Raw genomic sequence first — 72089 nt, 5'->3', positions numbered from 1 at the left:
GGCGTGAAACCGAAGCTCGTCGGAGTGCAGCAAGGCATACATCTTTGTTTAATTAGTTTCGGCAAGAGGCGGTGAAAAAAAGGAACGGATCGAATTATGGAATCTTAGCTAACACGATATTTCCCCAGATGGGCTTCATCGTGCACAGTATTACCCAAATCTACTGACATCTCAGGTTCTCTGACATTGTCTTCATCACAACCAATGGTGAATAAACGACAGGAAATGTAAGTTACATCTCTGGCCTGTGAACAACAGCGGACACATGCTAAGGGGGTGCTAGAAGACACGGTGAGCGACTTGTAATTATTTTAATTAAACACGGGGGTGGGGGGGGAATGCAGTGTCGATTTAACCAGGGAAATTGAGGTTGTGATGGGTGGGACACGTGCGCGCGGAGGAAGAGGGGCAGCCGAGCGAGACCCGAGCGAGTCGGGCACCGGAGTGGCAGCCAGCGGTCTAGAGATCACGGGGAAGAGCTGAAGCCAGGCGGTGGTGGTGGTGTGGCGGTGGTGATTACTATAAGGACGGTTCTTTGAGATCTGATATAAACTTTACAACAATTACTATTCATTCGAGCTGTGACACAGCAGTGATCGTGAGGTGCGGTGGCTTCAACAGCATGAGGCCAAGACGACGACCTTCTGACCGTGACTTTGAGAGTTTTTTTCTACCACACCAGGTTAGCGATGTTGATAGCTATCGGGGTTTAAAGCTTTCGTGACTGCAGGGATTCATCTTCTTGGTTCTTTCGGTAAAGTCACGTAGAATGGAAATAATAAAATAATAAAAATAAAACATAAGAAAATTATTCTCACGACGTTTCGGCCACAACGCAAGCAGCCGTCCTCAGGTGGAGCGCAGGTCAGTCGAGTAGAGTCTTCAGACGCGTTGTGGCCGAAACGTCGTGAGAATTATTTTATTATGTTTATTTTTATTATTTTATTATTTCCATTCTACGTGACTTTACCGAAAGAACCAAGAAGAGGAGCTATCGGGGTGTTGGTGGCTATGGCGGCTCGCGTGGTTGATGTTGGTGGTTGCTGTGCTAATGATGGGAGGGGTTGTTGGAATAGGAGCGGTGGCGGTGATCATGGTGATGATGGAGGTGGTTGGCGGCAGCAGTGGTGGTGATGGGGGTTGTGGTGGTGATTGGGGTTGTGGTGGTGATGGGGAGCGGTGGCGCAGTGGTTAGCGCGCCGCACTCACGACCAACACCAGTGACGATTATATGAACCGGTCCTGGGCCTCCCCTAAATGAGCACCTGATGCGGTGTGTAAACATCGCCACTGGGGAGACAAAGGCGGTCGGGCGTGGTGCTGGCGACCCACCCCTTCCTGTGCCATGCGGGCCTTCATAGGTGCTCGCCAACAGCACTTGCCCCAGCAGTCTGTTCAGGCTATACGGTGGATATTTGTCTTTGGTGGTGATGGTGGTTGCGATGATGGTGGTGGCAGGTGCGAGCCTCGTCAACCGAGGTCCCCAACCACCACAGCAATCCCTCGTCGAGGGTGGTGGACGTGCCGCCCTGAGTGAAGTCCGTGGCGCGAGCGAGCGAGCGGGGAAGAGGGGCGATCGAGCGATCGATCGAGCGAGCAGGTGGGAGAGCGAGCGTGGATGTGTTCAAGTGATGGAGCCATCTGTCACTGGCGCAAGCATGCGAGAGACGCGCTCTCGGGTCCCTTGAATCGAGCCCCTTCACATGCGAGGCCCGTTCGCCGCCCGTTCCTCGAGAAACCGACAATGGAGCAGCCAGGATTGAGTTGATCAAAGTTATGCATTTTGCAGCGTCGGCCGTGTGTAACGTTAATTATCTAGTGTGTTGTTGTTTTTTTCAAAAATGTGTTTTCCTAGTTTTCACATGTGATCGCAAACATGGACTGTGAAAGTTTCATCCCCATTTAATGTTCATATTGGATTATTCATTTGGCATTGTTTCCGAATACGTAAACATGTTTTGCAAGGACGCGCTGTGGATATTTTTATTGAACGTTAATTTGCTGGTGTATTTTTAGTTCCCCCGTATTTTAAATGTATCTGCAAGCACACGTGATGTAATTTTGCTCTAATTAACGTTAATTGGCGAATTAGTCGTACGTTTTTTTCCACCCACTCTGTTTGTATTCGTGTTTTGTAAGCATGCGTTGCGTGGGCACGAGCCTTCATGAACATCGTGGGCCGATTTGTGATCTTGCATCGCATGCGGTCATGGGCAAGCATGCGGTGCAGTCATCACGGGACATATTACAACATTGCGTGACAAGCGCTGGATGGTTAACGACTGTGATGATTACTATAGCGGTAGTGATGATCGTGGAGGAGGGTAGTGATTACCATGATACTGATGATGAACTTTGTTCATGGCAGTAGTGACCGTCGTGTGTATTGCTGATGTCGATGCAGAGCAACAACTAGAATCCCACATCCAGGTGGTCAAGCCAGACGACCGCGACAGGAGTAACGGGGGGGGGTGCATCGCCGTGATGTCCCCTTCGTAATTGTGAATCGGGAATTGCGTCGTTACACGTTGTGCGTTCTGTTCTGGATGATCACAGTCGCACACTGGAGAGTTGTTACTTGTCAATGCGTCCAGCAGGTGCGGACACCTGCAATGGTTTGTGAGGATGCAGTTTGGGGTGGACCACGAGCTTCGTGGATGATCAGAACCCAGGGATCGTCTGCGTTGGGGTCCTTCACGAGGTGTTTTGGTTGACCTCCATTCAGCTTTTCAAGCTTCGTCGGGGTTGAACTCGCATTGTTAAAGGTGAAGCACACGGGTCCAAGGGGGGGGGGGGTGGGGCTTGCGACACTTCAAGCGATGACGAGGGACGTCATTAATGTCCTGATTAATGGGGGGACGACTGTTGCAGTAGTTCTAGATTTGAAGCTTTCGTGACTGCAATGATTCATATTCTCAGGTTTTTTCGGTAAAGTCACGTAGGTAAAACATTAAAAGTAATGAAAGTAAAATAAAACAAAACAAAAATAAAAATAAAATTCACGACGTTTCGGAGGCAACACAAGTCTCCGTCATCAGGTGGGACCGTCACAGCCAGATTAGCTGCATCAAGTGAAGCAATGATTCAAGATGTAATCCCTTATAAGCAAGTTGAATGGGGGAGGAGAGGGGGGGGGGAGTTCATCAGAATGTGGTAGCCAATGAATGGAACGTATCGGGAGGGAGGGGGTGGTGGGAGGGGGAGGGAGCCAACAAAACATTTGGCGACGGCTTGGACGCGGCTGCTGCGCACGCCAACACAATGGGCAGAAAGGGGGGAGGGGAGGTCTGATACACATGATAGAACAAAGGAACGAAAATGCCCATGTTTATACCAATGCAGGCTGAAAAATGAAGAGAGTACTGTTAAAAATAACTGGGGATGTTAACACTCGGTGAAGTAAATTAAAATAGTGCCTGTCAGATAAGATGGTCCCAAAAAGTGTAATTAAGTCTTTTTTGCGTGGTTAATAACATCTTTCCAGTGATTACTGAGTTTGTACCCATCATCACGGTTGAAATTATGTCTGTGTTTGTATATTTGTATGGCTTCGTGTACAAACCTTTGATGGTAGCCAGGAGGCTTGCAGAGAACCTTGGTCTCGGAAAAGACAATTTCATGAGAGCCCGCCGAGTTGTAGCAATGATCGGCAACGGCCGAAGAATCAGTTCTGCCGTGTTTCAGATCTGACTTGTGCTCGCGGACACGATCAGCAACATGACGTTTTGTTTCTCCAATGTAGCAATCACCACAAATGCAACTCAATTTGTAGACTCCAGGATACTGTAAGTCAGGAACGACATCCTTCACAGATGGAATCAGATCACGGATTTTATGCACTGTGCTGAATCGGACTTGGATCTTATGTTTGTTTAGAATTTTGGAGATCTTTTTGGTCACGCCTGCTATGTATGGTAACGTGATAGTTTTGGTCGGAGTTTCATGTGGTTGTTTCTGTGTGGTGGGAGAGACAGCTTGGCGGATAGTACGGTCAGAGTATCCGTTCCTACCTGAAACCGGATTCCCACCACCACCCATCTCAAAAGAATTCTCTCATCAAAACGCTATACCACAGAACCCATGGCATTTCTGACCAACACCACCTGACTGATGAATTAAGACATGTACATCGGGCCCTCAGGATGAACGGATACTCTGACCGTACTATCCGCCAAGCTGTCTCTCCCACCACACAGAAACAACCACATGAAACTCCGACCAAAACTATCACGTTACCATACATAGCAGGCGTGACCAAAAAGATCTCCAAAATTCTAAACAAACATAAGATCCAAGTCCGATTCAGCACAGTGCATAAAATCCGTGATCTGATTCCATCTGTGAAGGATGTCGTTCCTGACTTACAGTATCCTGGAGTCTACAAATTGAGTTGCATTTGTGGTGATTGCTACATTGGAGAAACAAAAACGTCATGTTGCTGATCGTGTCCGCGAGCACAAGTCAGATCTGAAACACGGCAGAACTGATTCTTCGGCCGTTGCCGATCATTGCTACAACTCGGCGGGCTCTCATGAAATTGTCTTTTCCGAGACCAAGGTTCTCTGCAAGCCTCCTGGCTACCATCAAAGGTTTGTACACGAAGCCATACAAATATACAAACACAGACATAATTTCAACCGTGATGATGGGTACAAACTCAGTAATCACTGGAAAGATGTTATTAACCACGCAAAAAAGACTTAATTACACTTTTTGGACCATCTTATCTGACAGGCACTATTTTAATTTACTTCACCGAGTGTTAACATCCCCAGTTATTTTTAACAGTACTCTCTTCATTTTTCAGCCTGCATTGGTATAAACATGGGCATTTTCGTTCCTTTGTTCTATCATGTGTATCAGACCTCCCCTCCCCCCTTTCTGCCCATTGTGTTGGCGTGCGCAGCAGCCGCGTCCAAGCCGTCGCCAAATGTTTTGTTGGCTCCCTCCCCCTCCCACCCCCCTCCCTCCCGATACGTTCCATTCATTGGCTACCACATTCTGATGAACTCCCCCCCCCCCTCTCCTCCCCCCTTCAACTTGCTTATAAGGGATTACATCTTGAATCATTGCTTCACTTGATGCAGCTAATCTGGCTGTGACGGTCCCACCTGATGACGGAGACTTGTGTTGCCTCCGAAACGTCGTGAATTTTATTTTTATTTTTGTTTTGTTTTATTTTACTTTCATTACTTTTAATGTTTTACCTACGTGACTTTACCGAAAAAACCTGAGAATATGTTGCAGTAGTGATAATAACTATGAGCACATTCTTGAGTTGATGATGATGATGTTGATGATGATGATGATAATGCCCATCATATTGATGGCCACGGTGATGAGTGCATAGCGTTGATGAGAGTACTCACCATGCAGATATGGCCTCTAATCGATCCTGTGAGAATCCACAGCAAGATTATCGCCCTAAATACTTGCGCGGAGTATCCAATTTAGCCAATGTTGCAAGTACCAAATACACTTTTATCTTCGGGGATATAAAAAAACCGGAAACAATCCGAAAAACAACAACCACCGAATGTTTGTTCATCTTCATTTACATCATCATCATCTGTCCGTTTCATCACCTAGTTAGCAACAATGGGGCCGGATGAATTTCCGCTGCGTTTGTCTTTCTCTCGCAAACTGTCACGAATTCCTCGCACAATCTTAGTCCCGCCCTGTCCAAATCCCTTTCCCCCTCGCCTGGTGTTCAGCAATCTTCGCAAGTATGTCGAACGTAGCCAATCGTGATAATCGGCGAGGGACAAGAGGACTAAACAACAAAAAGCAGTTCTAAAGACGCGAGTTTTCAATCGAGATGATTTAAAGGTGCATAGCTTCGGTTGCTTCCTAATGCTGGAAGGAAGAGCGTTCCAGACGGCCGCAGAAGCGAATCGGAAAGCGCGCTAGTGCTGTTAGCGAGCACCTATGATGGCCTACACGGATGGACAGTACCACGCCCGACCGCCTTTGTTTCCTTTCGTGCGTGTCACATCCGTCAGTACACGGTCCTGTTCAGACTAATTTTCGTCACGTGTCCAAACTGCGGCACGTCTTTTTGCTATGACCTAGCATCAGAGCCTATGAGTAGAGTGTATACTAATAATATAATGTGTTCTTTAAACAGTGATGCTAATTATTATAGGTACTGCATTTGGCAGCGGTGAACAAGCGCAGCTAACACAGCGACTCAGCATATTCATAAATAACGCTGCCCAAAAGGAAACATTTGTTTTTATAATTAGTTTTTTATTATAATATGCATGTGCTATGCAGAAGGGTCATTGCCAAAAGTCACAAATTATGTATATTTGTTATGTATTTTTTATGTTTATATATATAATTCATATGTGATTTTATATATTATAGATGTTTTCCTTCAAGGCCACACAGCGTTACTGACAATTGTATTGAGTTTTCACAGTCGAGGTTTGCACACAAATCGCAGTTTGTCTGCGTTCTACCCATAGTACGAATGTAGTTGTCATTAGTATTATCGGTTTTTACTGTTTTTCCATAGAATGTTATCCGTGCTTGAGTTGTGTTGTTGTTTATTTATGATATATTTTGATAGGGAAGGTGCCTTAAAACGTAAATATCATAATCATTTTCTCAACAATGTTAATATAATTTTGCTAACCTGGCGAGCCTAGGTGAAACCACGGGGTCCACGCATCATCACTTATTAAAAACGAAAACGTCGCATATCGTGGGGGAAGGGGTGGGGGGCGGGCGGCGGAAAGATAAAAAAAGCTCTGCTGGTACAGCCACGTGCTTAACTTGCGATCACAGAGCGTTGCGTTTAATTGAATGAACCCCGAGCATTGGACCAAAGTACCCATTGAAATGACTTCATTTCCCACGGCTCTTTCAAGCAAGCGCGGGCGTCGCGCGCATAGCGCAAGCGTGACATGAATCCGCACGCGGCTCGTAAAATCCTTAACTTACAAAAAAATGCTTAATCTGGCAAAGCGAGGATTATTCGCATTAGGCCAACCCACCGCCGTCAGTTGCCCGTCCTTCAGTGAGGACCTTCAATCAGCCACTGCTATCGCGTTAACGTGTCCGAATCTCATCAACATGTTCTATCTCATTAACGCGTGTGTGTGTGTGTGTTCCTAAATGGGAAGCGGTAGTGTAGTGGTCAGCGCACTGCACTTGCGAACCTAACCGCGATCCCGGATCAATTTCCGCTCAAGGCCAATAACAGTGGCGAAAATTAATTGAACCGGACCTGGGCCCTACCCTAGGTCGACTCAGTTGTAAATGAGTATCTGCTGTCGTGTTTAAACATCAGCACCGTGGAGACAAAGGCGGCCGGGCGTGGTGCTGGCCACCCAACCTCCTCGTTTGCCGTGCCGAATTTCACAAGGTGCTCGCTAACAGCACTTGCCCCAATAGGCTGTTAGAGGCTACACGGGAGATCTTTCTCTTTGTTTTGCCGTTGCGTCCCAAGCTACTGAAGATGGAGGAATCATATTTCGTGGTATATTACAGTGCCTATTCTTCACGCTTCAACTGCATATATCTCAAAGTAAACCAATTGAATGTTACCGTTTTGACGAATTGTATCGCGTTTATGGCCCGTATATTAAATCTGACCGCATTGTATATTTATATATGTGTTTAAATCACGGTTGCTGAGCGTAGGCACAATGGCCCAAAGCGTCATACGGACAACAACAAAGAGCAGGGTAGAACGTGTAACGTTCTATTCTTGCGCATGGCAATAGCTTCAGGAACCAGATGCCAATGTCGAGGTCTGTTTGCCACTAGAGGGCTTCGGCAGAGATTTTGAGTTGCTTTTGCTGTTACCTGTCCCTTCATTGAAGGAGCGAAAACTACAGTGGTGTGGTCTTGATTGACGGGGAGGTGGTTGAGACGAGGCTCTAAAGAAAGCTGTCTCTGGTGTAGACCAATCAAGTTCAAGTCCAAGTTCATTTATTAGGTATAGCCCTGTGAGCCATTCGGCTCTTGAATCGGGTGCAACCGCAACAAACAAAAAACAAAAACATGAACAAAAAACATCTTAAAGTGAATATGTGACTGAGTGCAAACAGAAAATCCAAGAAAAGACAGCAAAACATTGCAGAAAATACACCGTACACCAACGCTGTGTGCAAAAATCCCAGTGGGATGCAAGTCAAACAACCAACAACAACCACAAGACAACTTAGTTTCAAAGACAATGTATATGTTTTCAGAGTATAATGGTAGGTTTTTACCCTTTTAACTGGTACAAAACTGACACCTTTATTCAAGGCATCATGTTTGCAATGACCACAACACAAGTAGTCAATAAAGCAAACAAAAAGAAGCAACTCTGATAAGGATAATAATATGCACTGTCCTTGAAGTTGATTGGCCCACACCCGAGACGGCTTTCTTTAGAGCCTAGTCCCCATTGGTGTAGGGCCAGATGACACCAGAAGGCGTACAACTCAAAAACAGTGCAATATCAGAGTATTGAGAGTTCGGGGTAAACATTTACACTATGAGATCTCTTTTACCAGTGGCAAAATATAATGGTAGGTTTTTACCCTTTTAACTGGTACAAAACTGACACCTTTATTTTCAGAGTATGTTTGGTTTACATGTTCACCACAAGTGTGTGTGGTCAATGGAGGCATGATTCCTTCCAAAAGGTTTATATTTGGTGTTTTAACATGTTAACACCTGTTTTATTGTCAGACAGGGTAAAACCTATTCTTATCTTTTTCATACTTTTATACTGCCAAAAAAGGTCCCATTTTGTAGGTGATTGTCGTTGCCAAGAAAACGTGTAAGCTCCCGTCCAGCTTGTACGTATCTATGTAGAACTTCTTTCGCACCGTACGTAGGCACCCGTGCTAAACTGAGTTTGCATCTCTCTGTGGGTATTTCGTGGCAGAATGCTCGCTCGGGAATTGGCGTCGGTTTCAGACTTCCCGTTATGATGCGCATTGCGTTATTTAATTTTGCATCCAGCTATTTTGTGTGTACAAGCTCCCGGGCCAGGCTGGAGATCGCTGACTCTGCCAATGGGTTGATCAGTGAGAGGACGTCAGTTTCTCAGCGCATCGGCTGAGGCGCCCCAAGGCGTCCCTGCGAGTTTCTATCGCAGAGCGATTCTTGATTTGGTAGGTGTAATAGGTCAGAGTTGATCGGTTTATTTAGGATGTTGCTCAGAGAAAACCCATGCACACGCATGTTTTTTTTTTTTCTGAGCAATGTGGTCTCCTTCCACATGCAAAATGTTCAGCCATATATCTATCCACTGCCGGACGAAGGTATTTCCAAACCGCATTTAGTTATGACCGTCGTTTGGCCATACTTCACCGCGCTGGTCAGTGTGGGTTGATGAAGAGAGGAGCTGAGCATGCATTGGGTCAGGTATCACTCTCCGCAGATGTTAGCTATGGCCCTGAATCGAACTCGGGATTTCCTGGGTTCAAAGAGCAGCGCGCTAAGCAAGACACCACCGCTCCCACTACACCACGCAAAATGCGCTCCCGTATCTTCTCAAGAATATCAGCAACCGCAACGAAGACTCCAACTTCTTCATTCCACCATCACCTTTCCCGAGAGAGACATTTCCCGCATCCATTTCAGCATTTTCATCTCAAGCTCAATTACAGCAGAGCATGGCATAGAGAAATTATCAGGAGAGAGCGCCAGTTGGGAGTGTACGAGTTTATTCTCACACGAATATTAAATCCTGGTATTGGTATTTCCCGCTTGTGACCAAAATCGCCGTGAACGCATCCGACCTCGTCAGATCTCGGATCCCAGGCAGGGCTGAGCCTTCAAAAGTGCTTAGATGTACCACCACCATGCATGGCGATGGGTTATTTGCTTCGATTAACGGTTACTGTTATCTACTCCTATGCTCCCGCATTAACGTTACCCCCACCGTCACCAAGTCACATTGGCCGGCGTGTTGAATTTGGGTCAAATAACCGCACACAACCCGGCGTGGTGTGGCAAGGCCTTCATCCAGCAGTGGAAAAACAAGCGGGCTGATTTTTACACTCCACATTATGTAACACGATTTTTGTCCCTGGGTAGTAAGTGTTATTTTCGAATTGCTTATGCCTCAAAAGTATAGAAAATGGCTATTATTACCCACAAACTTAGCTTTTGTGACCAGGACTTTACGTGAAGGAATGACACAAATGCACACCACGTTTTCTCATTAAAATAGGTAAATTTAAACATTTCAATGTCCTGGTCACAAAAGCAAAGTTTGTGGGGAATAACAGCAATTTCTTGTACTTTTGAGGCATAAGCCATTAGAAAATAGCACTTACTACCCAGGAACAACATTTCTATTTTTGTTACACAGTTTATCAGCATGCAGCCTTGCAGTACACAATAAGCGAATGACTAACGTGGGGTTATGCGCGCAGCAGTTACCAAGAGCCAATTTCTAAGTGGCCGCTGTTCCCTGTGCAATTCATTGCGAAAATTCACTCGCTATATTATTATTGATTATTACGAATTCTCCCTCTTTTTGTTCTTCCCACCACCGCCTCGTATTGACTGTTGGAGAAAAGCAAAGCGGGCTTGCGTGCAGGACACGTCACGGCCACAGTAGAAGGCGCCGATGGTGTCCAGTGGTTAAGACTCAAATTAAGAAGTGGCGGCCAACGGCGGGGACGTGCTGGAGGAGTGAGATGGACGCCGTTGCTTCCTAAAACTCAACTAGACACGATGTTTACTTTTACCAGATAAGGCTCACTGAGCGCTATAGCTTACTTTCTTTTTTAAGAAGCGACCTGACCACAAATGATAGCCCAATTAAGTGGCTTATCGTGTGGACACGCAGAGCGGCCAAATACTCTAAGCGCGTATTTTTTTATTATGATTTTTCTATCTACGTGACTTTACAGAAAGACCCACAGAGTATGAGCACTCTAAGCGCGTGTTTCTGAATGTGGAGGGGAAATCCGGAGGACCCGGAGAAAAATCCACGTGACCACGGGGAGAACATGCAAACTCAATATATACAGACGACAGGATGGGGATCGAACCCACGACCTCCTTGCATACCAGGCGAGGCAGTTAACATCTCGCCACCGCGGGACCCGTCGCAAGACCGCGGGAGACGGTGGCAGCGTGGGAAGGAATTCATCCAGACTCGGCGTGACTGACAATTGTCGTGAGCTTCTGTTGTTTGCTTCATACGCAGCCCACACGTGGCCAATTAGCACGTGTGGGTCTCCCTCAGTGCACACCAGCCCCTAATTAGGGTACTAAATCAACGCAGCCCGCGCCTTCAGTCAAGACTGGTTTATCTCGTCTCATCGGTCGGCCACGCTTTCCTGCGCTCGCTGTTGTGAGCAAGCGATCTTTCTTAGCCATCGTTCGCGCGTGATGATTTCCAGGCCGCGAATGTTTGGCCGCGAATATTTTCGCCACCGGTTTCGTTCAGGTGATTGAAGGTCGGCCGCGTCTCGCCTCCGTGAAATTCACGGACACATCCACCGCTAACAGAAACATTTCCCAGGGCTTCTGAGTGACAATACCCATCGACAAGACGTCTCGATGTGGGATGGGTTAGCATGGGCAAGGTGGGTGGGTGGGGGGAGATTAGGGGGAAGGTGGGGGGGAGTTTGGGTGGAGGTTGTGGGTTTGTGGAGGAAGTGGGGAGGCTAGAGGGGAGGGTGGGGGGGGCAGGAGAGGTTTGGAGGAGGAGTGGAGGTTGGAGGGGAAGAGGATGTTGGAGGGGAGGGCGGGTTTGGGGGGGGGGGTTGGGGGCGAGGTTTGGGGGGGGAGGTTAGGGGGGGGTGGAAGAGGAGGCTGGAGGGGAGGGGGGTGGAGAGGTTGGGGGGAGAAGGAGGGGAGGTTGGAGGAGATTGGAGGGGAGGGGGGTTGGGGGGGGAGGTTAGGGGGGGGGTGGAAGAGGAGGCTGGAGGGGAGGGGGGTGGAGAGGTTGGGGGGAGGAGGGGAGGTTGGAGGAGATTGGAGGGGAGGGGGGTTGGGGGGGGGAGGTTAGGGGGGGGTGGAAGAGGAGGCTGGAGGGGAGGGGGGTGGAGAGGTTGGGGGGAGGAGGAGGGGAGGTTGGAGGAGATTGGAGGGGAGGGGGGTTGAGGGGGAGGTGAGGGAGGGGCTAGCTTCCCGCCGACCTGCACTTTGTTATTCCTCTCACCGCAGGCGCCCACTATAAGGTTCACATCATCTTTCCTTATCTAATCATATTTATTTCTGCCGGGAGAGATTCGTCTGAACGGATAGGTTTTTTTGTTTAATCTCCTGTCTTTTCTCCTCTTCTCAGCCGCTCCGAATTACTCTCTGCCGTGGGTGGTCGCTCCACGTGGCCGCTGTTCGCAGCAGCGAGGCGCTCACCGGGTCTTGCCACCGCTTGCCAGCTCAGGTTGCAAGCGTTAATGTGGGTCAGCTCCATCCCGTCCGGCCGTCTGTCTTGTGCGTAACACGGGGTCACCGATAACTCTCGTGAAGATGCCCTCAATACGAATAAAGTTATATGGTAGAGGTTGTTTTTGCTTTTTTTTTGGGGGGGGGGGTGCTTTCAGGGACTAAATAGCCGAGAGGAGACCCAGGCAACAATCATTAACATGTTGCGCGGTGTGATTAACTCGGGAGGTCACGTGTCACTTTCGCTAATTAACTACTCGGGAGGTGGAACGCATGTTGGAAAGCATTGCCGCAGCCATGCGTAGGCGTGGTTTTTCAACTTTTTAAATAGTATAATGTGCGAGTTAATACATCCCATCCACGTGTTGCGCACTGCTTCGCGACGTACACAATGAACTCGGTCACCTGACTTTGATTCGGGGCCACGGCGAACACAAGTGGTGAGCGATATCTGAACCAGACTTGGGTAACCCCCCCCCCCCCACCATGTCGATGGATGGTCAAACAACACCCATGACCCATACAGTGGATTGACGAAGCCCTGTGCATTCGCACTTGGCATGGTAAACAATCCGTGGTAGTATTCGCAGGACCCCATCACCGTGGGCCACACGCGACGCCTGTGGCGCCATCCTCGCATCTCTTCCAACGGGAGCAGTGCTGGTGCCAATAGCGCGGCACGTCTAATATTCATTCCACGGGGCCCTTCGCTTTGGTCAGTGGCAGTGCAGTGGCGAGCTCGGCCTACCATCATCGGCTCTAAAATATTCTCCATGGGGGGTCCAGTTAGGTTGGTCAGCTGCACAGTGTGGTCGTGTCTCGACTCACTGCAGCAGGGGTCGGCAAGCAGAGAGTCGTTTCTTTTGTTTCTCCAAATTCGCTACAAAACTCAATATTTAAAGAGCCGCAATGCATGATTAAAACAGACATTGCGGCAAGACGCAATGTAGGGGTTGCCAGCCCCAACACTCTAATAGCCGCGTTGTTGTGGCCGCAGATTGTATAGCAACACTGCATTGTATCATTCACTATGTAATCGAGGACATCATGGGTAAAATCAAGGACAGTCTAAGCAAAACGCCGTTTTTGATGTCTCTGCATTCATGAATAGTTTACCATCAGCCCCTTTGTTGGAGGCTTCCCAGAATTTATTTTTATATTTTCAAGCAACAATTGGTCGAGCAAAGCACATTCAGGACCGGTTTCGACCTTCTTGGTCTCTTCATGTGCTTGCTGAGATAAATACTGCCTTCAAATATTGATATGAAAAGCCAAAAAGGCTGATGGACTAAAATATTAACTTCATGCTTTTGTGACTGCAGGAATTTATATTCTATGTGTCTTTCGGTAAAGTCACGTAGATAGGTTCAAAGAAAATGTGTTGTTGTTTTTTTGTTATTTTCTTTGAACCTAACTACGTGACTTTACCGAAAGACCCATAGAATATGGACTCAAATATGTTCATATATATATGTATGTGTTTATATGTATGGAGTGTATGTGGAGACAGATAATTGAGTTGTGCTAAAATATGCCTTTATATAATCGAAGGAGAGGGCAAGCTGGTCAGATTTTCAAATTAAGCTGCACTGGCATGTAGCGCAAAACGTCGGACATCATGCCCGTGGTATAACCCGAACACACTTTTAGCGAGCACAAACGTTTCGTCTCCCGTGTGAGTTGACCAACCTGCCGCAGCTTCACCTTGCTGGACGGAGTGCAAGGCGGGCCAGAAACACAGCCACACAATCATCAAACAGACCGTTGCGTCCCAGCGGTGTTTGCTGGCCCTGAGAATCTACGTTCATGTTCTTTTAATAATAATAAAAAAACACAGCCGCGGCATTGATGGTGTTGTTGGTGGGTGGGTGGTGTTGGCAGGCGGATGGTGGTGGTTGTGGTTGTGGTGGGTGGTGGTGGTGTCGGCGGGCGGGTCGGTGGGTTTTGGTGGGTGGTAATGGTGTTGTCGGATGGGTGGTGGTTGTGTTGTTGATGGGTGGTGGTGGTGGTGGTGGCAGTGGGAGGTTGCGTGTAGGAGTGGAAGGAACCGGCGGTTGTGCAACGCGTGCTCTGGCATACAAAGTTCGAATGCTTTTATGATCGCTAGACATTACAACGACGCTTAATATCCTGGTCATCAGCAGGCCTGTGCGCTAAAAAGCCCCTGTTGACACAACGCGTCGGTAGTTTAGCCTTGCATTCATAGCGACCACTTATTTTCTCTTATTTTTTTTATCTCGCAGCCCCTGAAGATGTGTCTTCTTATCGCTGGGCGGACGCAGAGGGGGAGGGGAAGTCCCGCAGCTTCCTTTTCACGCGGCTCGTTATTTTAGAACCCATCCCGGTGTTCCAATTAGCATGTAAATGTTATTCAGCAGGAATTTTCCTTTAATTTTTCTTTCCGGGGCGGGGGGGGGGGATTAACTTCAAGGTGCTTTGATATGGGGGGAGAGGTGGGGGAGGGGGCTGTAGCGGGGGAGGAGGGGGGGGGTATAATACCGAGGAGTAATTGGTTGGAGTCTTATCTGAACTCCGCAGCTGCAAGTGAGACCATCTCATCAGTCAGCGGTGGTCGAGGAGGAAATCTGCAGATACACCTCCGTGTGTGCGTTGGGTAGAATACTCCACGCAGGCAGCCCAGTGGCAGAGGTAAAATCAATTGTCACGCGTTCTGTGAACGACGAGAAACCCGGTGGATGGAAAAGGCGCGTCCTGACTGGAAACAATGAAGAGGAATAATTAACAGCGCACGTACACGCGAGGTGACCACTCGACGGTAAAAAGCACGATCGCGACAATAAGATCTCTCCTCTCGCCATGCCTTTGTACGTCACTCGACGCCACTGCACTGCGCGTGCACTGCCATCATGAGACACCACACACGCAGTTTTGACCAGTGTTGTTCACGAATTTGCAGAGGGAGGCCACTTTCGCCGATAAGACATCGGTGTGCGGGCCTCCACACATTTGAAACCATTTGGGGTTGACAGCAGCACGATGATGGGGGTTCATCTTCTTGGTTATTTCGGTAAAGTCACGTAGAAGGGAAATAATAAAATAACCAAAATAAAAACATTATAAAATAAAATTCTCACGACGTTTCGGCCACAACACAAGTCCTCAGGTGAAGAAACAGAGCTGTCCGAAAGACAGCGCTCCAAATTTTTATTTTTATTTTAATATTTCCCTTCTACGTGACTTTACCGAAAGAACCAAGAAGATGAATCCCTGCAGTCACGTAAGCTTAAAATCGAAAGATGATGGGGGTGTTTTCACTCTTTTGTGTATAGTCGGGGGGCCGGACGCGAGGCGCAGCACTAGAGGTCGCTCAGGGCTCACCATTGGCCTGCGAGCCGTGCAATGAAGAACACTCGTTTAGAGACATCGTTCAGACTGTTCAGGAAAGTAAGGGGCTTGGGTAGAACACGCCGCTAGAAGGAATGCGAACTGCTTGTCAAGGATAACGACGGAGCGGCTCGCCAAGAAACAGACGATGTCTCAGACGATGTCCGCCAATTGAGAGGAGGCAGTGAAATTAGCTCGTGAGTAGGCGCTCGGTGGAGTATTACATCACATGATCATGAGGGATGGAGGCGGATTGAGGAGGCCTTCATCCAAATGCCACCTGATGGGGCTGGCTAATGGGTTAAAAACAAAGAAAAAAAATTCACCTTGGAGAAACCAAGAGTGACAAAGTTGAACATCGCGTTTATGTTATTTTATTCATGGTTCTGTTTGGTTACATTATTTCTCCCCCTTGAATGCACTGCTCCTGACCCCTCCTGCGGTAGGGCAGCGAGTCCAGACGTCCTCGTTGGACCCCTAATGTTCAGGGTGTATGAAGTCGAGCTTGCTACGCGTTACCTGCTGCTTTTTCTCCCTCTTTTTTAAAATCCGCTTTGTATTCTCCGTTCTCTATTTACAAACAAATATATATCTAGTAAAATATATATCATACAAAAAAGCCACTCAGCGGAGGCCGATATGACTGATTCTATGTGTGTTGAACTTTATTCGCACCGTGCGGAACCAACAGTGCTAATAGGAGGTGCGGGGGAAGAACAACAACAAACTAAACACAAAAAGCAGTTCTAAAAAAATGGGGTTTCAATCCAGATGGTTTAAAAAGTGCACAGCGCCACCGGCTTACTACTATTGGAAAGTAGAGCGACCCAGACAGCCGCAAAAGTGCATCTGAGAGCGCCGTCTTTGTTTGATGGCAAGCCAAAAATCCCCTGCTGCTGCGATGATGACGACCGGAGCTCATGTGATGGTCTATGCGCCTTGACGAGTGGCGATGCGCGTGGCTGATGCGGCGATGTTCTCAACTCGAGCCCCAGTCCACTCGGCCCACGGCGCTCAGCTCCAACGGCTTTGAGGGGGAGGCTGCAGTTGTAGCTCTGAAACGTTTTGACTCTGGCTCAGAAATCCCCCAGAATATAAAACTAAAGTGAGAGGAGAGGGAGAGAAAAATATTGTGAAGAGCCTTCCAGGAGAGAAATTACAATATTTTTTTTAAACGTTCTTACGTATTTGCAACCAGACAGAATCAATTAACCGGTGTAATAGTATTAAATACAGATATGCTAGTCTCATAGGCATTGGACTTTTTTATTTTTATTATTTGATTTGTTTTGAAAGTTATACAGAACTAAAGGGCAGAGCATGAGACGTGCAAATATGCATGCTGTTCCACCCGCAAACCAAGTAATGTGTTTCATAGTTTCCTGTCGAAATGGGACCCATAATTAACAGAAAGGGTCCTGAACTATAAACGCCTGCTATAGTTCACGAGTATTGCTTCAACAAGCAATCATGACGACTTAACGAGACACTGAATGGCAAAACAAATGGGGCCCGCGTTTGTTTCTGTTGAACCAATGCGGCCCAGAACATTGCAGTTACAGAAGATCGTGTGGCTGATGGGATGCATAAAACGTACTTATTAAATCATTTATATTAAGTTCACTTGCTTGCACGCTTACGACCGTGCAAATCTTTCGGTCGTTTTTTAACCCACTTCCCGTGATCCAATCGAGCTGACATTTTGCACACAGACTAGTTGTGCGTGGCAATGTATTTTCGTGAAATTTTTTTTTCCAAAATTTACACTTTTTAGGAAAAAATGAATTAGATTTAATTACCAATTGCTTAATGGTGGCAGCCATTCATCTGACCCATAAGTGGCAACCATCTCAAGCCAGAGGAAGAGAGGACTCTAGCCGCCACGCATATAAAGGATTTATAGTGAAAAACTTTGTTTTTACGGGTTTTTTTTTACGTAGAGTGGAAGATATGTGGGAGGGGTATCAGTTTGTCTACGTAGGTGCCACTGTGGACGGCACCTGATAAGTGCAGACGATTACTATAACTTGCTTTAGTTACGTGCTAAAGATGGAGTGGTTGGCAAACTGTGCTATGAAACTGGTGACCTTGGATTGATGTTCAGGGCACGGTTAGCATCAGTGGCAAACATCCGATTCCTGCCTTGCAACAAACTGCATTGACCGACATGGTGAAGTATGGCTAATCGGCCACTACGACCGACACGGCTTGGAGTAAAGTGACTAAGGGCTGTACGCTCCTAAACTATTACCCATGCACAATAACAATAACATCAATCAATTACTGCCCTTTGTCAAAATACAACTGGATGAACGCCTGCCAATGTGCCCTGTCGCCAGGAGGGGCTGTTAGAGTATATTTCACCACGCCTATCTGTAATGGGGAATACAGCACGCTATATCATCAAGGGAGAGAGTGAACTCAATTCAGTTCCTAAAGAAGCTGCCAGCATGTGGAGCAAAACGTCGGACATCATGCTGAACAGCCCTGGGTATTCGACGAGTGAGGATGTATGCATGTATGTTGAACTTCTTTCGCACCGTACATAGCCAAACGTGCTAATCGGAGGGAAGGACAACAAACAAAACACAAAAAAAGGAGTTTCCAATCCGGATGACGTAAAAGTGCACAGCTCCAGTGGCTTCCTCATTTCAAAAGGGAGAGCGTTCCAGACGGCCGCAGAAGCAGCGTACCCAAAGGTGCGCGATGCAGTGGCCGCCTTTGTTCGACGGTTATCCCAACTCCTGTCGCAGCCGCCACCGCCGTGGGAATGACCACTGGAGAGTGCGTGAAGACTGGCGTTGGGGTGAGTTTGAAGGCATCGGCGGGGGAGGAAGGGGGGGGCACACACGCGATTCGCCCCGGGCCCGGCACTGCCCCCCACTACGGACAGCCCTGGGTAGGGTCGTTTGTGAGCTGCCGCCGTTCCTTTCGCGATGCAGGTTGGAAGCGGATGCTGGTCACGGTGCCCTCGTTGTGACTCTCGTTCGTAATCGAGTTGGCACGTGGACACCATTAGCGGCCCGTTAACAAAGCTCATTTAAACTACGTGGGCAGGAAATACCACCCGGCCTAAGTAAATAATAGCCTCCACAGGGCTAATGGTGAAAGCCAAGTAAATATTTAACCACAGTGGAAACGAAGAATGGTTTCGAAGCGTTGCAAGAACAATTGACAATCACCTCTGCGTGTTTCACATGTGTTTCACGTGCTGTGACAAAACCAACTTTGATGCACCACCATGTCGTCACATCTCGGAAGCAATGCAGGGTTGCGCCTGGTTCATATTTGTGTAGTGACTGACTTGGAGAAGTACGTTCTTGGAGGCAGTTATTGTATTAAACCGTGCACCCTTTGCACAATACACACCCTACGCTGGTACACACTCTTTTCTCTCGTTTATACACAACTCTACATAACCATTGGAACCTCATTTTCCAGTAGAAAATATGATAATTGGTTTTTTACCCTTTTATCTGGCAACAAAACTGACACCTTTTTTACAAGGAGTCATGGTTGCAGAGACCACAATACCTGCAGTCATAATGCAAACAAAAAACATAACTCGTGCGCCTTTTGGCGTCATCTGGTCCAACACCATGTGAGACTAGGCTCTAAGGAAAGCTGTCTCGGGTGTGGACCAATCAACTTCAAGGACAGTGCATACATTATCAGAGTTATGTTTTTTGTTTGCATTATGACTGCAGGTATTGTGGTCTATGCAAACATGACTCCTTGTAAAAAAGGTGTCACTTTTGTTGCCAGAAAAAAGGGTAAAAAAAACAATTATCAACTCTATGTAAATTGCTAGCCTACACACAACGCTAGCCGTCTGACACTGACGGCGCTGAACCGAGACAGCCAACTACCCTCTAACAGCGCAATGTCAGGTGAGGACGACAGCACCGAAGGCGACGATCTTCAACAGCAACGACGACGGGTATCCAACTTCCAAACGACAGCCCCGAGCTCCCCTCCCGGGTGCCCCTCTTATATTCTCAGCGTGGCTTGGCTCCGCCCCCGGCCACGCCCCCCTTCTGGATCCTACTAGCGGGTTCTCGGTGTGCCCCTTCCGTGAACCCTCCCCTAGATCCCTCTCGGGTCTATCACGTGACCTGCTGTCAGTTAGGGCTGCTGTAAGCTGCAGATCCCCTTCCCTGCCAGCAGCCAGCGCTTTGCTGCTAAGTGACCAATTCTATGTCACTACACTTGTGTGAGTCACCAAAAGTGCGATGTGCAGCCAGGAGATGGCTGTGCTGTGTGTCACCTCCCTGCTATGCTTGGTGAGTTTTCTCCGGGTTCTCCAGATCCATCTCACACTCATGAACGAAGCTGGCCAAACATCCCAACGTGGCACCCCTAAATAAAAAAAGTCCTAAGATTAATCAACTCTGCAGGGTAAATAACGAGCAATATTATTAATTATTGTCATTAATATTATTATGAATTATTATTTATATTATTATTAATACACGTTATTACTAATATTATTCTGAATTGTTATGAATAATATTAATACACTCACATTTAGCAAATTGGGTGAAGATTATTTTAGAAGAAAGCTCCGCAAAATGAACTAAAATTACACATCTTACCAGCAACATTCAATCGTAATGCATTGTGTTTGGTATAATGTCAATGTGCTTGGTTTGTCTCAACTAAACTGGTTTGCTGACGTTTAATGCAATCTTTTTTTTTCACCAATCGCTTTCCAAATGTACTCTTGCCATCCAACTGTCATGGCTTGACGACAATATCCACTGAGAGCTCTCAAAGCGAGTAGCGCACCACCTTGTGTCAGAGAACAGTCCCAAAAGGTGACGTCGCACACCTACATCTGAACTATGTATGTTGAACTTCTTTCGCACCATACCGTAGCGAATGGTGCTAATCGGAGATGCGGGGGAAGGACAACAAACTAAACACAAAAAACAGTTCTGAAGAAATGAAGTCACTTCAATACAGGCACAGCTTCCATATGGCCCTTCAAAGTGTGTTTGTCACGTGGCTTCTCTAGTCCTCTGCCCAACGGCAGTGTCTTTGTCTCAAACTCCCACCCTGTCCCATCTGGAGATATTTAACTCTTGACCACTGTATCCTGTACCCGCCAAGTCGTCAAGCAGCACGTTTCTGTTTCTGCCGCATCGCAATAAGACCTACATTGACAATGCCCCATTCAATCATGTAAACCACATTATACAAATAAAACAAGTACATAAGAGGTTATTTGTATTGTTGTGCAGTCATCGGTGACCAAGCTAAGACCGTCACCTTAATACGCTTGAGAAACCAGTTTCATCAAGGGTGGCTGAAACCCTGAGTCGAACCCAGGCTTTCAGCGGGGCCGGCTCAGTGTCTCTGATAGGGGATAAACTCCCTGAACACAACTGGCCACTAAGAATATCCCAAACGCCTCGGATTTTCATAGCTCAGTGCATACCAATGGAAATTCCTTCCCAAGATCTGCATCACAATCCTGCACACATAGGCCGTATTGGAATGTTATTTTATATATCTATGATCATCATCCGTGATCAATGCACCGCTGGATGAATGCCTGCACAAGCTGCTGCCACCACTCACGATCCTTTGATGCATAACCAATGGGAGAGGCTCATCCATTGAGTTCGACTGAGAGACATGAACGTTGACCCACAGAGCTCGTACCATTGTGTTCATCTGCCATGATTCTGCATCGCTAAATTCTTCTCTTTTCTACGTTCGAGAAAAAGGACACTTCGATATACGTGCCACCAGCTTCAGTCCAACGATTTAACGCCGTAATATTGCAAATATGCGCGGCAGTCAAAGGGTGATGTTGCAAGTCCCGGTATAAATCCAAATATTCATCTATCAGAAACAGTTGAGAAGGAACCATTCTGAAAAGTACCGATGTACACATGTTTGGCGTTCTAATAAATACTGCCATGACCTACCGTTACATATACTGGCGATTTTAACCACTGTGTAACTATTCTCCGGATTATGAGATGCAATTGTTTTTCATATATTTTAAAGCAAAAGGGGTGCGTCTGATAATCCTGCAGGAGTGTGTGTGTCTGTGCAGGCGTGCTGCTGGCCACCCATCCCCTTGTGCCGTGTCGGCCTTCATAGGTGCTCACTAACAGCACGTCCTGCAACAGTCTGTTGAGGCAATACGGGGGATCTTTGTCTTTGTGTGGGTGCGTGACCATAGCAGTATCACTTTATTGACACCAGGCATAGGTCTGGGTGCGTCCAACTTTCTGGAACATCTTTTAATCAGTAGAATGTCGTATACATTTATATATAGTTGTACCACCTTTTACGATATTAGATATTTGATTAAATTGCTACAGCGGAGAATGTCAACAATCGCAAGCTGGCGGAAACAGGGCCAAAATGCCACGAGCTTGCAGCGTACGGAGAAGGTGGGTGGAGGGGTCCCGAGGGGCATTTAGCGTCCGTTTTAAAATGACCAAGCGGGCTGCAACGATAGCAGCGAGTTTTGAGGTAATCGATTTTCATTCCTCGTGGCTTTTCTTTTTGCAGCCAAATCGCATTATTGTCGGGACATCGCCACTCAGGGCATTTAAGGAATAACATTGCCCCCTGTTGGCATGGACCTGTAGGGAACTCACCGTAAGTCCAAGTCACAAAAAAGAGCTAAAGCGATTTCCTGCTCAAATGAGCATGGATGCAGAGGTCATCTCCTATCTACAGCCCTGAGCCAGGAGCAGAAATTACACATTTCCCCGATGGGGTCGGGTCTATCCACAGGACAAAAACTGTGAAGGTGGGGGGGGGGGGGGGTGTTTGGCTGAGTGTCCCCCCCAAACTTGCGACCCCGATTGTGGGCCGCTCGCTTTAACGGGGAGCCACCTGGCCAGATTCAGTCAAAGGGCCAAATTATCAACGCTGAAAAAAATTACCTGCAAATTACTTGGCAGGACCCTTCCTGCAAAAAAAGTATCTTGAGACTAATTGAGGCGATCGTTCGTACAGACATGCGTACTAATCAAATGATGTCGTAATACCACTCCTAAATCGCTCCCTTTGTGAGAAAGCGTTTGACAAAGTCATATGTGCAGTCATACCCACATTAAAGTCAGAAGGTTATATTTAAGATGTTTAAATGTGGCGGCTTGGCTTACAATTAAAATGCCGATCACCTGGGATACAGAACAAATTGTACACGTCCATCGAGTCCATGGCCTCAGCCTGGAAACCAATGCAAATTGGCTCATTTCCAGCTGTGAGAATGAAATATCGGTTTCACCTCCACGTCACAAAACGCAAATCTCGTGGCAGAGTGGGGGGGGGATGCGCCCCCTCTTGTGTAAAGGCTTAAAAGGCCCACTTGCTGGGTAATTCTGAAAATCAAAATTTCCGTGAAAATCTTTAGAGGAAAAGAAACCACAGGCTACACTTGTCTGCGAGATTTCCCAGTGGGTTCTGTGTCTCGCGTCTCGTGGCACGGCGCCAATTGCACATTGGGAATAGAAATGGGGAAAATACCACCTTACAAACCGCACTCAATAAATTACATTTATATTCCAAAACATTACGAACATACAAATAAGCTGACAATTTCGTCTGCCAAACTTGGCACGTGTTTTTTTTTTTCCCCCATGCTATTTTTTTCCAGCTTACGTAAAAAAAATATATATATACACACAGATATATACATATATAATTCGAAATTCTGGAAATACATTAAGGTGAAGAAGCCACGTAATGGCCTGGTGGTATTACATGATGTGTTGCGCTGAAACCGGGCGATGGCTTTAAGAGCTTTAATAACCTGCCGCTGAAAGACGGACATCTATGCCAACGTTTCTCGCACAGACTGCAAGCAGGCGCCCAACCAGCGCTGAAACACCACCAAACCATGCGATAGCGATTCAATTAAACTCCAGGCTATGAAAGAGAAAAATATCGGTGGAATTCAGATAAGACAATGAGCCTCTTAAAATTGGTGTAATAGTTTTTTTGTACTCTTTGCTTAATGTGCAGTGCTCTTTCTTTAGTTTGGGAAGGCAAAGTTAGCAACGTCATACGTAGATATCGAGGTTATTTTGAGATTTAACAGTATCCGTGTAATGTGTGTGTGTAGTTAAGTAAATGAGAAGCAGATTTAAAAATGTTGGATTTAAGGGTGGCGGCCTGGTGGAAGCTGGGGAGGAGTTGGGTGTCAGTGTGGCGCAGTGATAACGCTCGTGCCTCACAGTAAGAACCACCTGGGTTCGATTCCCGACTCGGTGCGCCTTTCTGCGTGGAATCTGAATGTTTTCCTCATGTTCTGCATAGATTCTCTCCGGGTTTATTGGCTTTCCTTTCATTGCAAAAAAAAAACCCGTACAATATAAATGGTATTGTCGAACATTTCCAATTGTGAAAAATCACTTGCAAATTACTTGATAGGGATTACACGCAGCAAAACCAGAGCCCAACTGCAAACCAACTTGATATAATGAGCCGCTTGAAAAAGATTATTCAGACTCCGATGCTCTCACGGACAAACAAGCTTAACATATTTTTTTTTGGGCTTTATGATAATTTTCTATGATTTTCGGACGATTTAGATGAAGTACCCATTTAAATGTATTCGTGCGAACACCTGCGGCATCATCCGATAATCAGATACCGCAAGACAGCACCTTTGGCAGTAAACACACGGGTGAGACTCCGTGTGACGTCACCTCCTCTTGCCATTTTAATACGTAGGCTTTCACGACCAATATCATCCATCAGAGTTTTTTTTTTTGGGGGGGGGGGGGTTAGATAGTGTAAATATATAAATGTGTCGTTAAACCCGCCACCACCCGATACAGACAACTAGTAAGGGTTGTCACGTAAACAGAACGTGCCAATTCGTCACTAGTACAACACTAACCGGTGTGTTGGAGGGCCAAGCCACAACATTTACAATCGGAGTACGACAGTTATTACAACTAGCTTCATCAGGCGACAGCCAGATTTGTGGAGAAGTCCACCTGTTTCGTTCCTTATATAGAGGCGTAGATGTGGTGACCACGCTTCTCCGCTCTTGCGCAACGTGGGGGGGGAGGTAGATTAAATTAAGCATGCGCATTATGCGAGCCCTTTGATCTTGTCCTTTCTGTCCATTGTGTTTATTAAAATAGCCGTACCAACGGTAATCCCTATTGAAGTATGGTGGCCTGTATAGGCAGGCATTTAAACAATGTATTATTTCATGATTCGCTTCCACGCAGCACTAAGTCGGTAGCTATCCGAACGGTTAAAATTATTATTTTTTTCTTTAAATTTCGAATGATTCTCGAATTAGTCTTGGCCAGTAGTAGCTATTTTTGCACAGAACTTCAAAATTATCAAAGTAAAATGCGTGTCCTTGTTGGCACGCGTGTTCTGCGACTGCTTAAAAGTTGTATTTTGGAATATTTAATATTTATTTGGTGTTCTTTTAGTCTCGTGCTGATCATTCGTCCTGTTTGCCCAACATAACATTTACCACAAGTGCAATTAGTCCAGTACACACCTTCGGTTGATAGCTTCAGTAATGCATCTTTAGTACCAGATATTAATTTCTGTATTTTATGTACCGTGCTAAATCTGACTAGGATGTTTTGTTTTTTCAAACATCTGGCTAGTTTATCAGTTACTCCTGCAATGTACGGTATTTTGATCGTTTTAATTACTTGAGCATTTTCAATGCTCGTGTTATTTGATTTGGTTTTGGCATTCAATGCCCTGTTGATTTGTGCACCATTGTAACCATTCATTTGCAGCGCTTCTTTAACATGCTAAATTTCACTTCTTCGACTGTCACCATCTGACACTTTCCAAGCTCGATGAACGCCAGGGCTCGGGACCGAACCCACGCGTTCCTGCGTAGCAGGCGAGGGAGATATCATCTCCATCCCCACCGTGGCGCCCCACAAACAAGAATGAGTGAAACTCACAATTCTTTTTTCAAGAGTGTCCTGCTACATTGGCACGTTTAGAATTGTTTCCAGAGTGGAAACCAGAGCACCTGGAGGAAACACACCATGCATACGAGGGGGTAGTACTTACCGCTCCGCACAGATGGATTCTTGAATCCATTGCGACACTGACATTTTCAGGCCATACTCTTAGTTCTTTCGGTAAAGTCACGTAGGTAAAAAATGAAATTAAAATTAATAAAAATAAAATAATAATAATATTAATTTAATTTTTTACCTACGTGACTTTACCGAAAGAACTAAGAGTATGAATCATTGCAGTCACGAAAGCTTCAAATCTAGAATTTTCAGGCCACCTTCCAATGCGAGCTTTGCAAAAGGTGGCGCTTCCCTGGAAGTTTCCCGTGCAAAGTACTCACCAGGCTGTGAACTGCCTCTGCTTCAGCGAAATGTCGAGTCGGTTAAAATTTGCAAGTACGCTTATTTTTCGATTTAAAGCTTTCGTGACTGCAGGGATTCATCTTCTTGGTTCTTTCGGTAAAGTCACGTAGAAGGGAAGTAATAAAATAATAAAAATAAAACATAATAAAATAATTCTCACTATCGGAGAATTATTTTAGTATGTTTTATTTTTAATATTTAAATAAAACATAATAAAATAATTCTCGTTATCGGAGAATTATTTTATTATGTTTTATTTTTATTATTTTATTACTTCCCTTCTACGTGACTTTACCGAAAGAACCAAGAAGATGAATACGCTTATTATTTGTCTTCCAATTTCAACAAACCATTCGAGAAACCCTCTTTTTGGTAATCCGTTTGCATTAATTGGGGACCCACGACCACGCAATGTAAACTTTCGCTGCCAATTATTAAGAACCGCTCTTCCGTTTTGCCTAACCGTCGCCTGCACATTACGCGCCTACACACCTCATTGATTTCTGATGCGTCGAGGCCATTACCGCCGACAGACAATACCCACCCAGCCGTTCCCGCCGTAATTGCAACCATCACGACGCGTCGTACGGGGTTTGCGTTTCCACACGCCCGTGCCATGCTCATGTTTTAATATCCACATGTGGCAACGAAACAAAACATATTATATTATGAAAAAAAAACATCGCATTCAAACGAGGACCGCGATCTCACGAGCACGCCGTCACGAACCGCGAAAGGGATGCGCGAGGGAAAACGAAACGAGATTGCCATGCACGAGCACTCCAAGCGAGCGTGAATCGAGCTGTCAAATCACACAGTGGGATGCTGCCGTGCGGCATGACGGTCGGCACACCGCTCGACTCGCGATCCTGGGGGGGGGGGGGGGGGTCACCGGTCCGACCCGATCTCCTGGCGCGGCAGGTGAAGCAAACATCGGCGCAAGATTTGTGAACGCACCAATCCCCCCGGCCCTGCCGCCCTCTGTCCACCCAGCGCAGGGATCAGCAAACGAAACTGCAAGAAGACAAACTCAATATTTCAAGAGCCCGCACTGCACGTGAAGACGAGATGTCACGAAACAGTCCGTGAGGAGCTGCAGGTTGCCGGCCCCTGGAGCCAGCAGTATAAATGGTTCGAGTTGCCAAACGTCAGCCTCGAAACCTTAATGACTTGGAGAAGATGTGCAAAGAGGAGTGGGACAAAATCCCTCCTGAGATGTGTGCAAACCTGGTGGCCAACTACAAGAAACGTCTGACCTCTCTGATTTCCAACAAGGGTTTTGCCACCAAGTACTAAGTCATGTTTTGCAGAGGGGTCAAATACTTATTTCCCTCATTAAAATGCAAATCAATTTATAACATTTTGACATGCGTTTTTCTGGATTTTGTTGTTGTTATTCTGTCTCTCACTGTTCAAACAAACCTACCATTAAAATGATAGACTGATAATTTCTTTGTCAGTGGGCAAACGTACAAAATAAGCAGGAGATCAAATACTTTTTTCCCTCACTGTAAATGGATGCGCCATAATTAGTCGATCGGCAGATCACGTTTGTGGAGGTGACGTGTGGGATACTTTAACCGCTGCCAAATTATTCTGTCCAGCAGTGTAGGAGAAGACGAAAATTACCCTCTAGAGGTGCCTTATCGAGAGCTCCCCTCCAGTGCACACCCTTCTGCCAGCAATGTCATAAGCAAGCCATTCCAGGGCTGCACCTTTAACCACAACATGTCGAAAAGCAATACTGCAGAAACGAGCTCCCCCAGGGTTATCCCCGGTTGAATAATGAACCAATGCCCCCAAAGGGCAGGAATCAGTGTTTGCTTCAGTGGCAGCGCCAGGAGGTAGCAAAGCAAGCAAAAGCTCAGGGTCCCCTAGCAACTCAAGGGGCGCCGAATAAAAACAAGGGTTGCATCGAATAGTAGCTTAAATTTCAAATGCTCTTAAACATAAAAAGCCGATTAACCCAATACAAGTCAATTAATCTTCATCGCCTCCATACCTTGCCTGCATCTCTCTTCTCCCGCTGCATCTCCATTGTGAACACGTTTCTTTTGTACCACGACATCTATATCACTTCTGTCATCTTACTCAGGTTTCATACGTGAGTGGGGGCGGGAGAAAACAATTATTTATGCATAGCGCTCCCCCATTTCCCCCATTGGGCTTGCACCGTCACCGCTTTGCACAGCTCCCATCATTGAGTTCGCAAAAGCCATTCCCAGGCGAGTCTAATTTTCGAATTAAATTAGGCGCAAAGCAAGCGTCATCAGCTCGGCAGTTAATCATGCAATTGGTCACGCGCCATTGGTTAATTTTGCCACCTTTCTAATTCGTCCTGAAAATGAATTGCCGTGTCTGAGAATGTTTTCGCTTTCCATCCGCTCAGGGAAACGGTCTCTTGGCGTTGCTGGGCTCGCGGTCCACGATCATTTACGCAGTCGTGGCGCACGCGGGAAGTCACCGTCACTTTACGTTAATAATAAAAGTTAAATCTTTACTTAAAGCTTTCGTGACTGCAGGAATTAACATTCTTGGGGCTTGTTATTTTTCTTTGAACCTATCTACGTGACTTTACCGAAAGACCCAAGAATAACAAAGTTAATTCTGGCTGCTTTTGTTGTTGTTGTTGTTACCAAATTCCAGTAACGATTTTAAAAGTTACATACTCGATAGACCCTTTCGATTTAAAGCTTTCGTGACTGCAGGGATTCATCTTCTTGGTTCTTTCGGTAAAGTCACGTAGAAGGGAAGTAATAAAATAAGAAAAAATAATAAAATATTTTATTTATTTTATTATGTTTTATTTATTTTATTATTTTTCTTTTTATTATTTTATTACTTCCCTTCTACGTGACTTTACCGAAAGAACAAAGAAGATCGATAGACCCTGTTCATCCACGAGAAGGCCGCACATCGTGCTGATGAGAACTGATTGAAGAAAAGCCCAGTCCGAGCTTCTTGTTGTTGTTGCTTGAATCAATGCGACTGGAAAATATTTAGACGGGAAATCGAGGCTGACGTAGCTGGCGAGTTTAATATGAATTTCATCTGGAGATTAAAGAAACCCTCTTTCCTGGTGTGCATCCAATTGTCTTGCTAAGCTGGTTACACGTTAATGTTGAACCCTCAGAATTCTAACACTGAGTGAGCCGCTGGCAATTTGGTGGCAGGGCCAGTGCAGTGGTAACACTCGTGCCTCGCAGCAAGAAGAACCTGGGTTCGATTCCCGACTCGGGTGCCTTTATGTGTGGCGTTTGTACGTTCTACTCCTATTTGGCATGGGTTTCTTCCGACAGCTTACCTGGTGACTGCCAACATCCCAATGCGTATAAGTTACTTGCAAATGACTCAATTGGGATTCGACACGGCAGCAGAAACATCGCCTCCCTCCCGCTGACAAAGAGCCTTGAGACTCGGTGAGGTGTTTCTGGGCATTCATTTGTTTTTAGAAATATAATCGCTATTTTGGCACAGAAAAATCATCAAAGGTACCTTAGGCTGGCTCTGTGGGTGTTGCTGCATCAATCACTGTGTGTGTACGGCGCATATTCTGGATATATGCATCAACTGACTAATGCCCTCATATACCGCGCTCGCGCGTCGAGTCTCAAGACGAAACAAATGAACACCGCGGTGATATTTGCTGGATGCCGTGACTCACGTTTTCTCCGTGTGCCATTGACATTCTGCCGACACGCGTCTCTTACAAACGTCGACAGGACCACCCAGTTTCAGTGGCATTCTGCGCTGAGTTTCTTTATTAAACATCGCTGCTCCGCCGCACCTCCCCCTCATTTTGACAAAACTCATCAATTGTGGAATTCATAAAACAAATTGTCAGATGACGAAGAGGAAATAAGGGTTCGTTGGGCTCGCCGACACTGAAATCGTATTCGTAATGTGACGTGCCCTATGGGATGCAGAAGCAGGCTCTTTATTTATCCTGGAGAAATCTGACGAGCTATGAAGCTCGTTTTCACAGATGTCCAGTGGGGGGCGAGCCAGTGGGATGCACACGCCATAGCAAAAACACCGAAGACAAATATTTCCCACATAACCTTTAATATAGTTTGTTGGGGCAAGTGCTGTAAGCGAGCACCTATTAAGGCCGCATGCAAGGCGCATGTCAGGGCGATGTGTCCAGCACCACGCCCGACCACATTTATTTCTCCAGTGCTGATGTTTTTACACCACACCCCCAGGTACTTATGTGAGGTTCAATGAACCCGGAGGAGACCGATGACCGGGGTGAGATTTCACCTGCCACTCCGATGTTTACCGTGGCCGGGAATCAACGTCGGCTCGTCGGGTTTAGAGGGCAGCGCGCAACTCCACCACGATAATGCCACGTGAAAGAAAAGCACAGCACAGGATGGGGTTTTCGTAATCTTCGCAGGATAGTTTATAGATCGCTATGCACACCACTCGGAGTGAGTGAGCGGTTCAGTTTTCTCTGCCATCGGGTAATTTATTCAAGGAATTGCCAAAACATGTCTGCTGCCTGTTGCGAACTGCACTTTAAAGACCCTCTGACATCATATGCAAAAATTATGCCGCCGTTGGCCTATGGCTTTGCCCAAAAGGAAATGCTACACGCCCGTTCATGGCCCACCTCTGCGAGTGACAATTCCGACATCCCTGGGTGACTAGGATGCGTGGCTGTTCGTGGTTGTAACATACAACTCTCCGATGTGATTTCGAGTTGCACCGCGTGTTGTCCAGCGGGTGTCCAACGTTTCGCATCCACATGCTGCGAGCTTCTTCAGGAACTGATTTGAGTGGTTTGCTACGCTGTGCTAGTATACCAGAGTAACGAAACTCCACACACACACACACGCGCGTACGAGAGGACGACACATCATGGTCCGCACAGATGGCTTCACAAACACGCCGTATGTTTGGCATGGACGATGGCACAGTCACTCGCAATCCGAGTTGCATCTTCCCGCTTGAGCCGCGAGTGAGATGGTAGCATAGCTGATGTGCTTCCAGCTCCCGGCCAACCTCGCATTCCAACAGTTTCGGGAATTTCACGAATTTCTGCACACTTCGCACGCATGGTGGATGGCGCGGCGCGTCACCCCGACGATCTGGCTCACGGTGCGTCTGGGCCGAGCACTCCATCCTCACTGGCGTGGCTCGCCCAATTATCTCGCTTTCTCTCACTCACCGACTCACTCGCTCACTCCCTCACGCCGTCCGTGTGCAACCCAGGTGTTCATCGATGGTGACGAAGGTGTCCGGCACTGTCACTTGCTCCCTCACTCAATCCCCTCACTCATTCTCTCATTCACTCAATCATCTCACTCGCTCGCTCACATTCGCTCACATTCGCTCCCTCAGCCGATCCTCTCTCACTCGCTCCCTTAAACTTGCTCGCCCGCTCACTCAAACACCTCATCGCAGCGAACTCACACAACTTCTTCCCTCGCTCGCTCGCTCGCCCGCCCGCGTGCCCTCCAGCCAGCTCACTCCACTATGGGGTGCACCAGGTATCCGTTGAAGGTGACGTAGGTGTCTGTGCTGTCGCTGTAGACGGCGTTTTCACGGTCGCGCTTGTAGAGTCGCAGCCAGAGCTCGTCGCCCTCGGCGAGCTCCAGCGTGACGCTCTGGCTCTGCATGATGCTGCGGTCGCTCTGCTGCGCGTAGAGCACCACCTGCGGCCGCTCGTTGAGCATCAGGTGCACGTAGGTCTCCTTCGAGTTCCACGTGTGCACGTTGAAGCTCACGAAGTAGAGGCCCGGCACGACGCAGAAGAACTTGCTGGTGAACATGTTGAAGTGGCCGTCCGGGTTGGCGAACTCCGTGTCGAAGGACAGCACCGAGAAATAGTCGCCCGAGTGCAGGGCCGTGCGCCGGGCCACCGAGAAGGCCGACGTGAAGACCTTGCAGTCGGCGCCGGGCGAGCCCGGTGAGCCGTGCGGGCCCCTGGGGCCAGAGGGCCCGGCAGTGCCCATCGCGCCGTCCTTGCCCAGGTATCCCGGCGGGCCGTGGTCCCCGCGGGCGCCCCGGTCGCCTGCGTGCGCACGTGACGGGGAGAGATTTTGACGGAGCCTGAGACGGCGTGGTTGACACCGCCGGCACGTAACGCGTGGCACCGCCGAGGCGGACACCGCGCAGCGTGCCGTGGGGCGACACGCCGAGCATCGCGCGCCGCGCGGACATCCGCGTGGTACAGCGCACCGACCGCAGACCACTCACACGCCGAACGAGGGTTGCCACATCGGCCGCACGGCACTTGGTTCACACTCCCTACACCGTACCAATACCACACGCCACGTACGACAATCCTTGCCAAACGCACAACACCAAGCCACACACCGAACCCCATACTCCGAAACTCCGCACAATGATTGCTGCACTCCACACACACCACACATGCATTGGCGTCACCAATGCATGGATGGGCGAGCGCCATGCACTACACGGGTGTTATAAGCTGCTGTTGCTGCTGCGGGGTTGTGCTGCTATGTTGTGAGCAACAGAGGAGAGGGCAGCAACATCTATGGTCGTGCTATACCCAAGTGCCACCATATGATGCACAAGTCAAAAATTGTAAACGCTCTAGTGTGCGACTGTGGTCATCCAGAATAGGCCGTGCAACGTACAACGACGCAATGCCCGACCCACAAATACGAAGGAGATATCAAGGCGATGCACTGCACTGCTCCGGACACGCTTGACTGGGCCGTACCACCTTGATGTGAAATTGAGGGGAGGGAGGAGGAGGAAGGAGGAGGAGAGGGGAGGAGGGAGAAGGAGGAGGGGGAGGAGGAGGGAGGGGGAGGAGGAGGATGAGGAGGGAAGAGGCGGGAGGAGGGAAGAGTGAGGAGGAGGGAGGAGGAGGGAGGGGGGAGGAGGAGGAGGGAGGATGAGGGGGGAGGAGGAGTGGGGAGGAGGAGGGGGGAGGAGGAGCAGGAGGAGGGAGGTGGAGGAGGGATGAGGATGGAGGAGGGAGGAGGAGGAGGGAGGGGGAGGAGGAGGAGGATGAGGAGGAGGAGGGAAGAGGAGGGAGGAGGGAAGAGTGAGGAGGAGGGAGGAGGAGGGAGGGGGGAGGAGGAGGAGGGAGGATGAGGGGGGAGGAGGAGTGGGGAGGAGGAGGGGGGAGGAGGAGGGGGGAGGAGGAGCAGGAGGAGGAGGAGGGAGGAGGAGGGATGAGGATAGAGGAGGGGGGAGGAGGAGGGGGTAGGAGGAGGGAGGAAGAGGAGGGAGAGGAGGAGGGGGGAGGAGGGAGGAGGAGGAGGGTGGAGGAGGAGGTGAAGATGCCACCACATGTATGCGCCCAGTCTTTCAGCGACCCACACTGACCAGCTTGAAATATGGTTCAAGTAATCACACCCACCACATTCGAGCCCCGAGCCTGCACGGCATTGGGGATTCCTTCATCCAGCAGTGGATTTCCCAAAGCGCAGGTAGATGTGCATTGAGCCACATGCTGTGGCGGTTATTTTGTATGATCTGGGCAGATTGTTCCCTTACAAACAAAATAGTAAAACGTATTAACATATTTAGTGCCTGTGAGCAAACTTACGTGCGTAGAAGCTGAATTTCAATAAATCTATAGAGGAGCACATATCTAGCAATTCCGCTTGAAAATATTTTCTTTTTGGATTTATTTCTGCCGAGAATAAAACATATTTTTTGCCAAATTTGAATTTATTTGCCGAATTTTGAACATTTTAAATTAAAGTGAGCTGCTATCAGGCACTGGCAGTCAGTCAGTTTATTTTGGGTCAGGTCCATTGAGCTGAGAAGCTTTTTGTCAATGGCGACCCAGCCAAAACGGCCAAACCCGTTACATGGGAAGAGAGGGTTTAGAGGGGTTGCATTGAACGGCTGGTACACAATAGCCAGTCCATTGCATGGAAAGGTTCTGGTTTACAGGCGCTTCATGGAACAAATGCAGAGACATTTGATAAACATGAATAAATTATAAAACAAATACCAACCAGTTCTCTGTACAATGAAAATCTAGTGAGCAATTCAAAATAGCATTATGCTAGACACTAGTGAGAGTAACTTGACATTTTAACATGGCATTCATAACAGCAAGAATTACAAATGCATTCCCTATTTGAATTAACAGCATGAACAAAAATGACAATGTCAAGTTCCCTGTCACCAATGGTGTTTTCTAAAGAAATTCACAGGGTTTGGCAGCAGTAAACATAAAAGCAACGCCCTGAAAGCAGACAGAGATAGTCGGGGTCACAATATTGAGACCAATCTAGATTTGAAGTTTTTCGTGACTGCAGGGATCCATGTTCTTTGGTTCAGCAATTGTTTCTTGCTGTGATTGTCCCACCTGATGACGGATGCTTGTGTTGCGCCCGAAACTTCATGATTTCATTTATTTTATTTTATACCTACGTGACGTTACCGAAAGAGTAATATTGAGACCAGCGACCAATTTATTCCAGTGGTTTGGGTGCCACAATTGAGAATATCATTGACCCATTTTGAAAATGAGCTTCTATCCGCTCAATGGGCTTCACTTGGGAAGTGAACTTCTGATTCCAAATAATAAATTGCCCTTATAAAGCGCATTTCTACAAGGTACCCAAAGTGTACATCACAAAAGTCATGAAGTATCTCATTGGCCAAGGGGAGCAAGAAATACGAAGTATAGGAGCTACTTGTAGAGTAAGTCACATGACCGGATCTTGAATGGAATATAAAATCTCGCCATTCACAATCCACCAATATTTGGAAGCCTCACCATGCCATGTCGATCATGGGTTTTTTTAATATCATATTTCACCAAACTGTTCATTGCAGATTGATGAAGATGGGAAGGTACGACCGGTTCTGATGTTATCCATGGCCCGGAATAAAAATGGGGTTTGCCAGGTTCCACTGTAACACAAAAATACTACTTACCATATTCTCCTTATTATAAGACACACTTCTTTCGTAGAAAAACTGAAGGGTGGGTGAGACCAGATTTGCTTAGTTTTATTAAAACCTATCCCAGGTTCAAGGTGCGTTTTACTTTCTAGAGCACCGTATAAATGGGCACCACAGTGGTGAGCTGTTATCTGCCTCGCCTGTATATTTGTAGTTTTCATGTTCTCCCTATGGTCGTGTAGATTTTAGAAACAACATGCATTTAGATGGTTTGGCTGCTAGAAATGTCCACATGATATAATTTGTGGCCAAGTCTCCACTGAAGGAGAGCTAATAGCTCAGTGGGCTTTACCTGGTAAGTAGAAAATCATTTAATAGTTTAAATAGATTAAATTGGTAGAACACGGTATATGCCATAGACTTAGCAGCAGCAATGCGCGTGCACAGCCGACATCTGCCAAGGTCCCACGGGAGATGACAAAAAGACAAAGATCCCCCGTATAGCCTCAGCAGACTGTAGGAGCAAGTGCTGTTAGCGAGCACCTATAAAGGCCGGCATGGCACACGAGCGGGTCGGTGGCCAACACCACGCCCGGCCGCCTTTGTCTCCCTAGTGGTGATGTTTACACACCTCACCAGGTACTCATTTGAGGCTGAGTCGACCGGGTCGCCGGGTTCGTCGTGCAGCGCGCTCACCGCAACACTGTCACTCCCCACACGGGAGATGAAATCACACTTTCACCTGCGGCCAATTCATGATTCTCAGCCTATAGGACTGCACCACAAAAACATCTAACACATTTTTGGTGTCAAACATTAATTATTTAAGACAGCTCTGAGGGCCGATTGCAGTACATTTACAAGAGGTTAGTTTGTGGCTTTTCTCATGTAAACACTCATTAATTGGCCGATAGGGCTTGGGGTGGAATTGGGAACACATCCACCTTGTTAATGTGTGTTGAGTTGGCGAGAGTGCAGCCTGGAGGTTGAGGTAATATTCCACAGCCGAAGGTTATAACGAAAAAAAACCCTTCCCACTTTGGAGTCGCATCACGTTGAGACGAGACTTCTCATTTCTGCGGGCGCTTTAAATGAATTAACGCATCGCTCTGTGCGCAGATGTCGATAGTAACATTGTAACAAAATTCGTACAAGATAAATAATTCAGTTTTAACTACTCCCTCTCATCATCATCATCTATTTTCCCAAACGTCTGCTACCATGTTTTAACTCGAGAAATGTCAGCTCCAATTGGGCCGTACTATAATCTGTGGCAACTCAACAGCAGCAGCGGCGGCAAGCAGCGTTCACCTTTGAGGATGGAGATCTCGATCTGCGGTGCTGCTGTTGTCGTGGTTTGATGGAGTCTATCACCGTGACGAGGCGGCCACCTCGGGGAGTCGCAGCATCTCACACATGCATCCTCAACCTCACGCACCCCCTTGCCTCCCCGCACCCCCGCGCTCCCCTTTCTCTCTGCGCCCTTGCTCCTTCCTCCAGCTCCCTCCTCTGCCGAGGGGGCCCCCAGCACCCTCGACGACGGCAGCACCAGTGCCAGGAAGATGGCCGCCCAGTGGGCCCAGGCTATCACCATGGTAACGTGCACCTGGTGATGGAAAAAGAGACGTTGAATTTGTTATAACATTGCTTGACACGAACTGGCCCTTCTTCGTATCATGTACGAAGGTGTTGAGTTTAATGTTTCACGTGTTAATTTTGCTTGTTCAACACCACCGATACAGAATCACCGAATAATTTGACTTTGAATTTGGCTGCCGAGCACAGGCCCGAAATGTAATGTAGCTAACAATAACCAGCACTCTTGAAGTTGTAATACCGTTCTTGATAAAGATTATTGCATTTGGTGTAAAAGAGACGATGAGGGGGAATTCCTAAGTGGAGCAGTGTGAGGGAAGAGGCCGAAAGAGAAGTGGTGTGACCTGTAGTGTAGTGAATGAGTGGGTGAGCGAGTGGGTGAGTGAGTGGATCAGTGAGTAGGTGAGTGAGTGAGTGGGTGTTCAGTCAGTCTTTTCTGGAGAGACCCTAGCTGCTACCGTAGGCGCACACTAGGTGCTTTCCATCTTGCACCTGGTGAGTCGCTACTTCCAGCAGCTGCCAACGCCGAACCCCGGGTGGCGGTTAACTAACCCGGCAAACTCAGTATCTGAGTTGGATCGGTGGAACTCTTGGTGGAAGAAATACTATCAGAAGGTCTTCTCCGACCATCCACTGCATCCAGCATCATCTATAGCCGTCTAGACGTCGTCTTGCCACTGGATACAGATGAGTTTGGACTAGAGAGCGAGGTCAAAGCTGCGCAACTGTCCCTCACTTAAATCAAATTAAAAGCGCAAGTCATGACACCATCATCAGGTCGAACAAAGAATATCAAAGATACACGAAGTAATATGGGTGCTTGGAATGTGCGCACACTTATGGACACAGCTGGACCGAACAGACCTGGGAGACGTACGGCACTTGTAGGCAGATAACATGCCAGATACGAAATTTACGTTGCTGCCTTAAGTGAGACCCGGCTAGCTGACACGGGACAGATTGCAGAAGATGAATCCGGTTTACTTCTTTCGGAGTGGCCGTGGAAAAGAGGAGAGACGTCACACTGGTGTTGGTTTTGCAGTAAAATCTAACCTGGCCGACCAACTGTCAAGCTTATCCCAGACCATTTGATGACCCTGAAGCTCCATCTACCAGGCAAAAAGCAGGTCACCATCATCAGTGCCTATGCACCAACCATGACAAACTCTTAACAGGTCAAAAACAAGTTCTAAACTGACCCGGAGACTACAATTGCTGCTATAACCAGCAAAGATAAACTCATTATTCTCGGCGACTTCAATGCCAGAGTTGGAACTTACCATTAGTCATGGAATGGGATCATAGGTCCATATATTGTTGGCAAATACAACAGCAATGGCCTTCTACCACTAAACACATGTGATATGCATGACTTACTGATCACAAACACTTTCTTCCACCTGCAAACCGCAAGAAAACATCATGGATGCACCCACAGTCAAAACATTGGCACTTTATTGACTATGTCATTGTCTCGAGGAGAGACAGGCATGGCGTCCAAGTGACAACGGTCATATGCGGTGCAGAATGCTGGACAGATCACATACTCATTATCTCCAATCTCAACATCCAAATAAAACCTCCCAGAAGTCCACAAGGCAAAACATTTTCTAAGCGACTCAACATCTCTCAGCTAAAACAGGACAGCATCTAGCAGAACTTTGCTGAAAGCGCAGACCACCGCTTGGAGTCCATAATCCTTGACTCTGAAGATGCTGAGGCAGATTGGACAGCTCTCAGAAATCTGCTTTACTCAATAGTGCTTTAAACAGTTGGTGCTTCAACACGCAAACACCGAGACTGATTCGACGAAAATTATTAGGAGATTCAGGCACTCAATTTGAAACATCGTCTGCACACAGCCTACCTGATTGATAACAGTTCAGAGTCCAAGACAGCAGAGGAGATACAATCATATGCCGACAGCAACAACACAAAGCGATTATACGATGCACTCAAGTCAGTTTATGGTCCACAAACTACAGGAACCTCACCTCTTCTGACTTCAGATGGAACCACACTGCTCAAAGAGAAATACAAATCCTTGCAAGATGGACCAAACACTTAAACTCAGTCCTCCATCAGCCTTCATCCATAAATGAAGATGCGATCAATAGGCTGCTTCAAGTTGAAATTAACCTGTCACTTGCAGATCCACCCACTCTGGAGGAAACCAAAAAAGCCATCAGTCTCTTCTCATCGGGAAAAGCTCCGGGAGCTGACGCCATCCCAGCGGAAGTCTAAAAGGTAGGAGGGCCTCGTTTGGTTGAGACGCTAACCGACCTCTTCCAGTCATTATGGAGACAATAAACTATCCCTCAGGAGTCCAAGGGTGCCTCGATTATCCACCTCTGCAAGAGGAAGGGCAATCGCCAAACCTGTGACAATCAGATAGGTATATCCTTGTTGTCAATTCCGGGAAAAATCTTTGCAAGAAACCTCCTAAATCGTCTAACAGAAAACCTGCTGCCCGAGAGCCAGTGTGGCTTCAGAAAAAAACGTGAAACCACTGACATGGTGTTTGCAGCCCGCCAACTGCAATAAAAATGCCAAGTGCAAAACTCCGACCTATACCTCACCTTTGTCGACATGAGGAAGGCTTTCGACACCATCAGCCTCGTGGGCCTCTGGAAGATCATAGCAAAGGCTTCAAAGACAGCCTGAAGGCCTCCCTCAAGAGCTTTAACAGATATCAAAAGTCATGGAAAAGCCTTGCTCAAGATCGTCCGACCTGGCGAAATCTCATCTGGGACGGTGCTACCACCTCTGAAACCAGCAGGACCAAAAATACCATGGTGAAGAGACAACAGTGCAAGACCCGTATCAAGAGACCCGTTCCCCAGCAGGCTGCTACCATCATATCATATCCAGTCTGCCACAGAGTGTTCCGGGCTCAGATTGGCAACCTCAGCCATCTGTGCTCTCATCGTACCCCAGACTTATCCCAAATTAAGCGTGTCATGGTCATCATCAACCTTTGATGGACGAATAAGGAAGGAGTGAGTGGGTAAGTAAGTTAGTGGGTGAGTGAGTGGCCTGGTACGTGGGCGTGGAAAGGGTTTCTGCGGTATGGAGGAGGAGGTGCAAGGCTGTGGATGGCTCTGAACGCGAGGGCGAGGATCTGGGTGCCCATACGCTCGTGCGATGAGAAGCCAGTGAAGTGAAGCCAAGCACTTGGTGTGATGGGAAAGATTACGATTTACAAACTTGCTTGCGACCAACGGCGGTGGGGGTCTCGCGAATGCTAGCGGCGCTCACAACATCTGTAGGGGTGTTAGAGAGAGAGCCGTTATGCATGGCAGCTTATGGGAAACAAACACAGTGGGCGGGGCTACGTGAGTGCACGGGGGGGGTGCTCTCAACGACGTCCGCACCAGGCAGCCCGGGGCCCCACCCCTCAGCGGGGGTGGAGTATAAAGGGGGATGTGTCAGAGGGCTCGGGGCAGAATGTTAAAGCTAAACCAGTGAAGACCGAAGATCGTCTAGCTAGAGCCCTGGACTCCCCTGGGACGCCGCCCTTGTCAGGGCCGCGCAGGACCGAGCCAGCGGCGTGGTCCCGAGAACCAGAGCTAGTGCTCTGGGACTCCGGGTACCGTAGCCCGACTTACCAGTGTCGGGCCAGACAGCCTCCCCTAGCCCGTTAGTGGAGGACTAGGAGGTAGGTCAGAGATAGCTAGCAGTGTATTCCCAGCTAGCCGGGCGAGGGGGCCGATACCCCCTCTAGTATTGTATGTCCACAGTTGTGACTACTTGTACGGAATAAATACGTGTGCCTCACCAACGGTGTCCAAGAGTCATCAACGGTACGTCATCTGGTGTCAGAACAACTACGAACATGGACACGCGCCGGACAGCTCGAGCCGGAGTACCGCAGGTGGAGGACACCGCTGAAATTGTCGAGCCCGAGACGGCTCAACAAGACATCGTGCAGCCGGGGCCGGACGCATTCTTACCGGGGCATCAGGATGAAGAGGAGCCGCCATCAGAAGGGCTGAGGCTGGCTCACGCGAGGCTGGCAGAGCTGCTTTACGCCGCTGCCGCCACATTCGAACACATCACATGGCTGGGGGCTGGTGGACCACCACGGGGCGAGGAAAACCGACGTCCGATGCGCCTTCCCGCCATCTCAACGGATTCAAACTTTGAATCTCCCGCCATCGCCGCAGCAGCTGCTGAGGGCGTGGCCGGCCTGAACCTCGGGTCCAACATCGCTCTCGCTGGGGCTGCCGCGTCACCGCCAGCGGAGGGAGCGTCATAACGGCTGCGACAGGCGATACCATCTGCCGTTCGCACCGAAGCGCAGCCGAGTTACGGGGACAGCAGCCTGCGAGCTTCCATGGCGACCGCTGCGCTGCACCAACGGCTGCCTCCGCTCAAAGAGTTTGTTGGCGCGGAGGGCGACTGGGGCGGCTTCCAGCGACGCTTCCTCGCCCACCAAGAAATGGCACGGTGGTCGGATGCTGAGGCTCTCTGCGCACTGCCGGCGATCCTCGACAGCGACGCACTCGCCGCCCTTACATCGGCGCCGAGGGAGAAGCGCTCCATGCTACAGATGGCGCTGCAGTTGCTGGCCGGGGTCTACGGACCTTCAGCGGAACGCAGGCAGCAGTTTTACGATCGCCAGCGGGGTGCAAAGGAGTCGCCCCTGGCGTACAGGACGAGTCTCCTGGCACTGGCGAAGACGGCCTTCCCTCGAATGGACGACGACGGCGTGGACGCCATGGTCACAGAAAAAATCCTCCTGCTGGCAGACGACCTGGACATCGCCGTTGTTGCACAGGAGGACACGGAGATGAGTTCCCTCCAGGCTGCGCGGCTCCTCCACGCCAACCTGCTGTCACAGTGTCGGAAAGCCAGCAGGGCAGCGGCCGGGCGTGCGGTGGCTGCAGCCACCCTCCCGGCGGAGGAGGTTTACGCCGTCGACCGTCGACGGCAGCAGGGGACGGGAGCACGGTCGGGCCGGGATGGGTCGAGCCGCTTCGACCGTCCGTCATCGCCGCCGGCGCTCCCGCGTTGCTTCAACTGCGGCGTCCGGGGCCATGTCGCCTCGGGGTGCCGCTCTCCTCGGCAGCGCGGGACGACGCCTCGACAGGACGCCGGCCCTCCTCCTCCCAAGCTCCATCAACATAATCCGGCGAGTCGCGGCACCCCTCATGTTTGGCCCAAGCACACACTCGTCACACACTCGCACACCGCAACGAACGGGGGGCCGACATTGCGCTGCAACGGGCCAACACGCACCACTATGGGGACTCAAATCGAACCCAGGCAGTGGTCCATGTTGGCCCATCGCATTGTGGCCGCGTCGTCGGGGTCGTCGGTCGTGGTGGGACACATTGACGGGGTGGAGGTACGCATCCTGGTCGATACGGGGGCATCGGCGACCATCATTTCCGAACTCATTTACAATATTCTACCTGTCCAGAGCCGTCCTTTACTGCCGGTTAACGTCCCATTCTATGCTGCTAACGGGGGCTCTCTTGGCATCATTGGACAGATTCGAGCGCAAATTTGTATCGGGGATATCAAATTGTCGGGCCCGATTTTTGTTTCCTTCTCGCTGGTGGTTCCGTGCCTGCTGGGGACGGACTTCTTGGGTAAAATGCCGATTCGTATTTTAATAGACCAGGGATGGATTGAGCTCCCGTCGGGACGATGCATGGCGTTCCTGCCTTCCCCTACTGCGGCTCAGACGGCGTTCGTAACAGTACCAGCGTTCGTCGTTAAAACAGTTTGTGTGCCGCCGGGAGCTCAAATGTTGGTGCCTCTAAAACTTCGTCGGCCCTTCGCTGAGGGCATTGGGGACCAGGGAATTCTGCTGGGACCATCTAGGGCCAAGGTTAGTGGTCCTCATTTGATTCCGGCCCAGACCATCGTAAGAGGGGACGGGGACCCTTTCATCGCGGTCCTCAATGTGGGGTCGCAGACAGTGGTAGTTCGTCAAGGGACGGTGCTTGCTCACGCGACGCCGGTGCCCTGCGAGGAACCTGTTGCGAATCACGTCGGCACTGCTCCCCGGCCGCACCCACATTCGGACAGTGATGGAGGGTGGCTCGATGCGCTTTGTGCGGGATCGACGGACCTGTCAAATTCAGAGTGCCAACAGCTTAGAACGCTACTGCGGGAATTTTCCGACGTTTTCAGTCGGGACAAATACGATTTGGGTTGCACTCATCTGCTGCGTCACCATATTGACACGGGTGACAGCGCGCCAATACGCCAGAATCCGTTTCGGTTAAGTCCCGCCGAAAAGGACCATGTCAAATCGGCTATTGATGACATGTTAGCCGCCGACATCATTTCTCCTTCCACCAGCCCTTGGGGAGCGCCGATCGTCCTGTTTAAAAAGCAGGACGGCCAGTTGCGGTTTTGCATTGATTTTCGGCGCCTTAACAAAATTTCGGTTGCCGACGCATACCCGCTCCCACGGATGGACGAATCGCTGGACGCCTTGGCGGGAGCGCGATTCTTCTCCACACTGGATTTACTTTCGGGATTCTGGCAGCTTCCTCTGGACGATGATTCAAAGCCTAAAACTGCTTTCCGTACACCGCACGGCCTGTTCCAATTCAACCGGTTGCCGATGGGCTTATACTAAGCGCCGGCAACTTTCCAGCGTTTGATGGAATTGGTTTTGGCTGGATTGCAATGGGAGTCGTGCCTGATTTATTTGGATGACGTTATCGTCTTTAGTAAAACTTTTTCCTAAAGATGCGGGCTGCTAATTTGAAATTCAAACCCCAAAAATGTCATTTGTTACGCGATTCGGTGCGTTATTTGGGGCACATCGTGGGGCGCTCAGGTATTGCTACCGTTCCCGCCAAAACGCAGTGTGTCAGCTCCTGGCCGACTCCCACCTCGGTGGGAGAGGTCAGGAGTTTCATTGGCTTCGCGTCGTATTACCGACGGTTCGTCACTGATTTTGCGACGATTGCCAAACCCCTACACGCTTTAACATCAAAAGGGGTTCGGTTCCACTGGGGTCAGGAGGAGGAGGCTGCTTTCTGCTCCCTTCGGGACGCCCTGGTAAAAGCTCCTCCCTTGATTTACCCCGATTTTTCGGAACCATTTTTGCTCGACACCGATGCGAGCAACACGGGTATTGGGGGCGTGCTTTCCCAGGTGGTTGACAGCGTGGAACGGGTGGTTGCGTACGGCAGTCGGGTGTTGTCTCCAGCGGAGCAAAGATATTGTGTCACCCGTAGGGAACTGTTGGCAATTGTCTATTTCATCCAACAGTATCGCCCATATCTGTACGGTCGGCATTTCACCGTCCGCACAGATCATGCGGCACTGCAGTACGCCCTGCGAGTTCAACAGCCATCGGGACAATTGTCCCGATGGTTGGAGATCCTCCAGGATTTTGATTTCGAAACCACCTACCGTAAGGGCGTTCGCCACACCAACGCGGATGCTCTGTCGCGCATGCCAACCACCTCCAAATGTGCATGCCTCCTGGGGTCAGGACGTTGCAAGCCAGCAGGGGACATGCCGGTTCCGGTCCTGGCGGCCGCCGCCGCCGACGAAACATTGCTTCCAAATTCTATCGCACAACAAGGAAAAGATTCCCTGCTGGGTTTGCCTGTTAATGAATGGGGGCGCCTCCAGATGGAGGATACCTCCCTCCTTGCGTCGCGTCGTCGCGCCGGGGAGGCGGGGCGGGGGACGGGTGATGCCGACGCATGGGAAATGCACGCGGGGTTGCTGATGCATTGGGACGGGAAATCCCATCGACACCGGCTGGTGGTCCCTTCTGGGTTATGGGGTAGGGTGGTGTGGGCTGCTCATGAGCGCCTCCTCCACCTGGGTACCCAAAAGACCCTCGCCTTGCTCCAGCTTGATTTTTTTTGGCCAGGCATGACGAGGGATGTCGCAGATCTGTTGGCATCATGCCCTCGGTGTGCGCAGCGAAAACCACCAGCACGGGAGTCAAACCCGCCTTTGCAGTCTATCAGAGTCTCCAGAGTGAACGAACTTGTCGCGCTGGATATTCTGGGGCCATTTCCCGCCACCCCTAGGCGCAATAGATATTTGTTGACCAGGGTGGAATACTTTACGCGCTGGCCTATGGCCTGGCCCCTGGCCAACCAGTCGGCAGCAGCCATCGTGGAGGCCTTTGTCCAAGGTTACGTCATGGACAAAGGTGCTCCGGAGCGGCTGCTGACCGACCAGGGAAAATTTTTTCCGGCAAACTCCTCCAACAGGTCTGTGAGCTCCTGGGAACGAAAAAAATTCGTACCTCTCCCTATCACCCGCAAACTGACGGGATGGTCGAGCGTCTGCATCGAACCATCACGTCTATGTTGTCGCAGCAGGTTTCGGACTCACAGACCGATTGGGACTTGCAAATTCAAGGGGTCCTGGCAGCATACAGATTGGCCCCCCATGCTGCGACGGGATTTTCACCCTTCTTCCTCATGTATGGCCGCGAACCTGACCCACCTGTTCGGGCACAGCTGCAGATCCCCGCGCCGCTGGGAAAAACTAAATTGGCCGACCATGTTAAATTTAATCTTGCGAAATTGACTGAGGCACGGGATGCTGCCATGCTAAATTCCGACAGGCGTCAGAAAGCGAATGAGCGCCTCAGACTGGGTCGCGCGCACGTGCTACAGTGGAAGCCGGGGGACAGGGCATGGCTGCACTGTCCCCAGGTACCACTCGCGACCTCCTCAAAACTGGTGCGGCCGTGGCGGGGCCCCGTCGAGGTGGTCGAGGTTTTGCGGCCTCAGTGCGTTCGCATCAAATGGGGGAAGCGCCGGTGGTTTGTGCACCCCTCTAGGCTGAAACCCTTCGTTGCGGTGCGAGGCCCCACTCCACACACGCGTGGCCAAACATGTGGGGGGTCGGCCGGCTCAAAGGGTCCGTCTCTGCTGCTCTCGCCTGACGTGTTGCCGGCTGTCCCGCCCCCAGGTGCACCAATAATGACGGGCTCCCGCCCAACAACCCCTACGGGGGATGCCGAGGGTCTCGCAACATCAAGCGCAGACTCACTTCGAAATGGACAGCTGCCACCGGATGGTCCGCCATCCGGGGTTGCCCCGTGTGACGGGCCTGCGGCAAGGACGCGCGCAAGAATGCGCAGACTCTTGTGATGCACAAAAAGAAGAATTTTTTTTTTTTCACGTGTATGGCTACTGTGTGCTGCGTCGGTGGTGTGCTCCTGGCACATTGTGTTGTGTTGTGTGTGTGTGGGGGTTCCTTGCGATTTGTATATACGTTGCTTTTACGGAATTCGTATTTATTCGGGGGGGGTGCGTCGGGTTGTTTTCCCTTCGGGGTTTTCTGGTTCTTGTTGTTGTTCTCTTCGCGTTATGTTGAAAAATAGTGAGGCACACGCGCAGTCAGGGGGTAAATGCGCTTTTATTGTCGTTTTTTTTGTATGTTGGCAGCCGGGACGGCTGCAAGCTATGCGGGGGGGGGGGGGGTGATGTAGGGGTGTTAGAGAGAGAGCCGTTATGCATGGCAGCTTATGGGAAACAAACACAGTGGGCGGGGCTACGTGAGTGCACGGGGGGGGGTGCTCTCAACGACGTCCGCACCAGGCAGCCCGGGGCCCCACCCCTCAGCGGGGGTTGAGTATAAAGGGGGGTGTGTCAGAGGGCTCGGGGCAGAATGTTAAAGCTAAACCAGTGAAGACCGAAGATCGTCTAGCTAGAGCCCTGGACTCCCCTGGGACGCCGCCCTTGTCAGGGCCGCGCAGGACTGAGCCAGCGGCGTGGTCCCGAGAACCAGAGCTAGTGCTCTGGGACTCCGGGTACCGTAGCCCGACTTACCAGTGTCGGGCCAGACAGCCTCCCCTAGCCCGTTAGTGGAGGACTAGGAGGTAGGTCAGAGATAGCTAGCAGTGTATTCCCAGCTAGCCGGGCGAGGGGGCCGATACCCCCTCTAGTATTGTATGTCCACAGTTGTGACTACTTGTACGGAATAAATACGTGTGCCTCACCAACGGTGTCCAAGAGTCATCAACGGTACTTCACATCCATCGGGCAGCAAAATGAAAACGGGGCGAGCGGAAAATGAATGTGAAATGTTGCACAGCCTTCATTGGCAAATAAATTAGGGCCGATAGCAGCCACATTGTACGCATAGTGTGCAGAAGGCATTATGGCTTGTAAGAGCACTCATTAATTATAGAAAGAGCAAATTAATTAATGTTGTGCATAACAAAAGCTAAGTTGTTTCAGACTCAAATTACACGGTATCCATATGCTATTCATAACCTTCAGACAACTGTGGGAAATTCGACATTGATATGGTTGAGGAAAATTGCTCCAAGGACGACCGCAATGCCAAACCTGTATATATTTCAATAATACTGTAATTTATCAACTCAGATTAATAAGCCTCAATGAGTCTCAAGACTCATTAGAACAAGTTAGAAAAATGATGTGCACCAGTGTAATGCTTTTCAACATGCATTTTCGTCCATAATCAATAATAGAGGTTTTGAGGTTAGATCGCGTAAATAGATAAATGTGTCATTAAAACTCACCACCACCCGACACAGCCAACTAGTAAGGATTGTCACGTAAACAGAACGTGGCCAATTCGTCACTAGTACAGCACACAGGTGTGTTGGAGAGCAAAGCCACAACATTTACAATCCGAATACGACGTTTCGCCAGTAATTACAACTAGCTTCATGCATTTTTGTATTCGGAAATACATTGAAATGCCAGCGCGGTATGGAAGTCGTCGTATAGTTGTTAGGGCAAAATTATGTTTGCATGTTTACAAATAGTCCTCATGTTCTGGTTTGTGTCTCCCAAGTTTTGGCCAACCCATTGATCAATGTGGCTGGTTTTAAATTGGGGTAAGTTCCGAATAGCAAGAGAACTTTTATAAACAACGTTTTGCTCAGAAGCGACAGTTGCAGGCGAATTGGCAGAGCGAAGGCATCAATGCGTTCAACCCGAGTGAGAAAACATGAGAAAGAAGCCCACGCTGGCCAATCTTGTCAGAGGTTCACCCACAGTGGCTGCTTGTAAATCAAGGCTTCACGCCTATTTCTATGACTTCGCCTTGTGATTTTATTTTGGCATCTCACGATCATTTTATTTTTTCATCTTCTTGTTTTCCCTTCTCTTTGTGTATTTATCTTATTTTATGAGTGTTTGTACAGCATGTGTGAATGTTTGCTTTATATTAACTCGAGTGAAGCAGCCTTGAACCTCATGGTATGAAAGACACTCTATAAAGATTATCATGATTTTTTTACTTTATATGCTGCTGTAATATTCTTTTGCACACACACGCACGTGCTAATGGTCGTAATTTTATTTTTGGCTACGGCCACGTGGTAGTCAGTAGATGTATTCCAAAATTTCTTGAAGCAGCCTATTGATCGCATTAGGGTCAAGACTGTTACATGGACAATGTGTTGATCAAATTCCAACCTTTCAAGAATCTCCTCCCTAGTGCATTGACTCTTTTCACGACCGAGTACGACATCAACACGCAACGAAGCTTCGCCCCAACCGGACTGATCTTCAACAGGTAGCGAAATCGGGAAATCGATTTAACTCGGAGAATCAACATTTCTGAGTTGTGAGATGAATAAGCTACGGCTGTCTCAGGCACCATTGCGATTCCTGGGGTTTAGTGTTAATAGCCAAGTTTCGCAGAGCCAGAACACCATTATGATTCGTATGGTTCAATATTTCTGCCCGAGGCTTCCAGAGACAATGTTGAGAGTGGTTCAGCCGCAGGCAATCACCTGCTAAACAGACGCAGTGTCAGAAATAGTTGTTGCGCATGTCCATCCCTCCCCCTGCTTTGCGAACAAGTGGTGAATATTTTATATCCTTTAATGTGTCTCTATGTACACCGTCATCGCCATCATCAGATACGATCATTCCACTGCTGGATGAAGGCCTCCCCAATCCGCCACCATCTCTCACAGTCCTGCCATGACATCGTGTCTAAGTCAAGTGTATTTTTGGAGAACAAAAACAAAATGAGTATATATAAACAATGAAGGTGCTTAAGAATTCTAAGGCTATGGTTTCGACATTACTGCCAGAAAAATGCCATGTATACGCAGTACAAAGTCACCGACACCATGCAAATCCTGTTAATAACACCCCTGATTCACCGTTGCGTGTTATTAGTATTACCTGCGCGATTGTTTAAATCAATCTGGATGCGTTCACGTCGTACGTACTTTTTCATATTTACTTTGAAGAAACGGCAACATTTATTTCGTCAAACACACCAATGAACTGCTCAGCTAAGCCGCAGGGATATAATGTATTTTGAAAGTAATTTATTAGCAAAAAATAGTAATACGTTTTCAGCGATCTGTCAAACACGTACATGACGAGATTCTCACCAGTGCTGCTCGTCATGGGGAGTTGTTTGCCCATACTTCACCACGGCTCGTCAGTGCGCCGGGTTGGCAAACGTTGGGGGACCAGGGACAGATTCAGACTGCACTTGCCACCACTGACGCTACAGCCAAGTCACCGGGCATCGGAGCGCAGTGTTGCTGACTCTCCGCCATTTCTCCACCTGCAAGTGCCGTTTAGCGAGCGCCTATGGGGCCGTCCATAAATGACGTCACGCGATTTTGGAACGATTTTTTACCCTCCCCCCTCCCACCCTTCGTCACACGGCGTCACAAAAAGTCAGACCCCCCCCCCCTCAAATATGACGTCACAAAGCTCTGCCCCCCCCCAAATAAAAATAAAACATGCTTCAAATCGCTTTAAACTAATGTCATTGTAGTTTATTATTTAATGTGGCGCTGCACTCTGATGTTGTTGGAGAAAACATTTATTTAAAAAGTATATTTAATTAAGTAGAACGTGTTGTCTATATTTATTTAAAGTTGCGCATTTTGATGTGACGTCACGTTTCTCAAGCCCCTCCCCCTCGTCACACATCGTCACAAATGTCTGCCCCCCCCCCCCCCAGGTGCGTGACGTCATTTAATGACGGCCCTTATCGAAATCTTGGACGCTGAACGAGCGGGACGCTGGTAACCTATCCACCCCCTTTGTCTCCCCCAGCGTTGGTGCTCACCCACGACCACCGATAACTTATTTAAGGCCCGGGGCACTTGAGTCCGTAGCGAGGTCAAGCACCGGATTAAGGCATCGCACTCCACGGGCGCCAGCCGTGGGGCTGTGGAATCGAACTCAGGTCCCTGGAATGCGCAGCGCACCGGCTAAGTCACACTTCTGCTGGTTACCCCCCCCCCCCCCATTGATTTTCAAAAGTAATTAATTAAAGTGGTTAATTTAAACAACCTCACTGAACACAGAGATCATCACCGCACGTGCTTGTTCCTCATTTACACCACACAAGCGCGTGGAGTGAATGAGGGGGCCGGTTCAGATATTCTGTCTTTGCTGCCTCCGAGCGAGGGGACCATCTGTCTCCAAAGGCGCTGTTGCTGCATCTGTGCGGCGCGTTCATTGCTATCGCGATCGTACGAGTGGTGGATTTTCTACTGGTGCTACAGCTCCCCCCCCCACCCCCCGGCAGGAAGCTAAACACTCCCCGCACCTCCGATTAGCACAGTTGGCTTCGTACGGTGCGAAAGAAGTTCAACATACGTGCGTGCGTACACGGTCACGGAAATGCTCAAATTAGATTGTGTGACACGAACAACTCGAGGGTGCAAGATGGCCGAGAGATGGAAGGAAAGGGATTGGGTTAATAAACTCATCTGTGCGTTGGAACTTTGAGTGTTATCTCCTTGCATGCGTGGGTTTTCTGTGGTACTCCAGATTCCTGCCACAGGGAAATACTCATTCATTGAATTGGCCCAACGTCCCAGTGTAGCCGGATCTCCTCTCTCTCTCTCTCCGACTTGTTTTCGTGTTGTACCACGTGTTGTTCGGCACGGTGTCCAACGTTTCGTGCTGCATACGGGGAGCTTCGTCAGGAACTGAGTTGAGAAGCCCCCAGCATGTGGTATTGGACATCGGACATGGCGCTCAACGACGCGTGGCACAACCAGAAGCACCGACACAACAAAACCGATGCAGAGCACCCAGCAGCACGGCCCTGCTGGAAAAAAGGCCTCGTGACAACGCCAGGCTTCTCGCGTGGACAAAAATGTAGCTGCCCTATTACTTTATTGCTTTTTGGAAGTTCAAGCTCCAGGCTGCCCTTTGTTTTAAAAAAACGCAGCAAATTACAAAGCAAGAGATTTTTATATTTCAATAAAGCGAACCTCAGCCGTGACTCACGCGTGTCTTTTCTCCGCTCCTCCGAGCGCTTGGAAGGAATACCGAGAGAATCCTGCTGTGCGCGACTGTGCGGTTTGCGCTGAACCCACGATCTGTCAACTCACAATCTTAAGGCCATTGGGTTATATCGCCTGTCCGTGGTTGACTCCCCTCGTCTCCCATCATTAAATCTGTCGAGTAGCTCCAGAATTCATCCGAAAATCAACAAACGCCCCAGACTGCTTTTGGGTCGTGTACGTTACAACCTAGCGTCAAAATGAACACCGCACCCTCTTACTTTGCCAGTTGCCACCAGCGAGCCAGAACTTTGGCACGAAAATGCAACAGAAATATGTTTTCCACATGTAGGAGTAACAACGCCACACCCCTTGTCAATCCACGACTGGACTAGGGCCTGCCAGAGTTTCCACCTCTTCCACAGACCAGACCTGCACGTATTTCTCAGCCAACTTAGACCTATCAAAACAGTGCAGGACGCTGCACTGTACTGCAATGAAGTGCAATTCAATGACCACCAGGTCAGTGCAACGATGTCATTTTTGCTGCGCTAGCACCTGCTGAAAACGTAACCCCGCAGCAGCCTGCAACGGCAGGGACACGTGGCGACTGTGGAGAGGCGGGGAAGGAGGGTGGTTAGTACCCCCCCCTGCCCGCCCCCTGGCTTGAGGCGAAGCGTTTTTGCCAATCAAAAACTGTAAAAAATTAACCCGTAAAAACAAAGTTTTTCACTCTAAATCTTTTATATGCGTGGCGGCTAGAGTCCTCTCGTCCTCTGGCTTGAGATGGCTGCCACCTATGGGTCAGATGATTGTCTGCCAGCATTAAGCAATTGGTAAATACATATTTTAAAAAAATTCCCTAAACAGTGTAAAATTTTGGAAAAAAAAATTCACGAAAATTAATTGTCACGCACAACGAGTCTGTGTGAAAAATGTCAGCTCGATTGGATCACGGGAAGTGGGTTAAAAAACGACCGAAAGATTTGCATGGTCGTAAGCAAGCAAGCAAGCACACAAGCACGCAAGCAAGCAAGCAATCGAACCTAATATAAAGGATTTAATAAAGGATTTAAAAAGAAACGTTTTTTTGTGTTACCAGGTAAGGCCCACTGAGCTATATACATATTTTTTCCGAAGCTACCTAGCCACAAATGATAGCTCAACGAATTGACTAATCACGTGGAAAATGTATCGCAGCCAAATACTCTAAACGCGTGTTTCTAAATGTGGAGGGAAAGACCAGAAGGTCAAGGAGAAAAATTCACGCGACCGCGGGGCAGAACACGCAAACTCCAAATATATAGCAGGCGTCAGGGTCGGGATCGAACTCACGACCTCCTGTGTGCCAGGCGAGGTAGTTAACATCTCGCCGCCGTGGCGTCCAATGAAATCCCGAAGCTATGACTTTGCAGCCCCCACACCGAGATCCGTGAATGTGCACAGGTCGCATGGGTGGCGTGTACCGGGAAGATGGTGCGTAAGGGTTGACAAGACAAGAAGAAGAACCATGATTCTAAACATACTCTTTGGTTCTTTCGGTAAAGTCAAGTAGGTAGAAAAAAATAATAGATCACAACGTTTCGATTGCAATGCAAGCAATCGTCATCAGGTGGGACAACCACAGCAAGAAAAACTGCCTACTTCAGCAGTTTTTTCGTCGTGATCTATTATTTTTTCTACCTACGTGACTACCGAAAGAACCAAAGAGTATGGCTTACTGCGGTCACGAAAGCTTCAAAATAAATAATAATGAACAATTATTTTTTACGTGGGAAGGCCCACTAAGCACAATAGCAACAAACACAACATCGGGAACCTTATGGTGCCATAAATGAAAGAAAACGGCCAGACAGCAGTGTCAGCCATGTGGGCCAGATTGTAGATTGTATTCATCTTCCGTAAAATTAAACGCACATGTGATGGGAGGCAGCTGTCTGAGCGCGTGCCTGCTGCGTGTTTCTTGTGAAGACGGGTAGCGCTTTGAACCCGTCAATACGAGTTCGATTCCACAACTAACACCAGCGGCGAGTGATATCTAAAGCGGTCCTGCGCCTTCTCTCGGTCAGCTCAGTATTAAACGATTGCCTGGTGCGATGTGTGAACAGCCCCATCGCCTGCCATGCCAGCACAACCTTCGTCGATGCTCATTAACCACACTTGCACAAAAGTCGATACAGATGGAAGGGGGTCTTTGTCTTCGCAGTGCAGGGCAGCAGTGCAGTGGATTGTGCACTTTGGCACCAACCCAGCGACCTGAATTATATTCCCGGCAAGGGATAAACATCAGTGTTAGAACAAGCAGTGTCTGACCCTGTCGCAGGCCTCCCCTAGGTTGACTCAGCATTAATTAAGTGCGTGATGTAGTGCGTAAACATGTGTGGGGCTGGGCACAGCATACCTCGTGCATCCTGCCGGTTGTTATAATCAGTGCTCATGAACCATCCCTGCTCAGTTCCTCTGTATAGCTAAACAGGGGGCCTTTGTGAGTGTGTGTGCGTAAATTGAATGTGGTGGTTAGCGGTGCACTGTGTGTGAGTCGATGTTGGAAGACGTGGCACAGTGGTCCGCACGTAACACTTTATGGTACAATTCCAGAAATCTGAGTTTGATTCCCAGCCACGGGCAACATTAGTGCCATATCGTATCTGAACCGATCCAAAGAAAATTAAAAAATATATATGAGAGTGAATGATGGTGGGGGGAGGGGAGGGAAATGTTACGTTTTATAATCTGAGGAACGTGGTAATGACAGAAGGCTCTGTGTCATGTCAATAAAGTTATTCAAGCCTAGTCACACGTATAATTGTGGACGTGGCTGTGGTGGCAATAGGGGCTACATATCGATGGAATGGTTTTGCACACTGGAATTGCAACCCAGAGGCCACCGCTCCCACGTCCTGGTGCTTCGGTTGAAACAGCGGGGCAAGCTCCTGAATCACCTTTCAATTGTCCGGCCAGCAGTATAAATGGGCGCAACCACAGTTAAGTTGATTGGCAGGACATTTGTGGTAGGGTAAAGTGTGGGTACCTCTTCTAAAACATTTGGCCAGTACGCAAGAAGTGAGCCAATGTAACTCCCTAGATGGGTATGGGTTGGAGGGGGGGCAGAATGTGTATTAATAATCCGGAGAATATGATGATTGACTCATCATATTCTCCAAATCTGTATGGGATATAGTATTGCCCCGTTGCACGTGTGCGTTTATTCCAGGTACTCAAGTTTCCTCCCACATGTAAACATTCATGAATTGACCAAAAACATCTCAATATATAGAGGACTACAGAGCTTGGGCAATTGCTTGTGCACTGCCTTCCCGCTCGTCTGTGGTTCCTCCTCGTGCCTCTCTCTCTCTCGACGAGAGCGAGCGAGCCCTGTGCTGTGGCAGCACGGTGTTACAAGTTCACTATTTTATTATTATTACAAGAAGAATAAAGCTTTACTGTTGCAACGCAGAGCTGTGCAGGTACTGAGTGGGTGGCACACACTGCGATCAATTTTTTGCATGTGTCAAATTTTTTCCGGTGGGATACAAAACCATTCATTTTGGGATACGACACTGATTGCGTAAAAAACAAAACTAATACGAATGTCATCGTGTAATATTAAAATGTCTCCGGAATGAAACAAACATGAAATATTGCTCATTATTGACTGACAATTGTATTCAATGAAAACGCTTCAAAAACGGTGGATGGCACCTGGCAGCCATCTGAAATGTCGCGAGGGAACGGGCACAACTGCCCCCCCCCATACTCCTCCCCCACTCCACCCTCCCCCTCTGAGTGCACTTCTGAGTACTGCGCGCACACAGTGCAGGAGTACGCGGTACGTACAAAAGGCAGGAGAGTAGGGATGCAGTGGTGCCAGTGCTGCCAGCGGCGTTCAAGCCGTGGCGAATCTTCGCCGCCCTTCCTAGCGCACCGCATCTTGGCGAGCACACTCCAGCGGCGTGCGGCGCTTTCACCGTGAGTCCTCGTGGAACAAAACTAAACTCGCGGGTAGACTTCAGTAACTTCAGGCTGGCGCTGGCTCTCCTCTCCGTGTCGGTGAAGCTGAGCTAATTACAGCCCCAACTTGCGATGCGCTGCATGGCATTCGCTCACACTCACAGTGAAGAACCACAGACAAGCGGGAAGTTACACCCTCCCCCACTAGCAGACGTCACATTGCGCCTGCAAGAATCGATCGCAGTCCATCTAATTTGTGTTATTGTACGCATGCAAGTTATAAATACACAATTGTTGCGCACACATTTTGTTCGCACGCAATTTTATCATCCTGATGTCACATTTAGGCGAATGGAACGAGCAGAACTGCATCGAGCAAGATCTTAAATAGCCGATAAACAATATCAGAATCTAAATATTTATTGTACTCAATCATCAAATTACGTGGACTGCCATGCCAGGATATCAGGCCGAACTGGTGACTTCTGAATTGCAAATCCAGTGTGCACACAAATTACACCACGGCCGTCACCTAAATGTTTCCCTGAAGTCTTAGAACTCAATCTTCCCGGCTCACCGCGAGTCCTTTACTCTCTCGCTTTGTATCTCCCTCTCTCTGAAAGCCTCCTAAAAGCCCCTTGGCTTAAAACATCGGCTTCCTGCTCTTACGCCAAAATATAATAACCGAGACCACGTCCATGTTGAACACGAGAGTGTGTGTTTGTGTGTTGCGTTGATGTTTGTTTTGATGTTTAAAACAAACTGGTGCAGAACTTTTAGTATTCCCCAGCGAGCGAGCCACGCAAACCCCCTAACCCCACAAACATCACCCAGCTACCAACACCGACCATCAGCCGTCGTCGATTTGAGGCGCAAGGTCTATTGATGAAAAACGAGAGGTGGGGGGGGGGGAACAAAATGATCACGTTGCACCCAAGCGCAAGGCGACTCTTGCAAGAACAAAAAGAATCCGTGTGAACAATACGATGCGGCTTCCAACGTCCTCGCCAAACGCGTGTCAAATTTATATTCTTCATCGCACTTGGTGAGGTGGCGGGTGGTGAGATTCATAACTTGGAATAAATTGGTATTCGCCAATGGGCCAATATACATATTTAGACAGCGCATGCAGTTCCCTACGTTGCGTCTATTGATTGCTGTTATGAATCACGCGTTGCCTTTCGAGCAGTGCGTGTAAAACGCCACACGGATGCATGCGGTGCCACCGTAGTTTAGCAACTTGACGCGAATCGGTGATGACAATTGCTGACACGAACGTATAATTGGCCTTTAATCATGGTGAGTGCGGTACCTTCGTGTGAGATATCTTTAATTAGCCATGACCAATCCACTGCTACATGTAGGCCACCCCCCATGCAATTGACGGATCCTGGGAATTCCGTGGCAAGACAGGAGAAGCAACGTCGAAGTGCCGGAGAGAACGTTGTGCAACTGGGTGTTGCATTTGACGGGGAAGGAACGGCTGCGCTGGGTGGGACACGGTGCCACAGGTAGGGGCGGGGCCGGTTACCGGCACCGTCATTGGAGTGGTGCCCACAAATCTGGCTAACTGACGGGGAAGAGCTCAGAACGGATGGCGGGACACTGTTCGGGCAAATCTTGTTTACGTCACAAACCTTACTAATTGGCTGTGTCGGTGGTGGTGGTGGTGGGTTAACGACGAGTTTATGTTGACGCGATCTAACCCAAAAATATTGGTCGCGAAAGTCGAATATGTGTAAAACCGATCTTGCGAGAAGTGGTTGCACCAATTGGCTTTAGCCGTGGTGCCCATCGTGACCCTGAATTGAATTGAATCCATCGAGCGTGCGTCCCAGCTCGTGCCGAGACTGAGGATTTTAATCTCACACTCTCCTCTGGCTACTCCTTCGAAGGCTTCGTAAGATGCACGGCTCACAGCTGTTTTGCAAATGTTGTGTATTGAAGGGGACATTGCAACAAAAAAAAGCATGGGTCTATTTAATGTGTGAACACTTTCTCACCCATTAATTAGCCTATTTTATTTCTTTAACGTGTGTGAAATGTTAATTCATTAATTATTTCGCGCATCACGAGAATTAAATGGCACTTGGAAATGTATTTATACCTCCATAAAATAACGAGCAACCACGCTCAATGCTGCGGCTTTTAAGCATTCCGTGCGTCGTAAAACTCATAACAACGCAATAAGGTTTTCTTTCATTAACACGGAATTAATTTCCCACTACGTGCAATTAATTGTGTTTATTAATTATCGGCCTCGTTCCGTTTAATATGTTAATAGTGTGTTATCTGGCATTATGCTTTCCATTCTGTGATCCACATTTGCATAATCCCAATGTCACAATTAATCCTGAGCGCCGTCTCCCTCCGTTGCTCATTGTCACTCTCATTTTCCGCCGCGATGTAGCATTTGCGCTGGATATCACCTTTATTTTCAATATGGGAAGATGTTTTTTCTCCCCCCCCCCAACAAAATGTTATGCCCACTGCGCTACTGGAACCATTTCATGAGATGATGAATCCTTTCGAAAATCTCGCAGCGCCGTGGGTCAGATATTTTTGCTTCGCAGAACTTTTGCACAGACCTTCAAACGGACTGCTTTCATCACTTACTCAGTCCGAGTTGGGGTCACATGTTCCCGCACGCTTTCAATCTGGTATTTTTTCTGATCTCAGAGACAAAAATGCAGCCAAATAAAGTGAAATGCTCAATTGAACACAATTTTTTGTGTGTGCACTCGTTGGTGACTTGGCTGAGACATCGACTCGCCACAATTGAGAAGCCGGTTAAATCAAAGGATACGAACGCTGGACCATCACGGTACCGCCTCCACGCTCTGAAACCCATGGGCCAACACTTGGTTGTATGACAGCATCGCGTTCCAAATTTGCCAAATGTTAAAATGTTCCTTCCTTACTTCACCTAATTGGGGAAAAAAGCACAGAGGGACACCGTCCGTCCCCTGCCGGCAGGGTTCTACCGTGTGTCACACAAAACGATGACGTCCAAAGGGACGCGCGGGCCACTAGTTCGCTTTAAAAAAAAGCGTTCAATTCAACCTGCGATCTGACCAGCCCATATTACCGCAACTGCATTTCGGCCGAAGCCAGCTGCAAAAACGTCGGTCTGTTGAGAACTCCTGAATAAATCCTGAGCCACCAACGCCCCAACTGCTTTTTGGCTTGGGTACGGTATTTACCAGCCTAAATATGAATACTATGACCCTTTTACTTTGCCAGGTGCCACCAGCGTTGGAAATGTGTTTTCCACATGTAAGTATAACAGGCCTCTCTTTGTCAATCCACTGCTGGACAAGACCCTGCCAGGGTTTCCACCACTTCCATAATGTAGTCCAGTCCCGCACATATTTCTCAGTCAGCCTCGGCGATAGCACCATCGCGGCAGTATTGCACTATGAAAATGGTAGGAACGTGAAATGTACTGAATTATTGTTGTTATCAGCAGCAGCGGACAACTCTTTTTGCATAAACAGAGTGATCTGCTCTTCCATTTAGCTCACTATACGTGGCGCGAAAAGGCAGACACCGTGCCAATCCATAGGTGGTACAACCTGGAAAACGCATCAAGTGAAGTTGGTGAAGTTCCGGCTCCGAGAATTAAAAACAAAATTCATTTACACGACGACTTGGCAAAACTTTTCCTCTGCAGCAGGGCATACGAGATAGTGCTCCCCGAACATCGTGTGTGGCTAAAATAAAAGGGCCACTTGAAGGAATGTCAGAAGTAGTTTCGCGATATCTCCTTATCGGGTCTGTTCTCCGATACCGCGCCACGTCGAGTTCGGAATGGACACTTCGCTCTCACGCCAATAGCGCAACGCGGATAAAATTGTGGAATAAAAACGCTTTGCTTAAAAAAAAATGCTCACTCAGCCCGCTCACTCACTCACTCACTCGCTCTCTCACTCGCTCTCTCACTCACTCTCACTCACTCACTCACTCGCTCGCTCGTCTCTTTCTTGCCGAGCGATCTCGGAGTCATAAAAACTGCGTGCGGCGAATGATTCCGTCACCGAGCCCGATGAGCATTTGTGCTCCCATTGGGAAATTACCACCAGGGATGAGCGATTGCGGCTATAACCGTTCGCTTGCGTGCGGCAGAGGTTGACAGCCCGTGCCTCGGCGCACTGCGTTCATGTTGACAGCACACACAAGCATGCAGAACCCCAGTAAGTGTGTCTCCGCACTGGCTGTCGAATTCGCCTATTGAATATTGAAAGGTGAAGCTCTGCAATCGTTTGCTCGCACGACACTGCCGGTGGAAGGGCTTCCACTAAATGCAGCTTCAGCGAGCACCTCTAGCGGGGTGTTTGGCCTACTCTTCCACGCTGGCCAGACGGCTTGGAGTAGGAGGAGGGAGCACCCACAAATGACCCCACCACGCACGGCCTGCCGGTCGACTGACCTAGCTGCGGCGTACAGATCTGTACCGCTGCTCGGTGGACAGAGGGCATGGGGGATGTTCGGTGAACCTTCCCGTTGCTTCAACTGCCATGCCTGGACGGCGACCCGACACCGGAGTTGCTCGGACTGCAAGCGCGGTGTGCTGACGATTATGCCGTGGCAGAGCAGTGTCGTAATTTTTTTTCTTTTTCGAAATGTTAATAATTGTAGCCGGGTCTTTCGCCAGAGACGAGCGGCAATTTGCGGCATCGTCACCCACCCCCCACCAACTCACCCTCCAGTGCCTTAATGAAAAGGCGCCTTCCAATTTGGTGAAAGCGCGCGCCGGAATGGATTACCGCGGTTCATTTGCCCGCTTAATTCTCCGCGGGTTGCGCCTCAAGAGCAGTTAGCGAGAGTGACCCCGAGCATAGCGGACGTGAAAATAACGCAAAGAACTCCCAGACGGCGGTGGATCAAATAAAACTGATAAAGACAATTACGGGACAACGCGGCTTCATCATCATCATTATCATCATGATCTGCCTCATTATCATCATGAGACATTTTCTATCCACCGCTGGATGAAAACTCCCCTATGCCGTTGCCATACGTCTCACGGTCCTACCGATGCCACAGTCCACCTCACTCCTGTGCATGGACACCTGGAGCTAGAATCGTTTATTAATCGTAGTAATAGGTTTTTACCCTTTCAACTGGCGTCGTCTGGTCCAACACCAATGGAGACTAGGCTCTAAGAAAAGCTGTCTCGGGTGTGGACCGATCAACTTCACGGACAGTGCATATCATTATCATTATCAGAGTTGTTTCTTTTTGTTTGCATTTTGACTGCTTGTGTTGTGGTTATTGCAAACATGATGCCTTGTATAAAGGTGTCAGTTTTTGTACCAGTTGAAAGGGTAAAAACCTATTACTATATTTTGCCACTGGTAAAGGAGGTCTCATAGTGTCGTTAATTAATCATTTACAGCCCTGTGCCAATCCACTGCTGGATAAAGGCATCACCGAGCTGTGTCCTTCACGGCGGCTTGATAGATTGACCATACTTCACCCCACTGGTTATTGAACTGCTATAAATAAGGTTGCTATGTCGATAACATCGCCTGTTATGTATTTTATTTTTGGATGGTATTTTCGTTTTAACGCAGCCCTATTGACGAGTGCGTTGAGTGCTTTGGTAACTGCGGGTTGGTGAAGGGTGGGTGGGGTGCCATGAATGGCCCAGATAGCACTCACCACTGTTGTTAGCCGTCTGGTTCGTAATCACGACTCCCCACTGGCAGTTCTTACAAGGCATCTAAATAGGACTGCATCTGAATGTAAACCAGAACCACATTCGTCATTAACACTGCCTCACGACTACATATATACACACACGCACGAGTCATAAGCTGGCATTTCTACAAAATAGCAACTCGGTTTCTCGCAAGCAATTATATCAATTATCAGAGGCCACTGTGAACAGGGGGCATAACAGCAACGAGTACCAACATTCTCTGCCTACTGAATCATGTATGCGGCAAATGAGCGCGAATTGCTTAATGACCACATCAAGAAAGGCTAACTGCCAAAGTGATGCCACCCTCCAAGCGGCAAGTCCAGTGGGGTCTGGCCTGGACCCATGGCCTATGCAGGCTGCCGTTTACTCTGCACAGTCCCCCAAGCGAAGGGCAGTCTGGGAGATCATTAGTAGCAGAGGACGCCAGCCAGTAGGAGAGCCACAGTTAATCGATTGATCAACTGGAATCGAGTCTCAGGCTCGGCAATATAAGCAATTAATATTCCCCCTAACAGCCGATTATGCAGATAAGTGAATGCAAATGATATGCAAAACTATCAAACGATTAATGCATACATAAACAACCCGTTGGCCGTGTACAACTCAGTTCCTGAAGAGGCTCCATTGCACGTGGAGTGGAACGTCGGACATCGTGCCAGACAACAGCAGCACGAGGTAACTGCCAGAAAATATATCGAAGGTGTGTGCAGCAGCACAACCATGAAGATACCAGAGTAGATATACAGTGCAGGCTAACGTTACATCTGTAGTGGTGGTATTGACGTGCGCCGACTGTGACAGTGATGGATCACGGGGCGGCGCGGGGTGCGGGGTTGGGCACGCGTTGTGGGCGTGGTGTGGACGCGCGCGCCGGGAGTGACAGATGACGAGGCGGCGCGGAGTGAGTGGTGAGGCACGATGAGATGTGGGAAAAGAGGATCGTAGCCAGCACCCGGCGATTGGTCGAATAAGTGGGTGCTCGCAGCGACGTCCGCAGGTGGGGTATAAAGGGGGACGCGCGAGAGCACTCGGGGAGAGTTACCCAGTTGAAGACCCGAAGACGGAGCTGAAGACCTAGTGAAGCCGAGTAGCTCAGTGGCGTTAGTCGCCGAGTAGCTAAGTGGATGTTGGTCATCCGAGTAGCTCAGTGGCGTTAGTCGCCGAGTAGCTAAGTGGATGTTGGTCATCCGAGTAGCTCAGTGGCGTTAGTCGCCGAGTAGCTAAGTGGATGTTGGTCATCCGAGTAACTCAGTGGGCGTTAGTCGCCAAGTAGCTAAGTGGGTGTTTGTCACCCGAGTACTAAGTGGATGTTGGTCATCCGAGTAACTCAGTGGGCGTTAGTCGCCAAGTAGCGAAGTGGGTGTTTGTCACCCGAGATACAAAGTAGGTGTTAGTCACCTGTAACCAAGTTTGAGAAAATAAAGAGTGTGTTACCCGTGAAGTCGTCTCCCGTGGAGTTACTACATTACAACTGGCGTCAGAAGTAAACCTGTCTTCAAGAAGTATGGACACAAGGAAGACTACCCGTACCCACGAGCGAGGTCGGGATGACGACGGCGTACCGGGGACACCAACCTCGGGAGGAGAGGACGAGGAGTGGCCGCCGATGCAGCACCTCGGGGTGATGGCCGACGCTCTGCTTGCCTCCGACACCAGCCTCCAAGACGCACACTCCCGGTTGGCGGAGTTGCTGCTCGCCGCCGCTGCAATCTCCGTTCCAGCGGGCGAGAAAATGGCTGCGGGGTTGGATGAAGGAGCGAGGCTGGCGGGATCCCGCCAAGAGGCGCTTCGCGCCAAAAGTCGGGAAGTTCCCGCCGTTTTTGAGGGGCCGCCATTGATTGGCGGGAAACACGGACGCCACGTGGCCGGACACCTCCGCGCAGCGCAGCCCACGTCATCAGCGCGCGCCGGAGCCCTCCATTTTGCGCCTGACAACCGAGCCGACATTTTACACAACTCCAGCGGAGCGCGGGAAAATCTCTCCGACGTCGACGACGATCGGGTCCTCCAGCAAAGATTGCCCGCGCTGTCGGCGTTCAAGGCGGATGGGGGCGACTGGGGAGCCTTCCAACGAAGGTTCCTCGCTCATCAGGAGATGTCGGGGTGGTCCGACACCACTGCCCTGCGTGCGTTGCCAGCGATGCTTGACGACGACGCGCTTGCAGCCTTCACATCTGCTGCAAGGTCGTCCCGCTCTACGCTCCAGGCCGCACTACACCTGATGGCGAAGGTGTTCGGGCCGCCCTCCACGTGCCGCCACCAGTTCTACGATCGGCGGAAGGTGGCTGGGGAAACGACGCTAGCCTACCGCACGGCACTGCTCGCCTTGGCGGACGCGGCTTTTCCCCGCATGGATAAGGAGGGGAAGGACGCCATGGTGACGGAGCAGCTGCTGGTGTTGGCCCACGAGTTGGGGGTCCCCATCAACGTGGCAGACGAGATGGAGATCTGCTCCCTGGCGATCGCCACGAGCATTCACGCGTACGAGGTCCTCAAACGCAGGCCGGGGGTCGTCTGCAATTTGGCGGGGAACGCGGTACTGGCAGCCACGATCGCCGAACCTCAGCCAGCTGCGGTGCAGGAGCAGGCCTTCGCTGCATCGCGTCCGGGGGAGTGGAGAACGGGAGGTCGTTCGCCCACACGTTCGCCCCGCAAGCTGGAGCAACCGAAACCTACGACGTCCGTCGTCTGCTACAACTGCGGCCTTCGGGGTCACGTCGCAGCCGGGTGCCGGGCCCCGCGTCAGCGCGCCACAGGACCACGTCGGGACGACGACCAGGGCCACAAGTCATCCCAACAAAACCCGGCAAGTCGCGGCACCTCACACGTTCGGTCCACAAACACGGCACATTCGGGTCGCCGCTTCGCGGTGGGGGGTTCGCGGCTGGGTGCCGGGGGTTCAATTCGGCTTGGGGGGTCCGTACGCGGCCCGCAAGCAGTCGAGTGGTCCGAATTGGCCCACAGGATCGTGGCTGCGTCGGCCGGGTCGTCCGTGGTAACGGGGTTCATTGACGGGGTTGAGGTCCGGGTGCTTGTTGACACGGGTGCGTCGGCCACCATCATCTCGGACCTTATTTATAACATTCTTCCCGTTCAAAGTAGACCCCTTCTGCCAGTAGATGTGCCATTTAATGCGGCGAATGGGGGATCCCTGGGGATCATCGGCCAGATTCGGGCGACTATTTGTATTGGTGACATTAAATTAGCGGGCCCTATTTTTGTATCATCATCGCTGGCCGTTCCCTGTTTGCTAGGTACGGACTTTTTGTCCAGAATGCCCATCAAAATTCTCATAGATCAGGCCTGCATTGAGCTTCCGTCAGGTCGGCGGCTTGCGTTCTTGACGAGCCCTACCAAAATACGCACGGTTTGTGCGACGGTGCAGGCGCTGGCAACTCAGACTGTAAGGGTGCCCCCGGGATCGAAAATGTTGGTACCCCGTCGGTTGAGGAAGCCACTCGAGGTGGGCGCGGTGGCACAGGGGGGGCCGTTGGGGCCGTCTAACAGGGCCAGAAGGGGCCTCGACTTAGCGGTTGCTAAAACCATGGTGAGAGGGGACAGTGAGCCGTTCGTAAGGGTCCTGAATACGGGGTCGCGGCCGGCCGAAATTGTGCAGGGAACGGTGCTGGCTCACGCCGCGCCGCTACCGGTTGAGGAACGGCTCGTGTCTCAAGCGGATTTCACTGTCGAGTCGCATCCTCCAAGTGATGAGGGGACAGAGTGGTTGGACTCGTTGTGTGCCGGTTCTGCTAACTTGTCCAAAGTGCAATTGGGAGTCGACGCTCCCACGGGGAGGGATTCGCTGTTGTCATTGCCCCTCATTGAGTGGGGCCGTCTCCAAATGTCCGACAGCTCCCTACTTACGCTACGTCGAAAAGTTGGCGCTCCCGAGGTAGGGGATGCGCGGGTCGGTTCCTGGGTGTGCAGACAGGGCCTTTTGATGAAGTGGGACAACATGTCCCGGGGTCACGTGCTCGTTGTGCCTGTTTCTATGCGGGGTAAGGTCGTTCTGGCAGCTCATGAACGGCTCATGCATCTGGGTTTTCAAAAAACGCTCGCCCTAATCCAGCGAGACTATTATTGGCCGGGGATGGGTAACGACGTGGCGAACATTCTTAAGGGATGCGTAGGGTGCGCCGAAAGAAAACCGCCACCATTGGCAGCTAATCCACTGCTGAAATCCATTCAAGTTTCGCGCACAAACGAATTGGTTGCGTTGGACATCTTTGGGCCCTTTCCTGCTACACCGAGGGGAAATAGGTTCCTGCTGGTTGGCGTAGAATACTTCACCCGATGGGCCATGGCATGGCCACTCGCCAACCAGTCGGCTGCAGCGGTGGCGGACGCCTTCGTCCAGGGTTATGTTTTGGACAAGGGCGCCCCCGAACGCTTGCTGACGGATCAAGGAAATAATTTTTCGAGCGGTTTGTTGCGCGAGGTGTGCGGCCTGTTGGGTACAATGAAAGTGCGTACTTCCCCCTACCACCCGCAGACTGACGGGATGGTTGAGCGTCTGAACAGGACGATTACGTCTATGTTGTGCCAACAGGTCTGCGACGATCAGGTTGATTGGGACTTACAGGTGCCGGGGGTACTCGCGGCCTATCGAATGGCCCCTCATGCGGCGACGGGGTTTTCCCCATTTTTTCTTATGTATGGGCGGGAGGCCGATCCGGCCATGGACGTCCAACTAGGGATTTCCCAGCCACGTGCAAAATCTAAATTGGCAGACCACATCAAATTTAATATCGCAAAATTGACTGAAGCACGGGAGGCGGCGAGGTTGAATTCGCGGTCGCGGCAAATTGCGAACGAGAGATTGCATGAGCGGAGGGTGCATACGCATGATTGGAAACCAGGAGATAAGGCCTGGCTGCATTGTCCACATGCACCGTTGGCTACGTCCCCCAAGTTGTTGAGACCTTGGAGGGGACCGGTGGAAATTGTGCGGGTTGCACGACCCCAGAGTATACAGATAAAATGGGGGAAACGCCGTTGGTATGTGCACCCCTCCCGACTGAAGCCCTATGCGGCACCGTGTGACCCCGTTCTGTGCCGTAACGACCGGGCGTGTGATGTGACCGTCGACTCGGGGAGGGAGGTGTCGCAGGCTGCTCCTCACGTGTTTCCACCTGACCCACCCCCAGGTGCCTCGGGCTTGACGGCTGCTGACCGTCGGGAGCCTGAACCCCGCGGCACGCACGGGTCCTCGGTGCCTGGCCGATGTCTTTCTGAACCGCCGGCACCACCGGACGTTCAACCGCGTCTGGTGCCGTACGACGGACCGGCAAGGCGGACTCGGGCTAGGTCTCAACAATTTTCATGAAGACGTTTTTTGCTCTACACCGAGCTCGCCCGGTGTTCCCCTCTGCCAGGGTAATGTCCCGTTGTAGGGACGCTCGGAAGAAAAGGGGACACTGCACGAGTCGAAAGAAAAAAAAAAAAATTTCCATTTATTTTTTTTGTATACACATTGCTATTGTCACTCGCCGGTTTGTATATATTGTTCTGTTGTCGCGGTGGCATTGGTTGAGGATTGCGGATGGTGGTGTTCGCGTCGTGTTGTGTTGTTAGCTTAGTTGTTGTTCTTGTTGTTGTGTTGTGTTACGGGGCACACAGGGAGGGTTTGTAATTTTTGTAGCAGCCGGGGCGGCTGCGAGCTATGTGGTAGGGGGTGATGTAGTGGTGGTATTGACGTGCGCCGACTGTGACAGTGATGGATCACGGGGCGGCGCGGGGTGCGGGGTTGGGCACGCGTTGTGGGCGTGGTGTGGACGCGCGCGCCGGGAGTGACAGATGACGAGGCGGCGCGGAGTGAGTGGTGAGGCACGATGAGATGTGGGAAAAGAGGATCGTAGCCAGCACCCGGCGATTGGTCGAATAAGTGGGTGCTCGCAGCGACGTCCGCAGGTGGGGTATAAAGGGGGACGCGCGAGAGCACTCGGGGAGAGTTACCCAGTTGAAGACCCGAAGACGGAGCTGAAGACCTAGTGAAGCCGAGTAGCTCAGTGGCGTTAGTCGCCGAGTAGCTAAGTGGATGTTGGTCATCCGAGTAGCTCAGTGGCGTTAGTCGCCGAGTAGCTAAGTGGATGTTGGTCATCCGAGTAGCTCAGTGGCGTTAGTCGCCGAGTAGCTAAGTGGATGTTGGTCATCCGAGTAACTCAGTGGGCGTTAGTCGCCAAGTAGCTAAGTGGGTGTTTGTCACCCGAGTACTAAGTGGATGTTGGTCATCCGAGTAACTCAGTGGGCGTTAGTCGCCAAGTAGCGAAGTGGGTGTTTGTCACCCGAGATACAAAGTAGGTGTTAGTCACCTGTAACCAAGTTTGAGAAAATAAAGAGTGTGTTACCCGTGAAGTCGTCTCCCGTGGAGTTACTACATTACACATCTACAACAGCGACGTAGGTGGGGTGGTTGGCAATGTGACCTCGTGCGAGGAATGAAGTTCAACTCCCAAAATTTTCCCCACCACTTTGTAGCCAAGGGCCTTGGGCCCCTCTGACAAAAGTGGACCCCGACGCAATTGCACCGCCTGCACACTCACTCGGTAGCTTCCGTACCTGATTTAACAGCTGAGGTCGTGGAGAAAATAAATCTAAATACACTGTGAACGAGACGAAACAAAAAAGAGAGAACTCTACTCGTGGGACAACAACAGGCTTCCCACAATGTGGTACTAATTTTAGTACCCCCACTCCCCCAGATAGGTGATGGTCTAAATTCACCCCTGGTTAGGCTACTGACAACATTGCTTGTTCATTGTATCACCACCATCCCCGGGGAGATTCCGAACACGTACAGCGATATCGAAAGACACTTTCTGAAAACTGGTTTGGAGATATAAAGACATGAGCATGAAGTTCTGGATCAGATACCGTTATAGCCATCCAAGATTCAGTGTGGACACAGTTATAATGAAACCAAGCAATGATAATGAGCAACAGGATATGAAGGGAGGGCTGTACCATGGAGCTCGAGATACATATAAACCAAGCCAAATTAGTGGACAAGAAGTGCTCTCAACAAAGGGAACTAATCTTGATTTGAAGCTTTCGTGACCGCAGGAATTACTCTTTGGTTCTTTCGGTAAAGTCACGTAGAAAGAAAAAATAAAATAAATAATAGTTCACCAAGCTCGGAGAGAGACACATCCACAGAGAGAGATAGACAAACAACACGGAGTTGTCTGTTTCTCTCTCTCTCTCTGTGTCTCTCTGTGTATGTGTCTCTTTCCGTGTCTGTGTTTGTCTCTCTGTATACGTGTCTCTCTCCGAGCTTGGTGAGCTATTATTAATTTTACGTGACTTTACGGAAAGAACCAAAGAGTAAAGGGAACTCATTGGGGAGAGAAGTGGAAAATACAGCAGAGCATGAATATCGTTACCTCTGGCAAATATTGAAATAGTACCGGAGTGAATATGATTTAAAGTACAGCGTGCTGTCGGAAAACTTGGCAACGAAGAGCAACAAACCAAATGTTCCCCGAAAGAGAAAGTTTTGAGTCCCTACCTGCTGTGATGTATGGAAAAAAAAGTTGATGTTTAGTGGCAAAGATAATTGAACTACATCTCGCAATGCGTGTGGCGAAGCGTACGGAGGCGTTCACGTGGAATAACACCGCGAGACGGAGATATCGACACGTGGGTCAGGGAAATGAATGCAAGCCAGATGCGTTCGTGACTGTTAAGGAAACGAGTGGACTTGGACCTGGGCAAAAAAAAAAACGGCGATTCTGCATGGGTGGCGGTGCGCAGGCACGAACAAGGAAGACTCTGTGCATTTGTCAAGAAGTGAGGAAGGGCCATGGCCCAAAACGTCGCTCATTATATATGACTTGACTCTTTTGGGCAAGAGTCATGGTTGGAAGCGGAGCTGAATTTCTCTCCCGATATCTTTTGGAACGATGGTCGTCTGGTTTTCAGGAGGGGCTTATCCGGCCGAAGGCACTACCACGAGAGTCCAAGTGACACCTATTCATATTGACCCTATATCTCTGTGCCCTCTATTCCTATAATTTTGTGGACCAAAATGATGACCACGAGGTCAAAACAAGATGAGAGGGATGTGGCGTGAAACATAAAAAAAGATCAGGAGCATCGTTCCAGACCGTTCCACTGAAAAATAAACATCGGTGGGGATGAATGAATGGCAAATGGGGCAAGACTAGCGATGGAATGGCGACTTCTGTTGCTGGCCTTGGACCCTATGTTCGCTGTCCCTGCCAGTTGTTTGGAGAACTTGACGTACCAGGAGCCGGATGGCACTGTGTATTCTAGAGAATGAGTCAAGCAAAGTAAAATCTGAAGGCAAATAAATCATTTTCCGAGGTTGCCGAGAGCTTCCCGCATATCCTCGGCGTTAAAATGTTAAAAAAGGACACCACGAGCTGCATGCGAGGTCTCTTGCTTCTTCAGCTCATTGTTTCTCGTAACAGCATCAATCCTCGCGTATTATCTTTGCTCACGAGATGGCTTGGCTATTTAACCCCAAGGTTGCCGTGGCCGTTTTATTCAAACCCTGATAGAGAAAATGGGTTTTCTAAATTAACAAATAATTCGTTCAAAAGCAATGTCCTACTTTTCAAAAATATTCTGCTCAAAATAATGGAATGTTAATTGAATTTCATTGCATGAGTTTGTTTTTTTGGAATTGTTAATAATCCGACGCCTCTAATTGACTTCCCGATACGGGAGATTACACACTCTAAGCATGTATCAATATAATGCTCCATTCAGTGGGCAGTGCAATTTTAGATAACACATTCAGCCAACGCATACTTTATAAGCGCTACTCGCTCTCATAGGGCTTTCGGCCACTTTTCCTGCCACGCTCTGGTGTGATTGGCCATTACGATTGACCTAGTCTGCCTCATTTTAATATTACTTCGGGTTTTGCAGTTAGTATGGTCACCCACAGAAACTCTATCCAGGCTAAAACAGGCTTAGCTTCCAAGTTCTCTCTCTCATACGTCTGTATGTTGAACGTCTTTCGCACCGTACGTAGCCAACAGTGCTAATCGGAGGTGTGGGGCGAGAACAACAAACTAAACACAATATCAGTTCTAAAGTTATTAGTTGTTAATCGAAGCGCATAGCTATAGTGGCTTCCTAATATCGGAAGAAGGAGCGTTCCAAACGGCTGTAGGAGGGCATCTAAAAGCGCACGATGCGGTGGCTGGATTTGTTCGATGTCCAGCCATCGCATTTTGCTTCTGTCTCTCTCTCTCTTTTGATGTGCACGTCTTCTTCGAACGCTGGGGAGCCGGAAAAGCCCACCAGCGTAGACGGCACCCTCGTGTTCACCTTCTGAAGCGCTCGCTCGTCACCGTGGCGTGCGCGATGACACCACCACCACGTGACTTTTCTTTTGTATTGTGCGCGGTGCTTTTAGCGCTACAGCGCGTCGATTTGTAGCGTTTATTTTCATTTGTTTGCTGGTGACTGTGTGTTTCATATCCAAATCGCCTCCAGTGTTTTTGCTGCTGGCGGCATTAAAAGTTGTTTAAAAGTCAAAGTCTCTCTTTTGAATGAACCTTCCTCTGTCGCACCCCGCCCCCTGCCCCCTCTCCCCTGCTTGTCTATTCCGCAATGAATGGTGGCGCCTCTAGTGGCCGCATGGGTCACGTGTTACCCTTGACGCAAGATGCGAATCGACAAAATATCGCTCAATATAGATTTGAAGCTTTCGTGACTGCAGGAATCCATGCTTTTTGGTTTTTTCGGTAAAGTCACGTAGGTAGAAAATAAATCACGACGTTTCGGGCGCAACACAAGCTTTCCCACCTGATGATGGACGCTTGTGTTGCGCCCGAAACGTCGTGATTTGTTTCGTTTTATACCTACGTGATTTTACCGAAAAAAAACAAAGAGTATAGAATATCGCTCGTTTGCTAATCGTTACACGCCTAATACAACGTTCGAACGACAGGCGCTGAAATGCTCTTTGATACCGTGTTCTCTGAATTATAAAACGCCTCGGAATGTAAGACGCATCGTCGAAGTTGTGCCAAGTGTCAAGAAAGTGACACTAATCTGGTCACAAGCACACACACATACAATTACTTATTATAAGACGCGCCCCTAACGTTTGCTTTCGAACACAGGAAAGACAAATGCGTCTTATAATCCGGAAAATACGGAAATACCAATAAGTCATTGATGAAATTTCGTCAAATATTCCAATGGAGCAGGACCCTCTGGTAAATGAGCTTCCCCTGGATAAACAACATTTCACTTGTAAATCACCAGCTTAAAATTCGCCTTCACTGACGCTTTCAGCATTACGGACACATTTACAAACGTGCAAAGATCACCTGTAAAGTCTACACAGGCAGTAACGGCAAGTGCCGAGAGCGAGCACCTGTGACGGCCGTAACTGCGCACGAGGTGGTGGTGGTGAAGCCTGCACAACGTCCAGTCGCCTTTGTATCCCCAGCGCTGCTACACATATTCAGGCTAAGTTGACCTATGAGAGGCTCAGAACTGGTTTAGATACTCGTCACTGATGTTTTCCGTAAGGTGGCAAGCAAACACATTTTACACATACAGACACACAATACATACACACGAGATGTAGGTTATTGTCATAGTTATAACATAAATACAATTCCGAGAAGCGGGTAATTACGCCACTAATACTTAACGCCTTGGTGGCTAATTTTTTTTGCCAATTTGCCACAATTACCCGCGACAATTCATTTAAAGTTGATTATGTAAATTAGCCCACTCGCAAAACAACCACGGATAACATTTCTACAATTCGCTCCAAATGTGTTTAGGAGCACACACACACACACGTACTTATAATACACGTAAATGTCTTACCCGCTGAGCGCGCTTAAATGGATTCCATCCGATTTCTACCAATTACCAAAAAAAAAAACACAATTATCGGGACACTATTTAAAATAAGCACTTTCTAGCTGGCCGATTGTAGATATGGAGAGAAAAAATGAATACCGTTCGGCTGGCTTTGCTACTAATTCACTCCTACCCCACTCTCTCTCCTCATCCAAAACATCTCTCGTTCCTCCTCCCGCGTCGTGTCTCGCCAAAGCTCGAGCAGCAAGTCGACCCGACCTCACTGGTTCGCCCGCGGCTGCAACAGGAGGCCCAGCTCCGAAAGCCGTTGGGATGAGAGTTCAAGAGTTTTGCACGTTGGCAGGGCAAATCCGTACCACCCGGAATTCGAAACTCGGCTTTTAAAATGTTGTGACTTTCTCGAGACTTTCTCTAAACAAAAGCAACCGACAAAAAACACTCCCAGCTCTCTTCCTCTTCTCGTTTTCCTCCCCCCCCCCCCTTTGGCTGAAATTCACATCGGCCCATCTGGAGCACAGAAGGAATGCTGAGGATTTTTTTTACTTCTGGTACAGTTGTGGGGGAAGAGAAGGAGGGGGAATTTCTGGCCGTGAATGTTGCGGTTGGGGGGAGAGGGCAGACAGAAGTTTATATAAGTCCGCACGTCATGTCCACGTGGCTGGCTGCTTGGAATGTGCACAACCCAGCTTTGTCGATCCACTGCTGGATGAGAGCCTGTACCTACCCACCCCCACGCAATGTGTCTGTGTGTGTTTGTGCTATGTGGGTTAGTTGTAGCGCGCTGCGGCTACGAACTCGGCAACCCGAGTTCGATTCCCGCTCACAGCCAAAACCAACGACAATTATCTGAACCGGCCCTGGGCCTCCTCAAATTAATACCTGCTGCGATGTGTAAATATCGCCACTGGGGAAACACAGGCGG

General features: G+C 49.2%; 1 protein-coding gene across 1 annotated transcript; it reads right to left on the bottom strand.

The window, feature by feature from the left end:
* Positions 1-26656: 26656 nt before the first annotated feature.
* On the bottom strand, positions 26657-71634 carry LOC144935036 (complement C1q tumor necrosis factor-related protein 1-like). The gene is made up of 3 exons (XM_078861349.1): positions 71171-71634; positions 36210-36504; positions 26657-32067 (listed from the first exon to the last, which is right to left on the bottom strand). Exons 2-3 carry the CDS (start codon positions 36490-36492, stop codon positions 31520-31522), a joined length of 831 nt encoding a protein of 276 aa, XP_078717475.1. The 5' UTR covers positions 36493-36504; positions 71171-71634; the 3' UTR covers positions 26657-31519.
* Positions 71635-72089: the final 455 nt, after the last annotated feature.

The sequence above is a fragment of the Lampetra fluviatilis genome, chromosome 1 (genome assembly GCF_964198595.1).
Source record: "Lampetra fluviatilis chromosome 1, kcLamFluv1.1, whole genome shotgun sequence".
Taxonomy (NCBI): domain Eukaryota; kingdom Metazoa; phylum Chordata; class Hyperoartia; order Petromyzontiformes; family Petromyzontidae; genus Lampetra; species Lampetra fluviatilis.
This window is presented reverse-complemented; position numbering and strand designations above follow the sequence as displayed.

Excerpts from the sequence above, each read along its gene's own strand:
- LOC144935036 (XM_078861349.1), bottom strand. The coding sequence starts at position 36,492 with ATGGTGATAGCCTGGGCCCACTGGGCGGCCATCTTCCTGGCACTGGTG. Across the intron at positions 32,068-36,209 it reads CGAGATCTCCATCCTCAAAG|GCGACCGGGGCGCCCGCGGG; the intron begins GTGAACGCTGCT and ends GTGCGCACGCAG.